Genomic DNA, 51,304 nt, shown 5'->3' with positions numbered 1-51,304 from the left:
TAATCTACAAAATGGGAAACAATATCCAACCCAACCTCATTCAATAAGTAAAGCTTTAAACATAAACATGTGAGTATATTGAGATCTTTGCTTTTTGGCCCATCTCTTTCTCATGAGCATTCAAGAATAAATAGTCATCTTGTTATCTCAAGAAAACAATTAATGTCTTCTTATGATAATGGGAGAAATTATCTCATTATGTTGAGCAAACGGTTGTCCTTATCTGATAACAACATACATAAATACCTTCATATTGTGAGAAAAAACTCCAACCTTTCATGACTTCCCTACAATACACCTGTTTAAGAAAAAACATTAGAAAGGAGGAACAGTTGATAATATCATGCATTCTCATCTGCTTGGGAATTCCCATCCAACTTTATAGGACACCACAAAGTGCAACATTTCATAGCAGGTTGAGGATTTTTTTATATTCTCTGAGGACTTGCAGCTTTTATGTCAGTTGTTTTCTAAGTTACAGCATCTCTTGCACTCTTTTTTGTGTAGTTTTGAAATGAAAAGAAGTCAAGTGGATCAAGTTAAAATTGATCAAGTTAAAACTGCAGAAGTCAGTTTTAGACACATGAACTCAAATCTTTTGCTCAAGAGTTTTCATACAGTGTTTGGAAAAGCAACAATCTGGGGATCAGAGACAAACATAAAGCAGACATGAAAATCTGCTCGGCCTTATCAGTTTCCTTACAGCACAGATAGGACTCGGTTTGCAACAACAGGCATGACAAGAATCTGACAAGGATTCATTTAATCCTTTATTGATAAAAAATTACACATTTATCCAACCTGCCTATTTTATAATAAGTGGATTTATTGGCTTACATATGAAGTATTGCTACGTCTTTCTTTTTTTGTATATATATATATATATATATATATATATATATATATATATATATAATATATATATATATATATATATATATATATATATATAATATATATATATATATATATATATATATATAATATATATAATATATATATATATATATGCGCAAGGGTCCTGCGCAAGATACTGCGCAGAACCCTCAAGCTCCCAGGCCTCTGGTAGAGGACCCGAGCTCAGAGGATAAGAACCACCCGCGGTGGGTGAGAAGGGAATTTTTTTTTTTTTTATATTTATTTATTTATATTTTGTATTTATAATTTCAGAAAATCTCATTTACTTTAACTGCAGGTATAAAATAAAATACCTAAATAATGAAATTGTCTTTGTTCACTGGGCATATTTACAGTATTTCATGTTGGATTAACATTAACAAAACATTACATCTATGTTTTTATGGTGTTTTATTGCTCTAAAAACATTGATATTGACAATTCTGTACAATTTTCAATTTCATTTTCATTTTCTAGCTCTAACATAAAAGTATTATCATGCATACTTTCATTTTCTTGGCAAATTAATTAACAGTAATTACTTCAAATAATTTGAACAACCGTGTCAAAATCTTTTGATTTTTTTCTGTAACTGTTAAAAAATATTTCTGAACTGAGCTTGATTTCTGAAGATTATCTCAAGGCTCAACCTGCCTTTTGTGATTTACATTGGGATGTAATTTTAGGGACGGGGTCAAAGGTGTGCCAGTATCTGAAACGAGTGCTTGCTAAGCAGGCTGTAGATCCATCAGACTAAATCAATTTAAATGTGAAGGAAGTTGATTCTATAATCTAGCAAAAATGTATAATGCCTAATGTTTTCTAAGTTAAAACAGATGAGAATTAATACATTTACTAAATTTCTCTGATTGGGGAGAGAGGTCAGTCTAACGTGTTTGATATGAAAGTTCTTCAAGTATCCACTCACTATCAGTAATCTGATATATTTATCTTTAAAAGTTTCAAGTCTGAGTGTGTGCTTGGGTTCTTAATATTTCCACTCCCACTAACCAAACTTTGAGCTCCTATAAAGTTGACTCAAGGGAACAAACCTCAACTCTTATAAGTCAGAGAAGAGAAGCACTGTTTCCATTTCGGTTGCGCTCCTCTGAACAAAGCTTGTTGAAGTAGAAAAGACTTGTGAACAGTGAAGCAAGTAGATGGAACTTTTTAATCCGGCTCTCGAGGAAAACATCACTTTTGTCCGTCCTGCATATTTTATTATAACAGGTTTCATTGGCATTCCTAATGTGAAGTTCTACTTTGTCTTTCTGTTGTTTGTTTATGTTCTTTCGGTGGTAGGAAATGGAACTGTGCTGACTCTCATAATTGCGGATCATACTCTGAAAGGTCCGAAATATGTTGCAGTTTTCAGTCTCGCTCTAACTGACATCTTAAGCAGTACAGCTTTTTTACCAAAAGTCATTGACATATTCCTGTTTAATCATCACTACATTTCATACAATGAATGCTTGACCTTCATGTTTTTTGGCTTCACACTACTTTCAATGCAATGTTTTAACCTGGTTGCACTGTCTTATGATAGACTGATGGCCATCATGTACCCTCTGCAGTACCAGGTGAAAGTGACCCAAAGGTTTATGATCAATTTGATTGCTTTTTTGTGGATTTTTAACATCACTCTTATCCTCATTATTGTTGGCTTCATCACAAGATTGTCATTCTGTAGGTCTGTGGTTATTAACAGCTACTTCTGTGACCATGGCCCTGTGTACAGACTTGGATGTAATGATGTTTCCCCCAGCCGTGTACTTGGTATTTTCTGTCCAGTCATCATGCTTTGGATGCCTCTAGCATTTATCCTAGCAACTTACTGCTGTATTGTTTATGCTTTGTCAAAAATTTCAACAGTGCAGGAGCGAAGAAAGGCTTTTCAGACTTGCACAGGACATCTTTCATTAGTGACCATTTATTTTCTCCCTATTACTCTTGTTTTTGGAATCGGAAGCAAAATGCATCCTAATGCCAGGATCATAAGCCTGTCGCTGACAACTATAATTCCACCGATGCTGAATCCCATCATTTATGTTTTTCAGACACAGGAAATAAAACAAGCTTTGAAGAAGCTCATAAAGAAAACAAGGCAGTAAAAAATTGGATGAAAATTTGAAGTCTATCCAGCAGCCAAATTGTGTGACTGGAATAAAAGCAGTGAGCATAGCAAACACAAACAGGTTTTCTTTTCATTTTAAGTAGATACACAATGCTTAACTGTGAAATAAAAAAATATTACAATAAAATTTTGGGAATGTAGGACTTAAATGTATAAGATGGATAATTAAACAATTTTTGTCTGCAGTCATACTGAGAGAGCCTACAAATGACATTAGATTATCTATTAGGGAGGTTATTTTTTACAGTAGCTGGCCTTCAGTAGTCAATGTGATCAACAGTCTGTAAATGCAAAAAGGTGGATTAAGCAAATTATTTTTAAAAAATGTGTTTGATCATCTGATCAAAAGTGTAAAGGGCTGTGTAAATAATATATGAACATTATAACAATAAAAACGTTTTGAAGTAAAAAAAAATAATCAGTGTTCTTTGACCTTTCATCATGTCTGATGGCACCATCACAAATGTCAACCACCAGGACTCCTGTTGTCACAACATCTTTAAAATCTATCATCAAAATCTTTACATAATCAACCTTAAAGGCTTGTAACAGTGTTTCTTCCTTTGGTCCATACTAGTACTATCACAACAATACAAACAGCACGACATTTATTATTTTAATCAAGATTAAAAGCAAACTTTTAAAATGGCCAAAACTTTTATGAAATTAATTGAAGAAATTTCAAATGAAAAATAATTTAAAAATTCTTAAAATACGAAAAACAAAACACTTAGGTCTATATTGATAACTACAAAACATTTGTAAAATTGTATGCATAATTTTATTATCGAATTAATTATCATCATTTCAAAGTAGTGAAAATAAGGTAAGGTGGGGTAATTTTATTTATACAGCACATTTATAGCAGCAAGGAAATTCAAAGTGCTTTTTTACACAAGTTAGAGGAAATACAAACAAAAGAAAAGCAAAAGAGAAACAAAAAAGTCCGCCACAATTTATAGCAGATTTCTGAATCATTTCCTGCTTCGGACTCCATACAACAATTTATGACGCTTAGTAAGGAAAAGCTGCGAAGTGGCTCTATAGTACTTGCTCATGTGTTCACAAGTCCACTCTGCAGCCAAATGTTGGTGAGATCTGTGTGACTGGAAAGGAGGAAAAGTAGAAAGTATTTTATTTGGTGCAGTTTGAGTGATCTTGATTTGTGGTGCATTATTAGAGTTTGTGTGACATAGTTTTTTCCCAGACTAAACCACTGACCCACCAACCCACTGGAAAAACACTCTGTAGGCTCATATCCCAGCCGGCCCCAATGTAATGTTATATTGATTACAGTCAAACATGTTTCAGAAAGAAATTGCTAAAGATGCGTTTCTTCAAGTATTAGGAGACATATTTTTACTCCCTAAAAACAAATCTAACATCAAAACGCCTACAAATTGTATTTGAATATGTTTGCACTCCAGGGACCAAACAGAAAAACAAGGCCTGGACAGTTAAAGCCTCTCAGAGCTCTGCAGCAGATGGCAGAGGAGAGCCAGCGTCTGCTCTGCTACCTGTTGTGACAGAACTGGGGCACATCAGGTGTAGCAACATCCTTACAATGGAGCCTTTTAACTCTGCTTTTGGAAAGAATGTCTCTTTTGTGCACCCTGCCTATTTTATAATAAGTGGATTTATTGGCTTACCTAATATGAAGTATTACTACGTCTTTCTCTTTTTTGTATTTATAATCTCAGTCCTTGCAAACATGGCTGTAATGACTGTAATCTGTCTGGATTATAACCTCAGAGCTCCAAAGTATGTTGCAGTTTTTAACCTTGCATTTGTGGACCTCTTAGGTAGTTGTGCTCTGGTACCAAAGGTTCTTGATATCTTTTTGTTTAATCATTATTATGTTTCCTACAATGACTGCATGACGTTCCTGTTCTTCTGCTACACTTGCCTTTCGATGCAGGCTCTTAATCTGGTTGCTCTCTGCTATGATCGACTAATGGCCATCATGTATCCTCTGCACTATCAAGCAAAGGTTACTCATAAAATTATGTTTTCTGTGATTGCATCTTTCTGGTTGTTTGCAATAATAGCTGACCTCACTGCAGTTGGTCTTCTTACTAGACTTTCCTTCTGCAGGTCTGTTGTTATTAACAGCTATTTCTGCGACCATGGCCTGATGTTTGAGCTTGCATGCAATGACAATTTTCCCAATATAGTCATTAGTTTTCTTTTGCCAATTTTTATTCTTTGGCTTCCCATGATTTTCATTTTATCCAGCTATATTTGCATTGCCTTTGCTTTATTTAAAGTGGCTGCAGTTAAAGAAAGAACAAAGGCACTAAAAACCTGCACAGGTCATCTTTCATTAGTGGCGATCTATTTCATCCCAATATTAATCACTTTTACCATTGGTCCAGAGATACATCCAAATGCCAGGATTATTAATCTGTCTTTGACCTCAGTATTCCCACCCATGTTGAACCCAGTTGTTTATGTTTTATATACACAAGAAATTCGATTATCTATTAAAAAAATACTAAAACTTACACAGCGAGACAAAGTTATGGCTACGTGAGATCCAGGCTCTTCCATATTTACATTATTATGTCATGTTTACCTGAACATATTATTATGATTGCATGCAAGACGAATAAATAGAGAGTTTATCCAAACACACAGTTTCAGTTTGGTTTTTTAGCACTCTTGGGGAACCATAGAATTAGTTAAACCTTATCTGAATGGCAATAATGAGAATTATTGTTGACCATGTCTACCATACAGCGTATCCGTTTTCCAATGACTTCTGCTAGTAGTTTAATGCACCATGTCTCAAAGCTCTAAAACCTTTAGAAGGGTTTTATGCAATAGTGTCTTGTACTCTACTAATGACTTCCAACGTCATTCAAACAAAGTGTGTCTGATAAATGGCCAGAAAAGGTTTGTAAGAACAGAACCATTAAACTGTAAATATTTTGGTAGCATTAAACCATCTAAGTATTTGAGGAGGAAAGTTTTTTGTGTTTTTGAAGAAAAGAAGCAGCCAATAATTAGGTGGAATATATATTAACCTATGACCTTTAAGCACCTCGGGGATTTTGTTAGTAGACTTAGCTTCTGATGCTTGAAACTTTTCAAAGACATAGTTTAAAAAACGGATTAGAAAAAAGTATTGCAATTACATATGCATGCTCTTAATCTTTTTTATGGTAATTATTCTTAGTTTATTATGTTTCAAGAGAATGCTATCTTCTTTGGCAAAATAAAATAATTTCAAATTTAAATCTGCCAGTAGAACATGTGCCAATTATTTAGGACTTGATTATAGCATAGAATATATTAATAGACTATTTAATGCTTCAAAACAGGTCAGTTTAATTGTGTATTTTAATTTTCATGGCTCAAGGTTCTTGGTCTCAGAAACATAATTTAAAAAATATCTGAAAATCCTTTTGCAATTGTTTCTAATTTGCGTTTTTCATTAAAAAACGCAAAACAGATCCTTAAAAAGTTAGTACATAAGATCGTAGATTGGATGGATCAGTGGCCTCCACCCAAAATGTAATTGCAGAATGATGTCAGTAGCTGGTCTAATAATAAGACTTCATTTGTAGAATGCAAAAATCTTTCTGTTCTGGTAAAACTATCAGAACAGTGAAACCTGTGAAGCTACCAGCTAAAAATATAGGATGGATAAAAACAGTTAAAGGAGATGAACAATAGAGCAAAATACAATCTTTCATCATTGCAAAAACTGACACGGCTGGTCAGGTCGTCCTTGATGCACGTAAATCAAGTCGCTAAGGTGCTAAAGCTCAAAGAAAATAGTGAGAAAACTGGAATGAAGGAATAGAAAGAAAATAGAAAATATATTTTAAGTTTAATCAGTTTCATCTTCACAATAGTAGATGTATATATATATATATGTAGAAAGAGAGAGAGAAAGAGAGACATAGATCTATCTATCTATCTATCTATCTATCTATCTATCTATCTATCTATCTATCTATCTATCTATCTATCTATCTATCTATCTATCTATCTATCTATCTATCTATCTATATCTATCTATCTATCTATCTATCTCTCTCTCTCTCTCTCTCTCTCTCTCTGGAGTGCGCATGCGTGAGCGTCTGCTGCTGCATGTGTGGAGTGGAAGGAGGACGAGTGTGAGGTTTTCCAAAGGTTTAAACTTTCACTTTTCACAGTGGTGTTTCACTTTTTTTTCGCACTTTAACACATTCTGTTTTTATTGGTGTTTTTGATAGTTTTTTTTCGGCTGCACCAAGCTTTTTAGCTTGGTGCGATGGCCGGGAAAAGTTATGGCTCTGCAGGCTTTAGGAGCCTTTCACGAAGACACGGTATTAAAATACCGGTTGGCGTGGATTTCTCGGTTGAGGAGTGTGGTTTGGCTGTTGGGGAAATTGTCGGATGTGAAAGTGTGAAAGCGGCGTCCAGAATGAACAATGCAGTGGTTTTATTTTTGGACTCAATTGAAAAGGTGAACAGCGTAGTTGAGAGGGGAATTGTTTTGAGAAATACACAAACTACTGTTTTCCCTTTAATAAACCCTGCAAAAAAGATCATCTTGTCTAATTTGCCGCCTTTCATTAGTGACGAAGTGTTACTGAAGGAATTGTCACGTCACGGTCAGATCGTGTCAGCAATGAAAATGCTCCCTTCCGGTTGCAAATCACCGAAGTTGAAACATGTTGTGTCTTTTAGAAGACAAGTGTTTATGATTCTTAAAAATGATATTGAGGAACTGAGCATAGTGATGAAATTTAAGGTTGACGGTTTTGATTATACTATTTTTGCGACAACGGAAACGATGAGATGTTTTGGATGTAATCAGGAGGGACATTCAGTCCGAAACTGCCCTGAAAAGGTTCAAAAGGAGACTGTTCAGGTTAACGAAAATCCAGAGCTGATGACACCAGCGGATACGGTGAATGGAGCTCCAGTGGGCGCAGTTGGGGAGGGAGCTCCGGAGGCTGATGCTGGGGAGGCAGACCCGGTAGCTGCCGGTGGGGAAGGAGCTCAAGAAATTAATGATGAGGAAGGAGTTTCAACTGGAGAGCAAAAGCTGTCAAATGTTGCAGAACGTGACATTGAGGATGTCATTAGTTCTGTTGAAAGAACTGAAGAGAGTCAAACGACCACACCTGAAGGATTACAAGAAGAAATGGATTTTGATGATTTAGTTCACAGTGAAGGAAGTCTGATTAGGGATGATGAAAGTGTTTTCAAAGTGCCAAACACTAAAAGAAAATCTAAAGGACCGAAAGGGGTGAAACCTAAAAAGAGTCAGTTTGAAAAAGTGGGAAAGAAAGTGATTCAGAGACCTTTTGTGACTCTGATAGTGACAGAGAATCTTCTGATTCCTCTATTCCTGATGGCCAGAGTACTAATGGCTACAGTCTAGAACAGATTAGAAGGTTTTTGGAAGTGACAAAAGGGAAACGGGATGTGGTCATAGATGATTTTTTTCCTAATAAAAAATTGTTTGTTGACTCAGTTAAATGGTTAATGAGACAAAGGACTTCTGATGGGCTAAGGGACACTGAAGTATATAGACTTCGAAAACTTGTGCAAAAAGTCAGAGCTCGTATTAAGTAATATGAAAATTAAAAAGCAGTTTAGATGCTGTTTTTTCTTGTTTCTTTGGATCTTTTTCTATGTGATTATGAGTAGATTTAAAATATCATCTTTGAACCTTAATGGTGCAAGGGATGTGAAAAAAAGGGCTGTGTATTTTGAACTTTTAAAGTCTAAAGGCGTTGACATAGCTTTTGCTCAAGAGACTCATAGCAACGTTGATAATGAAGTTGATTGGAACAAAGAATGGGATGGAAATCTTGTTCTGAGTCATAAAACTTCACTAAGTGCAGGAGTAGCTATTCTTTTCTCAAGAAATTTTCTTCCAGTGTCTATTGAAATTGAAGATGTTGTATCTGGAAGATTGTTAAAAGTTATTGTTAAATATGAAAATATAAAGTTGATTTTACTAAATGTATATGCTCCTGTGAATCCAAGTGAACGCTGTGTTTCTTAGAAGAGTTGGCAAATACACTTTTAAAGTGTGGGTCAACAGAATATTTAATTTTAGGGGGTGATTTTAATTGTACAATAGATGATTTAGATAGGAATCATTTGGAGCCACATTTACATTCAAGGAGAATTTTGAAACGTATTATTGAAACTTATGATTTAGCTGATGTATGGCGTCTTAAAATGGAAACATAAGGCAATATTCCTGGGCTCATTATAAAGAGAATTATATAACTTTGGCAAGGTTAGATAGATTTTATTGTTTTGGACATCAGTCACAAATATTTAGATCATGCACTATGTGTCCAGTGGGTTTTTCTGATCATTGTATGATCATAGGGAATGTGTTTATAAATAATTTTAAACTTAAGAGTGCATATTGGCATTTTAACACCGTTTTGTTAAATGATGGTTGTTTTAAAAAAGGATTTTTGTATTTTTGGAAACAGTGGAGACGTATGAAATGTCAATTTACATCTGTACAGCAGTGGTGGGATATTGGTAAAATTAAAATTCAGCAGTTTTGTAATCAATACACTCACAATGTCACAAGAGAAATGGTGAAATCTATTGAAAAATTAGAGACTGAAATTGTGGAACTTCAGGTTTTTTGTGAGTCCACAGAAAATCGAGGCCATATTCAGGCGCTCAAACAAAAAAAAGCTGCTTTGGCTGATCTGCTTGGGGTCAGAGCACAGGGAGCTCTGGTACGTTCACGTTTTCAAAGTATCTCTGAAATGGATGCTCCTTCAAAATTCTTCTTCAGTTTGGAGAAAAAAAATGGACAAAATCGTTTCATCCATTGCTTAAGATCTGAAGAAGGGAAAGAATTGACGGATCCTACTGACCTGCGGAAAAGAGCTGTGGACTTTTTCTCAACATTATATGCCAGTGATTACAGAGAAAACTCTGTGATAACAGAAGAATTTCTTAAAGACTTGCCAAAGGTGTCAGACAATGACAATGTTGTTTTGGAGCATGCCATAACGTTGGATGAACTGCAGGAGGCGCTGCTGAGCATGGAAAATGGCAAAGCTCCAGGAATAGACGGCTTGCCTGTGGAGTTTTATAAGTCGTGTTGGCCTGTTCTGGCTGAAGATCTCTTGGAAGTCCTCAATGACAGCGTGGCAAGGGGAATGTTACCCCTTAGTTGTCGAAGAGCTGTGCTCACTCTTCTTCCTAAGAAGGGTGATCTTTATGAAATAAGGAACTGGAGACCGGTCAGTCTTTTGTGTACAGACTATAAGATCTTCTCAAAGGTTCTGGCATGCAGATTGAGAAAAGTGATGGATCAAGTTGTACATATTGATCAGTCCTATTGCATCCCTGGCAGATCAATAAGAGACAACATAACTTTAATTCGAGATTATTTGGACCTCTCTAATTTATTGGATTTAAACTTTGGTCTAATTTCTATCGACCAAGAAAAGGCATTTGATCGAGTGGAGCACCAGTATTTATGTAATAGTTTGAAGGCTTTTGGTTTCTCCTCTGGGTTCATTGCCATGATTAAAACCCTTTATTGTGGCATTGAAAGTGTATTGAAAGTCAATGGTGGTTTAAGTGCACCTTTTATTGTAAAGAGAGGTATTCGCCAAGGTTGTGCAATGTCAGGAATGTTGTATTCTTTGAGCATTGAACCTTTGTTATGTCAAATCAGGAAAAAGTTACAGGGGGTGAATTTAAATGAAATATCTTTACCTTTAAACTTTCTGCATATGCGGATGATATTATTGTGGCAATCACAAAAGAGTCAGATGTCTTTATTTTAAACAAAATTATTGAGTGTTTTGGGAAAATTTCTTCATCCAAAGTCAATTGGAGCAAGAGTAAAGCTTTGTTAGTTGGTAAATGGACAAAACAAGAACCTAAATTACCTGATGAATTAAAGTGGTCGAAAAATGGTTTTAAATATTTGGGTGTTTATCTGGGAGATCAATTTCAAGTAATGAAAAATTGGGAAGGTTTTCTTGAACTGATGGAGGGTAAATTAAAGAAATGGCACTGGCTTTTGCCACGAGTCTCGTACAGAGGTCGTACACTAATTATTAATAATTTGGTAACTTCAACTCTGTGGCACCGCTTATCTGTTCTAGAACCCCCACCAGGTCTTCTGGTAAAACTTCAGACAATCATTTTGAATTTCTTTTGGGACAGATTACATTGGGTCCCTCAGAGTGTTTTGTTTTTGTCAAAGGAAGAAGGAGGGCAAGGTTTGATTCATTTAGAAAGTCGGAAAGCAGCATTTAGGTTACAGTTTTTACAGAGTTTTTTGTATGGTGATCAAAATGTTTTGTGGAGGCATGTCACAGAGTTTATTTTTTCAAAAGTTGGTAATTTAGGTTTTGGTAAAATGTTGTTCATTATGGACCTTTCAAAATATTGTGTAAAGTGTTTATCACCGTTTTATGTGAGTGTGTTAAAAGCTTGGAACCTCATGGAAACAAAGAGAGATGGGACATCCACATCTTTACATTGGTTGTTACGTGAACCCGTGCTCAAGGGATCTCGTTTGGGTTCAGCTTGGGACAACATGGTTATGATTCCTGAACTGTTGATGAAAAGAGGGGTGGTTACGTTGAGACATCTGCTTGAACTTGTTGGATCTGAAATGAATGATGCTGTTTCCTTGGCTCGAAGATTGGAGATTCACTCTTTAAGAACTGTAGGCACTATGCTGGCGACATTTAACCGGATGTTATCAGAAGATGATAAAAGACTCATAAAAGGATGGTTTGATGGCGTTTTAACGCCTGATAAAGCTGATCCATTCTTTAAGTTGTGTGTTAAGCCACAATTGAAAGATCTTGAATGTTCTGGACTCTTTTTACAGAAAGATAAAAAAGAATGGACACTTTTGGACTCTGTGAATGGAAAGATATTATATATGAAATGTGTAAAGGCTTTGAACAAAGTAAAATTAAAAGATAAAAAAGATACTCCTTGGAGAGATTTTTTCAAAGTCGGTTTTGAGTTTAAACCTGTATGGGGATTACTTTATAAACCACCATTGACTAAAAATGTTGGTGATCTACAGTGGAGAATTTTGCATGGAATTATTGCAGTTAATGCTTTTGTTTCCATTATTAATCCTGGTGTGTCAGATAAATGTCCTTTTTGTTCGTTAAGAGAAACAATCTTTCATTGTTTTGTACAATGTTTTAGGTTAATAGATTTATTTACATTATTAAGAAAAATTTGGAAATTATTTGGAGAAAGCTTACAGAACAGTCTTTTATTTTTGGTTTCTTATATGAAAAAAAAGAAGAAAATTGGACGACTGTTAAATTGGTCAATCAAAGCTTGCAATTTATTTGAGTAGGAAATTTAAAATTAATAATGAACAAAATACTGATTGTGCAAAACTCTTTAAGAGTATGGTCAGAGCAAGAGTGATGTTAGAGTATAAATATTATTTAAATGTGGATGAACTAAATGTTTTTCAAAATATTTGGGATTATGACGGTGTTTTATTTACTTTAAATAATTCTGAATTATCATTTATGAATGTGTTAATTTGAAATTGTGGTGAATGTTTATGTTATGTGTATCATCACTGAGTGAATAAATGAGTTTTTAAAAATCAAATCTCTCTCTCTCTCTCTCTCTCTCTCTCTATATATATATATATATATATATATATATATATATATATATATATATATATATATATATATATATATATATATATATATATATATATATAAATACAAGTTTCTTAGTAAAGCTGGTAGAAATTATTGATGAAATTATTTATGTCAGCAGATGTGGAGCTTCAGAAAGTTTGAGAAACTTTCACAAGATCAAGCTTTTTGGTTTGAATGAAGCTTGTGTTTGTTGTGTTGACCTGAAATACTCTGGAGGGATTGGGGCATAAAAAACAGCAAGTATAAAAACCCTCAGCAGTTGTTAGAACACCATGAACTAAGACAAATCTGAAAATCTGCTCTGACAGAACTTTCACAAAGATAAAGCCTCCATATTTTCAAATGGACTTTTTCAACTCTGCTTTTGGAATGAACACCACTTTTATCCGCCCTCCTTATTTCATCCTCAGCGGATTTATTGGTTTACCAAACATGAAGTATTACTACGTCTTTCTGTTTTTTGTCTATTTTGTTTCAGTGCTGGGAAACGTGTCTGTAATGGCTGTAATCTGTCTGGATTATAACCTCAGAGCTCCAAAGTATGTTGCAGTTTTTAACCTTGCATTTGTGGACCTCTTAGGTAGTTGTGCTCTGGTACCAAAGGTTCTTGATATCTTTTTGTTTAATCATTATAATGTTTCCTACAATGACTGCATGACGTTCCTGTTCTTCTGCTACACTTGCCTTTCAATGCAGGCTCTTAATCTGGTTGCTCTCTGCTATGATCGCCTGATGGCCATCATGTATCCTCTGCACTATCATGTAAAGGTCACTCATAAGATTATGTTTTCCATGATTACATTTTTTTGGTTTTTTGCAATAACTTCTACTTTAATTGCAGTTGGTCTTCTTACTAGACTTTCCTTCTGCAAGTCTTTGGTCATTAACAGCTATTTCTGTGACCATGGCCAGTTGTATAAACTTGCTTGCAATAACAATTTTCCTAATTCAGTCATTGGTAATTTATTACCAGTCCTTCTCCTATGGCTTCCTTTTATATTCATTGTGTCCAGTTACATTTGTATTGGTTGTGTTTTGTCTAAAGTTGCTGCAGCTCATGAGAGAGCAAAAACCTTTCAAACCTGCACAGCTCATCTCTCGTTGGTGGTAATCTACTTCCTCCCGATAATAATCACATTTACCATGAGTTCGAGAATCCATCCGAATGCCCGGATCATTAACTTGTCTCTTACTTCTGTGTTTCCACCCATGTTGAATCCCATCATTTATGTTTTGCAGACACAAGAGATAAAAGTTTCACTGAAGAAAATATTGAAAATCAAAAGGCAATCCAGAATTATTAGAAAGTAGGATGTGGTTGAGCTCACATGCAAACATTTGTTGTTTTTGTATTTGTGTTGTAAGTCATTTTTTTCTTGTCATGTTCATAAAAATATTTATTCAAAGCTTCTACAGTTCAGAGAAGACTTCAATACTTATGAAGTCTCATGCATGAAGTCAGTTTATTGCACTGCTAATTGGATTCATTTTGGATAAATCCAATAAATCCAGCTAAGGCCCTCCTGGATGGCTGCCACAGGAAATTCAAGGATTTCTCAAACATCCTTGAATGAATCAAAGCAACACTCCACATATGTTTTTGATGAGTGAACAACATTTTGATTTTGCATCATACTCCCCTTTGAAATTCAAGAACTATATGAAAGGAATATGTAAAAATAAAACAATAAAAAAAACAGTCATAGCTGCTGAAGAAGTGTGTCACAATCTGAAAAACACAAGACTGCAATAAAAATGTTCCAGTACTTGTGAATTGTAACATTTTTCTTTCTTCATTAAAAGCAAAATGACAGGACTTTCTAGAAATAACAGAATATAACAAAAGAGAGAGAGGATTAAAAACATACTACGTTATATTAGGAGAAATGTGCTAAATAAAAAAATTGAAGCCTAAGTTAAAAAACCAGGTTGTAAATTTAAACCATCATGTTAAATTGGTACTTTATGAATTTATTTCCTTTCCTCAGGAAAGGATATACAAATTGCTTCACTGCGATGTTTATTTTTCAGTTTTTCTATGGTATTAAACTCACCGATGTTAATATTTCTGCTCTGAACATCTAATGTAAACAGTTATATTTATCCAAATGTTCAATAAGTCACTGGTAAATGTCACTCAAATCATTTATAATAAAGGACTATATGATGAACAAAATTCGTTTATTTTTGTAAGCAGTTATTTTAAAACACATGATCTGAAAGTCAAACAAAACAAAGGTTACCGAGACAGTAATGAAAAATATTTCTGAGTTTGATGTACACACGTTTAAAAATTACAAGAGTATGAAGCAGTTTGAAGGTCAAAATAGGGAAAACAAGTTGTAATGGATCAACTGGAAATAAAAAAACATCTAAATAAATGAATAACTCAGAATATTAAAGCAACAAAGGTAATTCATGAGAAATGAAACCATAAATAAGAATATTGTTTGGTTTGTAGGGATATCGTAGTATGAGAGAAGGTTACTTACACATATTTGAGTATTGAAAATAGCTTTTAATATCTGAATCATTTTGTAATCATGTTAATATTATACATACCCCACAAACTTATATAAAAAGGTTTTCATAATTACACTGAGTGATCTGGGTTTGTTTTGGACACACATGGGAATAGACAGCAGCAAACTGACTTAGACATAAAGAGAGACGAGATTTGCTGCTCCTCTCTAAAGTCTCCACTTCGTCATTTAAAATCTGCCAGACGAGATCTGGATAACGGCTCTCGAACGTCTCATGTTCTGCACAAGGAAGTCCTGCAGTCCAAAGAGGATTCTTCACACTTTATTGAACGTTTAGTATATTTTAGCACACTGGAGGAGAGTTACAATGGAACTGTTCAACTCTGCTCTTGGAATGAACACCACTTTTATCCGCCCTCCTTATTTCATCCTCAGCGGATTTATTGGTTTACCAAACATGAAGTATTACTATGTCTTTCTGTTTTTTGTCTATTTTGTTTCAGTGCTGGGAAACGTGTCTGTAATGGCTGTAATCTGTCTGGATTATAACCTCAGAGCTCCAAAGTACGTTGCAGTTTTTAACCTTGCATTTGTGGACCTCTTAGGTAGTTGTCCTCTGGTACCAAAGGTTCTTGATATCTTTTTGTTTAATCATTATTATGTTTCCTACAATGACTGCATGACGTTCCTGTTCTTCTGCTACATTTCCCTTTCGATGCAGGCTCTTAATCTGGTTGCTCTCTGCTATGATCGCCTGATGGCCATCATGTATCCTCTGCACTATCATGTAAAGGTCACTCATAAGATTATGTTTTCCATGATTACATTTTTTTGGTTTTTTGCAATAACTTCTACTTTAATTGCAGTTGGTCTTCTTACTAGACTTTCCTTCTGCAAGTCTTTGGTCATTAACAGCTATTTCTGTGACTATGGGCTGTTGTATAATCTTGCCTGCAATAGCTATTTTCCTAATACAGTAATTGGCAATTTATTACCAGTCCTTTTTCTATGGCTCCCTTTTTTATTCATTGTGTCCAGTTACATTTGTATTGGTTGTGTTTTGTCTAAAGTTGCTGCAGCTCATGAGAGAGCAAAAACCTTTCAAACCTGCACAGCTCATCTCTCATTGGTGGTAATCTTCTTCCTCCCGATAATAATCACATTTACCATGAGTTCGAGAATGCATCTGAATGCCCGGATCATCAACTTGTCTCTTACTTCTGTGTTTCCACCCATGTTGAATCCCATCATTTATGTTTTGCAGACACAAGAGATAAAAGTTTCACTGAAGAAAATATTGAAAATCAAAAGGCAATCCAGAATTATTAGAAAGTAGGATGTGGTTGAGCTCACATGCAAACATTTGTTGTTTTTGTGTTTGTGTTGTAAGTCATTTTCTTCTTGGCATGTTCATAGAAATATTTATTAAAATCTTCTGTTACATATTGTGTAGGTGGCTCTATTATCTTAAAGAAAAGTTTATGTCATAATATTGGTTATATTATTCTACTACATATGTCAGTTTTTTATCATAACAAATATTTAGGAAGACTGGAGATACTTAATTATTTTCACCAGAACTTAAATTGTGCTGATTGAAAATAAAAAAAATAACTTCTTTCTAAGCAAAGTAAGAGTATTTCAAATATAAAATGATGATATTAGGATGGTTTAAATGAGGTAAATGGTGTGAGAAAACACAAAAATAAACAACAATAAGAAAAATCACGTGATGTCTGACATCTGTCTTTAAAAACGAAGATATAATATATTAATAATATTATGCTGTGAAGATATATTAAATACTGCATAGAATGAAGAAAAATACATAAAACATGGAGAATTTACAACACCTAAGTTCTATCTAGTTTATATTATGCTTTATTGTGTTTTTTGTATTATTATTTTAATAAAGTTGTGTCAGTTTTTTGTGTTAGTAGCTACAGTTCAGAAAAGACTTAAATACTTATGAAGCCTAATGCATGAAGTCAGTTTATTGCACTGCTATTTGGATTCATTTTGGATAAATCCAATAATTCCACAGGAAATTCAAGGATTTCTCAAACTTACATGAATGAATTAAAGCAACATTCTACATATGTTTTTGATGAGTGAACAACATTTTGATTTTGCATAATACTCCCCTTTGAAATTCAAGAACTATATGAAAGGAATATGTAAAAACAAACAATCAAAAAACAAAAACAAAATAAAAACATTCATATTGTTTGGTTTGTAGGAATATGAGAGCAGGTTACTTGCACATATTTGAGTATTAAAAATAGTTTTTTATATCTGAATCATTTTGTTCAGCGTTGCAATTATACAGACAAAAGAATACGAGCCTAATTTAAATTTATTGTCTTGCGACAACTTCATACACACAATACATTTTAATATTTAAACAATTTTTTTCCCCTGTAATTCTCAAAACCCAACTAAAATAGCTCGCCCAATGAATGGTTTTAATAAATTAGAAACATGGCTGAGCCAAGAAAATGATCCAAAAATGTTCAGCGAAGAGTTTTGCACCCACAAGGAAAAACATAGAAACGCTTTAGATGTTCATAGACACACAGATAGAACCACAGATTCTCAAATTAAAGTTGAGAGTTTTACTGTAGTAAAACTCTACACTTGCAGCAAAGCCACCGCTTTTATAATATCATATCCTGCAGGATAAAAAAATAATTTCATCTCAATCTTATATGAGAATCAAGGCCCTTTAGCAGAGTTTGGTAAGGCCTTAGCAAAACATGAGCAATGTTCATATTTGTACTGCCTTCACTGTATGTAAATGTTTTATACAATAATCTATTTGAGTATTTTTCAACAAGATGTACGTAAGTATGACTTCTCTTTTTAAGACACATCTCAAAGAACTACTCTTGTTTTTGTTTAACAAGGATAATATTATACGTACCACACAAACTTATATAAAGAGGTTTTCATAATTACACTGAATGATCTGGGTTTGTCTGGGACACACATGGGAATAGACAGCAGCAAACTGACTTAGACATAAAGAGAGACGAGAATCGCTGCTTGTCTCTAAAGTCTCCACTTCGTCATTTAAAATCCTGACAGAGATCTGCCAGACGAGATCCGGATAACGGCTCTCGAACGTCTCATGTTCTGCACAAGGAAGTCCTGCAGTCCAAAGAGGATTCTTCACACTTTATTGAACGTTTAGTATATTTTAGCACATTGGAGGAGAGCTACAATGGAACTGTTCAACTCTGCTTTTGGAAAAAATATAACTTTTGTGCGTCCTGCATATTTTGTAATCAATGGATTTATTGGCTTACCCAACATGAAGTCCTACTACATCTTTCTTTTTTTTCTGTATATAATTTCTGTGGTGGGAAACACAGCCGTAATGGCTATAATATATTTAGATCACAGTCTAAGAACTCCAAAGTATGTTGCTGTTTTTAACCTTGCATTTGTGGACCTGTTAGGCAGCTCTGCTCTGGTACCAAAGGTGATTGATATCTTTCTGTTTCACCATAACATAATTCCCTACAATGACTGCTTGACGTTCCTTTTTTTCTGCTACACTTGCCTTTCAATGCAGTCTTTTAATCTGGTTGCTCTCTCCTACGACCGACTGGTTGCCATCATATTTCCTCTTCACTATCAAGTAAAAGTAACCTGCAGGTCCATGTTGACTTTGATCACCTCTTTCTGGATCTTTGCAATAGTCGCTGTCTTAATTTCTGTCGGCCTCCTGACAAGACTTTCATTCTGTAAGTCTGTGGTTATTAACAGCTATTTCTGCGATCACGGTCAGATCTACCGCCTTGCTTGCAATGACAATTTTCCAAATGATGTGATTGGATTTTTTTATCCTGTTCTTATTTTTTGGCTGCCGCTTGTTTTTATCCTTTTAAGTTACCTCTATATTAGTTACACTTTAGTAAAAGTGGCAACATTTCAACAAGGACTCAAAGCCTTTAAGACCTGTATCGCTCATCTTTCATTAGTGGTTATCTACTTTACCCCCCTGTTAATCACATTTACATTGATGGAAAAAATACATCCAAACAACAGAATCATAAACTTGTCTTTGACCTCTGTGCTGCCACCGATGTTGAACCCAATCATTTATGTTCTGCAGACGCACGAAATCAAAGTGTCAATGAAAAAATTATTCAAAATATTTTTTAAATCAAAAATAAGAAGTAAAAATTCCACAACAATGTGACTTAACTGTAAAAAAAACCATAACATTCTTCTTTGTTTCTCAATAAATTTGCTTAAAATTGCCATTTTAAACTATGGTAGTTTTTAATTGTTTAGTTTCAACAATTGTGTCATGTTTTCTACTAACCTACTTCATTTTTTTCTCTTTAGAAATGATCAAGAAAACTAAAAATGTTATAAAAGGAATATGTTTCCACTAAACTGGTGACCTATTTAACTTATAAAGAGATACAGTAGAATAGCAAAAATGATAAATTAATCAAATGTGGATTGTTGTGTTGCGAGTCATATGATTTATATTATATTAATTGTGTGTTTTACATAAAGCAGCCTGTACATAATTTTTGTGTTCAAACAATAAAGACATAAGCATTTCTTGTTAAGTTATGATTGACTTTTATTTCCAACAACAAACATGACTTTCGTTGCATTTGATAAATTTGATTGTTTTAATTTGGGCTTCATGGTGAAATGGAGAAAATGTTTTCCATTCATCTTAGGATAGTTGATAAGTAATGTAGATTCTGCGTTTTCTTCCAGATTATTTGCATTTTGCATAATAAAATCAAACATTAAAACACATAGAAAAGCCAAGTCAGATGTAATTTGCTCAAGGAAGCGTGATCTTAGGGAAACTCATCTATATTGAGAAGAGAAACTGCAGTTTGAGTCAAAATTTAGATGGAAATTAAATTATTATTTGATTAATAGTGTAGTATTTTCAGCTAGAGCATGGATCAATCTGTCTGTCTTTTTATTCTATGACTGAATAAAGACAAGTTTTATAAAAAAGTACCTCAAGACTACAATTATTGAGAAATGGTGTTATATAAATAAACAGAATTTAATTCAATAATTTTTTTACAACGTTTTGTTGAGCCACTGATGATTCAGTATTATGGCAGAAGTGATGAACAGTTTTTGTTGCTTGATGTCATCACTGCATAAACCATTGGATAACATGACAGCTTGTAAATAAAAGGAGGGACGTATAAATGAAGTCACCGCCGCAGTGCACAGCTGCCGTCCTGCGGTGTGAATTAGGTTGCAACATCTTGTGTTACGGAGCTGTGACAGTCTTTATCAAGTTGTCTGTTTTGTGATTCCATCTTTTCATATCCTGTCGATTTTGATAGAATTGATAATGTATAGAGAGAATCTGCTTAGCTCCACATTTAACTCCACATTTGTTCGACCTGCAAAGTTTTATCTTGGTGGGTTTTACAACATCCCTCATGTTAAGTATTTCTATGTCTTCTTGTGCTTTGTGTACATCATGACTGTCCTTGGCAATGGTTTCCTCCTCTCTGTTATCTACCTGGTGAAGACTCTACATACTCCTAAGTATGTAATAGTTTTCAACTTGGCTTTCACAGATCTATGTGGGAGCACTGCTCTCATCCCAAAACTCTTGGACACATTTTTGTTTAACAGGAGATACATTGTTTATGAAGCCTGCTTAGCTTACATGTTCTTTGTTTTATTATTCGGAGGTATACAGTCATGGACGCTTGTCATAATGGCATATGACAGATTAATAGCAATTTGCTTCCCATTAAGGTATCACAGCATTGTAACTACAAAATCTGTAGTTGTAATCCTGCTCTGTTCTTGGATGTTTTTGGTTGGAGTCATGTCAACTTTGGCTGGTTTTATTAATCGCCTCTCGTTCTGTTCGTCTATAGAGATTAAAAGCTTCTTCTGTGATCATGGTCCAATATATCAGCTGGCCTGTAATGATAAATCTTACAGTTACACATTGGCTACTATTGTCCTTATTGTGGTGATTTGCATTCCCCTCATTCTGATAATTAGCTCTTATATTTGCATTTCCATCGCTTTGTCCAGGACTATTTCAAGAGAGGAAAGACTCAGAGCTTTGGAAACATGTACTACTCACCTGATTCTGGTTGCCATATTTTTTCTGCCAATTGTGGGCACCAATGTAGCTGTACTGACTTCCTACATTCATCCAAATGCAAGAATCATAAATTCCAGTTTGACATTCACAGTTCCCCCACTGCTCAATCCTGTTATCTACTCTCTGAAGACAGAAGAAGTGAGGAATGCCATTAAGAAACTTTGGAGAAGAGGCAAAATGAACAAAACAGTCAGCCATTAAATTATAGCTCTGACATTACTTATTGTCTGTAGTTAATATTTTATAATTCTATATGATGCTATCTATCTCTGTCATTCATTGATGTTTTTTGAGTGATAAACAAAACAACCTTCTGTTTGGTACCATGTGTATTGTTTTTTTTTAATGATAGCTGTAAATCTGTTGTTATTATCTGGAGTAATAGATAAGTGCCTGAATTTATGTAAGACCTTTCTAATCATACTTTACACTCAAAAGCTGTTTAACTGAATTCACACCAATCAATTGGAGCAACAACGACACTGTAAAAAAATGTCTCTAATTTACAGAATGATACCAGCAGCTGTATAAATACAGAAAAAAATTGTTGCACACAGCATGTAACTACAGAATCTGCAGTTGTAATCCTGCTCTGTTCTTGGATGTCTGGAGGTAACATGTAGAAATATGGAGGTAACCAGACCCCTTAAAGCAAACACAGCCTCGAAGAATACTAGAGACATAAACGGGAAGAATTGTTACCTGCTCTAAATCATCTATGTTCAGTTTAATTAAGCACTTTTGGAACATATTTAGCTTCCATCTCCATCATCCATCTCAAACATTTTAGCAGATATACTGAGGTTATATATTGTCTTTTAAATCTAGGGTCAAAAGTTTCATGAGAAGATGGTTTGAAGAACATTACATTTATTTCTCTACCTTTTTATGTATTTTTCCATTACTTCATATATGGACACAGATGAAAGCATGACGCGAATACACAACAAACATAATACTAACAATCAATGGAGTTAAGTAAATGCTCCTTTTGATAGATATAATTTTATGTTCTGGTAATATCAATGTTGGGTTGCGTCATATCGTTAATGACATCATCGGATGTTTATTGAACAACACATGAGAACATGCAGTAATGATGAGCTATATAAGTGAAAATAAGCATGGAGCAGTTCAGAGAGCTGCACACACTTGTGATTCTCCAGTGTTTTAGGAAAACTACAGGAACTTTCACCAATCTTTGTCCCTCTTGTTATGATGTTTGTTTTGTGAGTTGTTTTTGTATATATCCTCTTATAAATATGAACAGTGAGGGTGAAAATACTATCACGTTTAACTCCACATTTGTTCGTCCTCTACATTTTTATCTCGGTGGGTTTTACAACATCCCTCATGTTAAGTATTACTATGTCTTCTTGTGCTTCGTGTACGTCATGACTGTCCTTGGCAATGGTTTCCTCCTCTCTGTTATCTACCTGGCGAAGACTCTCCACACTCCCAGATACATAATAGTGTTCAACCTGGCTCTGACAGATTTGTGTGGGAGCACTGCTCTCATCCCGAAGCTATTGGACACGTTTTTGTTTAACAGGCGGTACATTGTTTATGAGGCCTGCTTAACTTACATGTTCTTTGTTTTTTTCTTTGGAAGTATGCAGTCATGGACTCTAGTCATAATGGCCTATGACAGATTTGTAGCAATTTGCTTTCCATTGAGATATAATGTTATTGTAACAACCAAGTCAATAGTTACAATTCTGTTGTGTTCGTGGACATTTCTGGTCCTGATCATTGGAGCCTTGGTTGGACTTATTGATCGCCTGTCCTTCTGTGCATCTTTGGTCATACAAAGTATTTTCTGTGATCACGGACCAACGTTTCGCTTAGCATGTAATGATAGATACATAAACCACATAATGGCTAATTTCATTTTTGCTGTAGTCATTTGTTTTCCTCTCGTACTGATCGGAGCCACCTACATTAGCATTTCTATAGCACTGAGCAGAACTGCATCCAAAGAAGAACGACTTAAAGCAATGAGAACTTGCACTTCTCATCTGATTCTTGTGGCCCTTTTTTTTATACCATATCTGGGCACAAATATTATAGTGAAAATACAGGTAATTGATCCTAATATGAGGATATTAAATTCTAGTTTATCACACACAGTTCCCTCTCTGCTAAATCCGATCATATACGCTTTAAAGACAAAAGAAGTGACAAATGCTTTTAAAAGGCTTTGCAAAAGAAAGAAAGTAAACAGACTCGTCTCACGATTGCAAACTCAGACTTTTTAGTGCTTTAAGGCATAACTTTAAGAAATTAATATTACATCATGCTTTGTTGTTTTGCTGTGTTGATTTTTAAATGCTGATAATGTGGTGGTATGTGTAAAAACGTTATCTTAAGTATGCACATGTGTTTTTGTTAATATGATGTATTTCAGATAAGTGTTATTTTTAAATACAGGACATTTTTCGTGCAGTGGTGTTTTTGGAAGTATGCTTAGATATGTCTGAAGTGATTAGTAGACATATTTACAATTGGTTGTTTGTGAATGTTGTCCAGAAAGTACAGATCAGCACATTGTTTTGCACTATGAAACAAGTCAATGTAGAAAAGTTCATTGCAGAAAGCATGTAGGTAAAATGCAAAATGGTGATAGAAACATGTAACTGAGGACATCTAGTGTTCAAGGCTGAATTATAAAAAATAAAGTTGTAAATTCTCATCAAAAAGTTTGCTTGTCTTTTTAAGTTAAAGAGCATCTCATTGTGATGTAACTACTGCAAAAATCCCACTTCATTACAATATAAAAAGCAGTGTAGCTTACCACCACTATCAGTGTGTGAATGTGTGTATGAATGACTGAATGTAGCGTAAACACTTTGGAGTCCTCTGCACTAAATGAAGTGCTGAACAAATACAGACCATTAACCAATAGAGTAAAAATAGTTTCCTAGAGAAGTGAGGAATTCATCCTTGAAATGGATTTTTAGATTATGAGACTCAATTGATTCTGTACATTAATTTAATGTAGTATCTCGTAATGAAAGAAATACTAATAACTTCCCTGGGCTTAATGACATTGTGCTCTGTTTGTACAATACAATAATAATATATTTTTTCAGTAATGTTTAATATCCGTGTAAGTCTAATGAACTTTCAGCTACCTCATATTATAAACCATTAGAGTGTCACTGTGTGACGCATTGCAGACACAATGAGAACTCTCCAAACCTACACATAGTATTGGCTCTGTTAAAACAACTGGTTTAAACTGGTTTTTCTCCCAACATCAGACCTGGTCACACTATTTTGTATCATCCTTTAGTTTCATGAGTGCTGAGAGACATGATGCTATTGGAAAACGCCGCTCCCTCATCATCATAATGAGAAAAAAAATAATTAATATTGGCATAACAGCAGAGTTTATGTAACAAAATTGATTGCAGGAAGCAGGCGGTGCAAATACAATATGAGAAGAAAACTAGAAACTGAGGACATCTAGTGTTCCAGACCAAGTGCTGCACTTTAAAGGAAAAATCAAGTCATCAATTAGTGGTTTAAGAACATAAATATTATGATATAAAATGAAAATTTGAATCCTGAAGTTTTTATTAGATTTTATGCTCTTTAACTTAGTGTTAAAAAGCATTAAATAACAAAAAGAAACGTTTAAAATACCAAAAAAGAGTTGGTCACATCAGTATAGTCAAATCTTAATTTCTTTGTAAAGGTTATGAGAAGATAAATATATTAAATGGGACAGGTTTTCTCTGTAAATACAAATTTTGTTCAGATACAAAATGAATTACAATGACAATAAATTCACAACTTCCTCACAATAAAACTTTTAAAGCCAATGCAGTAGATCACTTATTTTAGAAGAGTGCAAAGTGCCACCATTAAAAACATCTTGTTAAGTATTAACTTCCAATTGGTAGAGTTTGCCCAGCAGATAGAAAACAACATTAAAACAATGAATGCATAAAGAAATCTCAGTTTTACCTAAACAGTGTGTCTTGTTAAAACATGCCTGCTCTTCATTCAGAAAAATAACTGGAGGTGGACAGCAAGAAACTGTACTCAAGTACAAAAAGTGTTACTTTAAAATAACATCATTCAAGCAAAGGTTTAAAAAATATGGAGCAGGAAAATACGCACAGAAGAACTTTTTCTTTCTTTCTTTTATTTGGAAAAGGCCACTCAGGTAAATGTAATTATACAACTGACCCGTTTCGAGACATTTTCAGTTTTCAGATGTTTCCAAATCTGTATTATATCTATCATGCCTCTATAGGTCAGGCTTTGAACATTAGAGGTTCTCTTTCCGTTTTACTCTGCAGAAATATTAACAAGTAGTTCTGACTCACTGTTATAATAAACCAACAAAATGTTCATATAAATAAAATCAGCACCTTATTTTTCTTGTTCTAACACAGTTTATCCAGCTGAATAAATGTACTTTTCCTGACATTAGTTAAAATTTGACTACTCTTAGGAGTGATGTTGGCCAGGTGTTGTATGTTTGCAAAGTTTTTATCCAAAATAGAATTATTGCCTAAGATAAACAGATTCAATAAAAAAAAAATCTCTTCATCCATACATTTTTCTTGAGAAAATGTTTTGTCACTGACGCAGGGTGTTAGATACATGTAGACATTTTGCATTCATAATAAAGTTGTAAATGTGTTTGCAGATAACAGTTATGGATTTGAAATATTTTTTTCTATAAACAGGAAACTTAACATTTTTAAAAGACTGGTAAGATTTTTGTTCTCCAAACAAATCACAAAAATCAACAAATTAGTTTTGCAGACACATATCTAAATAAAATTTTACAACCGCAAACAAGGATAGTTGGAACGTTTCTTCTGAAACAAGGAAACAAGGTGCAGTTTTTATCTGCCATGAAGTATTTACATGACATTTACATTGAAACATGGTTAGGAGTTTATTTATTCGTTCTAAGTCCTGGTACATTTGTTTGGCTACAAGGACAAGCAGGTGCTATTTATAAAACATAAAAATAGAGAATGAATTGCATTAATCAAGACTTAATTTCATTAGATGTATGGCTCTTGTTTCTGTTCACTAGACACATTGATACAGAATTGTGCTGATATTCAAACCACAAACTTGACCAATTTTACAGAAACGTATATTTATGTTGCTAGCAGTTACTGTTTGCACATCCTTGTTCAGTTCCTAGGTTATTACTCCACCGTAATGTGAAAAGGATTGGAGTTTAATTATGTTTTTGAGTTAACTTTGGTTTTTCTAAACAAAGCAAGTGTCCTGACTTTAATCTCTTTAGTTTTCAGAGAATAAACGATAGGATTAATGCAAGGAGGCATGCAAGATGCCATCGACAGACTCAGAACTCTCTTCTCTGGGTCCACAACTCCAGCATAAAACCCAATGCTGAAAATAACAAGGAGAGGAATATAGAATATAGCCACAACAATAATATGTTCAACACATGTGGCCAAAGTTTTCACTCGTCGGTTCACAGATTTCATCTTGAACACAGTAACCAGGATGCTCACATAGGAGAACAGGATGAAAATGAAAGGTCCTCCCAGGTTCAGAACAGAGAGGGATGAAGATGCAGACCACTGCAGCGAGTTATCATTACAGGCAAGTCGAAACACAGGTGCATAGTCACAAAAATAACTGAACACCCTGACAGAGTTGCAAAAAGACAGTCGTGTCATTGAGCTTGTAGTGAATGTTATTATTCCCAGAGTAAAACACCAGGTAACGCTGATAATGCAGCACATGCTGCGAACTGTGTTGATTGAGTTCTGCCTGAAAGGGAAACATATGGCAATCAGCCTGTCATAGGCCAGTATAGTGAGTGCATAAGACTCCAGAGATGCAAATGCATAATATCCAAACATCTGAACAAAACATAGGTTAAACGGAATAAAATTATCTTTAATGAGAAAAATCTTTATCATGCCAGGAATAGTGCAGGTGTTAAGTACTAAATCTATCACTGCCAGGTTGGTGATGGCCAGAAACTTTGGAGTGTGCAAACTGTGATTCACAGCAATTGTATAAATCAGCAAACAGTTAAACATCACTGAAAACACATAAACAAATGCCAGGAAGATGAAATACACAGATATAAAAGGAAACGACTCAAATCCAACAATATAGAAGCCTGGAGGGTGAATGATGACAGAAGTGTTTGAAACAGATCTAAAGGAAGACATCACCGATTCCCACAGTGTTTGCTGAAAGATGGAGCCTCTGCTTCAATTTCTTTTATCTGAAAACAGAAAAGACAAGCTTTCTCAGAAATACAAGCAAAATCAAAACGGAAACAATCAGTACTGCATATTCTAAATTAGTCTGAAATTGCTTTACCTAGTGTTCCTTCTGTTTTGCTCACTGCAACTCGTTTTGAGACTTCTTTCAGGAAGATACCTGCAAATGTGACCGTGTGTATCTGGGAAATATTTTAAAGCATATCCCATGAGATTACTGTTGAAAAGTAATTGTGAAATTTGTTCTAGTAAATTGGTCCATTGAGAGACCGAGTTCTTGGCTTGCACTTCTTGTTTGTTGTGATCAAAACAAAGATCTAATTACCTGAAAGTGGAATTGCTACTCACAGCCTATTGCAAATTATATCAACTGGTTGAATCTGTAAAAAAAAAAAAAAACATATTTTGATGTGCTGCCTTAAAACATGCTATATCTGCTGATCTTTGTTGTTTCCAATGTACATATTAATGTTTGAGCTTTTCTTTGTTAGTTTTTTTAAATAATGTGAGATTTCCCGGAACCATGTGATTGTCAACTTTTTTGACTTCCTACAATTTTAATCTTCAAAAGTTAAACATTTACTTATTTGTATTGAAATTATTGTTTGTATGCTTCTGTATGCACACAATTTTGCACATCATCTTTTCCTCATTTTCTAATGGTCTAGAAATATAAATAAATATTGTGGCTGTTTCATTCCAAGCATTGTAATCCTTTTTTTTCAATACTGCAACATTTTTCTGCTGGAAATGATTACTTTCAAAAAGATTTTTCATTCTGGATTTAGATACTGTGCAGCTAGAAGTTTGTTATTTTTTTTCTCCATCTCGCAGCAGCTGAATTGATTACAAAAAGTAACCTAATCCCAAATCCCCAATGAGCTAAAATGAGAGACTTCAAAGACACAGAGGAAGAACAAAGAAGAGAGAGAGGAGGAAGAAATTCAAAGCACATCATCTGTCAATCATAATGAAGAACATGAGGTCTTCAGATCTCACTCTGGAACCCGTGATAAGGACCCAGTCAGAGTATCTGCAATTTCATAGAATCTGTTTGCAGACAAAGGGAATACATGAAGGATCATTATCTCTGCCTCTATGAAGCTTCATGACTGTGTGATCAGAAAAAGATTTGAAACGGATCAGCAACAGCATAGGAAGTGGATTCAATTAATCCAGGAGAAGTTGCACAGTGGTGCAGTTGGAAGCACTGTTGCCTTGCAGCCAGAAGGTCCTGGGTTCGATTCCCAGCCCAGGGTCTTTCTCCACAAAGTTTGTATGTTCTCCCTGTGCGTGCGTGGGTTATCTCCAGGTACTCTGGCTTCCTCCCACAGTCCAAAAACATGACTGTTAATCGGTTTCTCTAAATTCTCCCTAAGTGTGTGCATGGTTATTTGTCTTGTCTGTTTCTGTGTTGCCCTGTGACAGACTGGCGACCCGTCCTGGGTCAACCCCGGAGGGAAGCTGGAGAAGGGAGAAGGGTGAACAGAAAATGGATGGATGGGATGCTGCTGCAGCTCAGAAAATAATCTTGTTTCATCCTACTGGTTACTTGTTTTCCTTATTTTTTAAAAATTGTTTTAAATAAAATAAAATAGAATACATGAAAAGTGATTGGGTAGGCAGGTAGACTAATTTGGGGCCAGAGATAATCCAGAAGAAGGGGCAACCCCGACCCACTGTCCCAGTCTCTCAATAAACTGCCAGCCCCCATATTGTATAATTGTAAAGTTATGATGGAGAAACACATCAAGTCTAGTTATATCAGCGCACATCAGATTTTTGAAGTCATTTCTTCTTTCTCATTAAGTCTCCTTATATTAGAGACTTAATAAAAAGTCTCTTGTTGCTGCACTCATTTCACTACAGACTATGGCTCCCTTTCCATTCTTAGTCAACATGATCACAAGATCGTTTGCTTTTCTTGTTTGAATGATTCACCAGATGTTTGTAGATGAGCTGCTTCTGCACAGAGGCCCTCATATCCCCACCTTCCCAACACTGTTGCTGTTTTTAACAAATAAAATCTTAACTACAGGCTTTTATCATTTCTTCTATAGGCTAAGCTGTTTTCATGATGATGTTATTGTGATAAGCTAATATACACAGCAGCCAAAATATGTTAATATGTAAATTTACATCTTCTGCTGCTTCCTATTTAGTGTTTCGTTCACCCAAACGTTCAGTTGTTGTATTTAACATGATATTTGGCGGGATTATTATGTGTTTTAAACAGATAATATTTTATCTAAATTCATAAAACAATGAATCAAAGTTGCACTTCACACATTTAACCACTAGAGGTCAGCCTTTTATCCTTTTACTGCCTCTCGGCTTCACTGTAAATATTATTTATTATATGGAATTAATGGAAATATGATAATCAAATATAAATATAATGTACCAGAAAAAAGAATGTTGCATACTTTTACTTTTAAACTTTACATTAAAAAATATTCTTGCAACATTAGCTACCATATCATAATGCTGGTCATTTTTAATATCTTCATAAATATTCATGATAGAATAAAAATACTGCAGAACAGGCATAAAATCTTTCAGAATTGTGAAACATTTTAATCAATCTGATAAAAGTTCATTTCCATTTTAGACTATTTTATTTCTTATTTATTACGGGTCTTTAAAGAACCTAAATTAACCAACTAAGTTAAAGTTAAACAGTAAATGTAACAAGGTGAAGTAAAACAGTTAAAGCAAAGGTTGTTCATTGTATAAAATGTATATTCAAGGCACTGTTCCAAGCAATTTTCACTTAGATAATTCAAATATGTGACAAAATTTAAATCATATCTACACATAAAATCAAGCCTCAGAAGACAATTGTGGTAAACTGAACCCTTAGTTTTAATTGACTTTACAAGAGGCAGATTACAAAAATTGCACCACAGTATAATATTAAAATATTAGATGAGGAGACATCTCAACAGACTACAGTTAAATGCATCCTTATATAAGAATTAAGTAAAAAAAATACCTTGATTTAAAAATGAAATCAGATAAGAAATGTTCCAGAAAATCAAGAAATTTGCTGAAAACTTTATGTAAATTTTAAGACGACAAAGAGAAAACAAAAAAAGAGGAAAAAGCAGACGAGATCTGTTCAGTTTTTTTTTCTCAGTTATTTGTTACTTCTATACACTACGAGGATTGATTTGGATTTTGCTCAGATTTTTGCATTAATTTTAGATTTTCTAAAGATAGCCAATGCTCTAATTTTGATCTCTTTAGTTTTCAGAGAATAAACAATAGGATTAATGCAAGGAGGCAGACAAGATGCCAACGACAGACTCAGAACTCTCTTCTCTGGTTCAACTACCCTTGAATAAAACCCAATGGCAAAAATAACAAAAATAGGAATGTAAAATATAGCAACAACAGTTATATGTTCAACACACGTGGCCAAAGCTTTCATTCGTCGGTCCACAGATTTCATCCTGAACACAGTCACCAGGATGCTCACATAAGTGAGGAAAATAAAACAAAAGGCACCCCAAGGAGAAAAACGGAGGAGAATGAAGCTGTGGACCACTGCAATGAGTTATCATTACAGGCAAGTCGAAACACAGGTGCATAGTCACAAAAATAACTAACCACTCTGACAGAGTTGCAAAAAGACAGTCGGGTCATTATGATTGTTGAAAATGCTGCCACTCCAACAGCTAAAAACCAGGTAACACTGATAATGCAGCACATGCTGCACACTGTGTTGACTGAGTTCTGTCTCAAAGGGAAACATATAGCAATCAGCCTGTCATAAGCTAGTATTGTGAGTGCATATGATTCTAGTGCTACAAATGCATAATATACAAACATTTGTACGAGACACAGGTTAAATGGAATAAAGTTATCCTTGATTAGAAAAATCTTTATCATGCCAGGAATGGTGCAGGAGTTAAAGACTAAATCTATCACTGCCAGGTTGGTGATGGCCAGAAACTTCGGAGTGTGCAAACTGCGATTCACAGCAATTGTATACATTAGCAAGCAGTTAAACATCACTGAAAACACATAAACAAATGCCAGGAAGATGAAATACACAGATATGAAGGGAAATGAATCAAATCCAAAGATGTAGAAGCCTGGAGGGTGAATGATGACAGAACTGTTTGAAACAGATCTAAAGGAAGACATCACTCATCTGCAAAGCTTTTGTTGAAAGAGGCGTCTGTTTAAAAGTAATGTCTGAAAAACAAAGTGTTGATGTTTATTTGAAATACTGATATCAAAGATGTTCTAAAAACTAAGTAAATCAGCTCACCTGATGTTCCATCAGCGTTGTTTCGCTGCAGCACTGCATGGGTTATATCTGCGAAGCTGCAGGCGGACAGCTGGGAATGTGACTTGCGTAACAGAAAAAATATATGTTCCTGTTTATCCCATGAGATTAACTTAAACTTTGAAAGCCATTATGAAATACCTTATTTATTTCACTAATTTGGTCTATGGAGAAGTCCAATTGTTCATTACTGGAATTGCAATATCTTTAAGCTTGCACATCAATTCCATTAACTTTTAAAAGAGTAATTTAACTTGAACAGATGGATACCTGCTGATTTTTTTGTATCTTAGCACAAACAGTTACATTGTCTGTTATAAAAATCTGAATGTGGGACAATTTATAAAAAGCTACAAATACTAGTCCACATGTGTCAAACTCAAGGCCCGGGGGCCAAATTCGGCCGCCGAAGCTTTTTATGTGTCCCTCCACAGTGTAGACTAAACACTAAGTGTGATTAAATATTATATTATCAATCATATCAATGCAGTTTTTATCTGTTTACTGCCAATTTATATCAATCAATCCCTCCAGTTTCTTGAGAATTTAGTTGATGTATGATTATAGTCCATGATTTATACAGCGAGTAAATAAACAGTCGCATTTATTATTAGTTCCTGAAGGGACTGAAAAGATGTTCAAGAATATTACGTAATTTTAAGAATTCATTGATATATTAACAGTTTGTGAACAGGTTTTATCAACACATTCTGGCCCTTTAAGAGTCTTCATGATCTTGATTTGGCCCAAAACGAAAATGAGTTTGACACACCTGTACTTGTCGGTTATGACCTACAACCTTCAGCTGCTGAGAACGAGATAAAACTATTTTTGACTTTTCCTAATCAATCTGAATCAACAAAAGAACGACTTTACCAGAAAAATAAAATTGTCTATGAGTGACTTTAACAGAGAATAGAACTAAATCCCACAAGATGTCTCCTGGAAAGGACAGTGGACAAACGTGTCTTCATTACCTGGGTAATCTGAGGACAGAGGTCAAGATCTGAAATGTGGACAAACATACCAAAGTAGACTGACATCCAAAACTGAAATTTAAAGTTGCTTCAATATTATATAAGATTCAGGATGTACTTATTAAACACCCTGAATTGTAGGGGCGTGTTGCAGATTTTTAAATCTGTTTTTCAAACTGTTTAGCGGTCAAATAAAAAGGAATACATGTTGAAGGAATTTATCAATCAAATTTATTTGTATAGCACTTTTCAGCAACAAGGCAGTTCAAAGTGCTTTATATCCTAAAAACAAACACATAAAAATACAAAGTTGTAGAACACACACTCAACAATTGTCAAGTGCCATTGATACACATCAGATTTTTTATTGATGTTTCATTGATTGTTTCAAAAGAAACTTAAACAGGTAGGTTTTTAGTTGAGATTTAAAGCCACTCAGCCAATCAATGTTGTATATTTAAAAGTTCAAGCAATGTCACTTTTCAAAGTTTATTTTAATTGGTAATTCAGACATTTATTACAGTGTTTGGCTTTAGAAGTGTCACAGACAGTTGTTGAACTTATCCCAAAACCACATGGATTTGTGAGTTCAACTAGTTGACTTGTTAGAGGTCTGCAATTGGGCTTTCCGCCGTTCTTTCTGAGCGTTTTGGAAATTTGTCATGCAGTCTTTGAAGCTCTGAACCTGCTTCTGGCAGACTCTCCAGTCCTGATGTTCAGCCATGCACTCTTGCACAGCATAATGTAGCTCAGCACAGCCAGTACGGGATATCATCTGATCAACGGGGTCATCCTCGTCACCTTTACGGGTGCGGTCATGGGGTGAAGGATAAGACATCCTTCTTATTTATGTACGCAACACTGACTCGGGCTGTGGAAATCAGCAAAAGTAGAAAGACAAACAAGATCTGGTCAGAATTCGTATCTAAAAATCATCAACTGCATATGTTTAGAAAAAACAGAATATTGTACTTCTTGTACATTGCTCCTTGAATGGTTCTAATCTGACTTTAATTTTTTGTATTTTTTCCACTGTTTTAGTCAATATGTAGAGGAAGATCACCTGTTTCCTGTTGTGTGTTTGGGGTTCAACGCTGCCCCCTAACGGTGAGGCATGGTACTTTCTGCCTCACACTGAATGTTCACTGCATTTATGGCCAATCTGAAAGAATAAATATGTCAGTGACATTTATTAAACATACAATGCAATATCAAAAATATGTATAACGTGTAACTGAGCAAGTATATACGTGATCTAAAGAGAGACATCAATGAGCATGCGCCAACTGCCTGCTAACTTAATTGACAGCGCCACCTCGAGGCACAACATTGCACCTCCATATTCCTACAAGCAAAGCAAATTTTGATAAACCAATAAGAAAAACTAATTCATAGAAAACTGCAATGCACAAATTGATTCTCTCTCCTATTTTACTTCCCATGTGCCTCTTTGATTAATGATCACAGGTGGGCCATTCATCACCTGTACGTACCTGCATGATTTTGTTACATGGTTACAAGGTTCTAAAATTAAATTACTATATATACATTTTAATTAATTTTCCCCCACTTCCGCCGAACACTTAGTGTTGTTATTATTACAAATAATATAACTCCAAATGCTTTGTTCCGTAACTGCTGCTTCTCACATAAAGTTTTACATCCAATAACTAAGGAAAGGCGATAAGATTAAATGCTTGCTAATAATTATAATAATAAAAAATATGATACCTCTCTTATTTTGCCCGCTCAGTCCATCATTTTCCTTCTATTGTAGAGCATAAAGCACATTCTCATAGAGCGCAAAGCTTCATTGCGTTTGCATAACCAACCTAAACTACGAGGAGAGGAAGGGGACATGTTTACGCGGAATCCGGAAGTGTCACCAGAAAACCTGCTCTGTTCCAATGGTTCCGCTGCGAAGCGAAATTCCAGCACCTAAAATCGTCTCGAAATGTGAATTTGAAACCAGAATTATAGAACTTTCAGATGATTACATGATCAAAGCAATCATTTATATGCTCAGTATACAGTCACTAATAAGTCATTAATTCCTTAAGACCAAGTTTGTACAAATTAATTATTGACAAATGCTAATTTTAAGTCAGTTTTATAACTGTGAGAAAATGAATAACTGTGCTTAATGTCCTAGACAAAATATTTAATGTTTCAAACAGAATATTTCAAACTTACTAAATATATTAATTTATTCTGGATTTCATCTTATTTTATTGTAGTTTCTCGTTGATAAATAAAAATCACAGTTGATGAGAGCTAATATTAATGTATTTTGCAAACAAGTGTGTTTGCAAATGTTGACTGAAAAAAAAATCAGTCAACATGTAGTTCAAGTTAGATTAGATTCTAATTCTATTGCATGACATCTAAGTTGACACAATTTTTAATCCAACGGAAAATATAATAATTAAAGGCAGATTGGTAAAATCTGCCCAGTCAACTGCAAAAAGTCACTGACTTTCCAAGAACATCCTATTATGTGAAAGTGTGATAACACTGCTGGAGCGGAATCACTTTCATTTTACAAGAAGAAACCTCCATCAAGATTTTGCTGCTTATCCTTGTGAACTTCCAACACATGTAACATTAAGATATTCTGCAATTTTGACATATCCTGCTGTTTCAATATTCCAACTAAAATTCAAAAGAAATTGTCATTTCTGTCAAATATTGTCAAATATTTTATAAGGAAATTGTGTCCATTGTGGATTTTCTGAGTGAAAATCAAAGTTTTCTGACAATCGAATAATAATGTGTTTACAAATCTCTGTAAATTGTTTACTATCCACTTCTTTGGATTTCAATAAAATAGCAAGAATAGAAGAATAGAAATGTAATATTTACAGCTTTGACTGTACACTGATTAGTTATAAGAAAACTTTAGGAACACAGTAATTGTATGCACCATTAGACAAGGCTGGTTCATTAGTCTCCTCAGAGAAACTTTGCTGCTTTGTATAAAGTTGTTATTTAGGAAATGACTCAACAATAATGACATTGGTAATGAACAGTACTCCCTAGGGGGACATTTTGTCACCAAACAGAGCTCAGTGACCCTAGATAAAATGATCCTCTTCTGCCTCTTTGACTCCTGGGAGCCCGGTTAATGAGTCCTATTTGTGATGTCATTCCCAAGGATGCTGGTTAATGACCTTCTTTATAACAAACAAAGCTTTTACTGCTCAAGCTTAAGCCTAATTAATCTCATTTGCACCCATTAGAAGGTTGTGCACTCTTGCAATTAAAACGGTAAAATAATAGGGAGGGATGTAACATGAAATAAATGAGCCTCTATTGCCAAACAACCACCTTCTCCATCAACAAGAAGCTACACCTGCAGTCTCAGATGAACAAAAATAATAAATTCTGTATGTTGGCTTTTAAAACAGAACTTCACATCATTATCAAAATGATATGCTACATGTATTCAGTGGTTGTTGAGTTTTTTTTTATTTATATCTATTAAATTATAAATTTGCAGAATTTCAGTTAATATAGATCCAATATCAACAAGAATGAAAATGTTTTCCTAAAGAGTTTCTAAAACAACCGAAGGTGGATCTGATTTCTGAAAGTCTTCACCATTTGTATTGCATTGCATAAAAAAATATATTTATGAACAAAAAGATTATTTTTGTGACAGGATTTTGAAGGAAATATGTTAAACATGCTGCGCTGACTTAGAATATTTGCAGTTTCACCACTTAACCACGAGAGGGCGGTAATTAGCAGGTTTAATTAATGATAGCGGTTCATCTACTGGCAAGTCTTCAGAGAGGGACATACTTGTAAAGTATAAAAGTCGAAAAGGTTTATTTGCAGACATGATTCATCAGGCTCAGGCTTTTTTCAGCATCAACTTGTAAAGCTGAAAATGACTGTGATGAAAAAGTTTGCATAGAGGCAACAGAGCTTAGTAGTGAAGGATTGCTGCACAGAGTTTGCTGGTCAGAGTAGAAAATCCAAAACCGGAAAAAAAAAATATTCTGCTTTTATGAAATGGTTTTGCCTGTAAAACTCATAATGTAGTAGATGGGATGATGGAAAAGAAAGGACTATTTAAAGTGTATATAGTGACAGACAGGCTGTCGGAGCAGATGATGCCTCTTACTTTGCAGAAACATTATGGCCAGATGAAGAATCAGCAGCTTCTATTGAGTGAAGGTCAACATGAAATATTTACTCAGCTGAGGCAGCATTTTGTTTTTGACATATGAATAATAAGCTGTTTGCTATCCAAGGTTGTGTTTCTCTGTTATTTGCAGAGATATTTGCTGCCCAGTAGGAGTGACAGGTCTACTATTCTTTATGCTATGCTGAAATTTGGCCTTGATATATAATAAGTGGTAATAAGAAAGTCCTGGTCACACTCTGCATCACATTAAAAATAGTATTCCCATGTTGAAACAGTGGTGCAAAATGGAAACTGTTCTTACCACGATGACGGAGTCTGGTCAGTTGATGGGAAAATGGATGTAACCAAAACAGTAAGAGAATTGATTTGAGCCCTTTTTGTGAAAAAATAATAATAAAAAAAAGACTGTGAACCTGTTGGCTTATGTCATAAAATCACAGTAACATATCTTAAAATTTGCACTGAAACTTTAAGATATCAGGTTTACAAATGTTTTGTAAAGCCCTGAATTTAAAACAAAATATTAGCGCACAATAATCCAGAGATTCACTGTCTCCTTTTGTTTAGTCCGAATCTCTTACTGATGCATTTGCAACAATAGAAAACTGATGAACTTTGAAACTTAAAATATAAAACATGTCATATTGTGAATTACCAAAACACAACAAAGCGGACTTCACTGCTTTGTTGATAAGTCCAGTTTGCAGTGAAGCTTCGGCCTCCCAGTCATTCACACATGGAGCAAAGGGTGAGTCATTGCTTTGCATAAGGCAAGGACATTTTGTGCCTGAACTATAAAAAATCCCTCTAATGAATCTTTACTCGTCCTCCCTTTTCTTTATCTCTCTGCTGCTGCTCTCCCCATTTGCTGGGCTCAGCTAAAACACTGTCCTTGCCTCCTTACAAAGTCACTCAACTGGATAAAGTCATTTACCTGAATGAAGAGGAGCAGGAAAGACGAGCAGCTGGAGGTAGTGGGCGAAGATGTCTTTGACAAACCATTATTTGTAAAGAAAATGTGGAAAAATAAGGAGTAAAGGAGGGTAGGTGGCATGAATAAACTGGATGTTTTGAACCGACAATAGAATAAAGTGTTTTTCACAAGTATTTATGGGACTGAATCTCATATAATAAAGGAAAAACTCAGACACAATATGAGGAAGATGCACTGACAGACATCACTTTATTTTTTGCACACCCAGGAAAGATGAAGAGATATTAGTTATGTACAGTAAAGTCTGAACTTTTAAAATGGCAAATTCTGGTGTACACAAAAATGAAAACAGGTAAAATTTTTAATTAACTTTTGGGGAACATAATTACAGGCTACACTATCAATTTGAACAAAGCTCAGGTAGGGAAGCATGTTATTCTATTTTACACAATATTTTGTTTTCCTCTGTACTGAATTATTTACATTCATTGTGTGGGGTGAGACAATGTTGTGATTCACCTTAAATCTGTCTCTGACTATTCTGACTTATAGCAGGCTAAAAAAACTGCAAGGTTGAATTGCACAACGCAGATGTCATATGAACAAAAACACATTTTGCTTGTGTCTGTGTTTATCAGAAGACCAGGTGCAGGTTGCAACTAGAGCAATAATTCTGCGAGCATTATTACAGACACTATAGGCCCAGTGAATAATTTGCTTATTTTGTGCATGTGGTGAGAAATAGGAAGATATGCACCTGATTCTGAGATTATAACAAAGTTCAGTTTAAAGTTGGCAACAATTTTAGTTCCTGTATGTGAGCTGGGCAAAAGTTCAGGAGAAACTAAAACTAAAAATTATTAAAGTCTCACAAAAAAACTCTGAAAAATAATGATTTTTTTTGTGCACAATAGGCATAGAACCAGTTTGATATGTTTCAAAGAAAAACTCATATTGACATTACATATAGGACATTTTCATAGTTTGCGTTTTCTTTTGGAACGCCTCAGTTTTTTTTATAATTAGACATCCTACAAACAAAATAAAATCTGGCCCAAAGGTTTTGTTTTGTTCAGCAAACATGTCCTGCTTTCTTCCACGTTTGCTGAGTTCCCTCCACAGATTTTGGAAAAACTGCAAACAGGACTTTATGTGGATTTTCCAAAAGCCAGGCACTTGCCTGCTTTTCTGAATAATGCTTTAATTGACAATTTTATCAGTTTTAATTGTTAGGCTGTCCAGGTTTCACAAGATTTTTAGGGACATCAGTGAATAGCGTGATGCCACAGCCTTATTGGATTTTATTTTTTATGAAATCTCTCCGATATTAATTTCACCAGCAGCCTTGGTCAAACCCAATAAAGCGAGGCAGAGTAAGAAGAACATTGAACAAAATGTGACAGGACATGTAACAAGTTTCATTAAATTAACTTCAGGAACTCAGCAGGTCATTGATGACTTGCTGAAAAAAACATCACTAAAGGAGTTCACTCTGTTATTCTCAGAATTATGCTTGAACATTTCAAACTGTGCAACTGCACAAAAAATAAGCTTCTCAATGAATGGTGCAGCAGCTGTGGGATGTTATTATCTCTTTTCCTTTCATAAAGGATTGTCTAGCGCATTTTCTACTAAATAAGATTACGCAGGAAAGAATAAATCTCCCTTCTGTGGCTTTAGGAGATTCTGATCAGGCTGTCATCAAAGTGACCTGTAAGTTACTTCTGGATCATTTATCTGAGTTATGAAATGCTTTTTGAAGAGGAAACTAAATGTTGCTTTTCTACTGGACTCAGAGAAGTCTTGCAAAGCTGCTGCAGCCTCCTTTTAAGTGGAACATGAATGTACTGCACACGAATGCCTGTATCCTTTGACAAGGCTGTCTTGATAATTAGGTTATCTCTTAAACCATAACATACAACAGGACAGTGAATGCTACAGGAGTCCCTCCAGAGCTGACATGGTGTCACATTCTGATACAATTACTGCATGACGGTGCCTTACGATGCTGACTCAGTAAAACACTTGGATCTCGTGGAGGGGTCTCCAAGTCCAGTCCTCAATAGCCGTCATCCAGTAGCTGCTTTTAGATGTATCCGAACTCCAACACAGCTGAAGCTAATGGTGGAATCACCTACTCAGCCCACCGTCATGTTTGGCAATGGCCTGGTGATTTCCATGATCCATGAGTATTTGAGCAAGAATGCATCTTAAAGCTGCAGAGCATGACTCTCAAGGACTGGAGTTGGAGAACTCTGACCTCTAGCAGGAGAAAAACTAATGTTACCTTCATTTATACTTATTGCATGCAGTGCATGAAAAACTTTAAATCTGCAGCATTGTACCCTCCACAACTATTTTCATTTATGCTTTCATTATTTAAGTCGATTAATATCCTGGAGCCTTTTATGGGTAATTTATGTTTTATGGGATATAAATATAATTTGTCACAAAACATTTCCTTTAGCCACTGCTAAAGATTGTAAAGAAAAAGGAGCATTAATTTTAACTGACACATTTGCACTGATCCGTATAAATCAGTACCTCAAAGTTCTTGTCCAATGGTATAGTCAAAGCAATAGTTTAAAAAACCCACATAAGCTGTAATTCAAACAAGGCTGGAAAATAAACAATCTTTACATTGTCACTGTATACAGTGAGTCAAATTTGAAGGTAAAACATGATAACCTCTATACTCCTTCAGGAGATATGGAACTAAAAACATGCATATTTTCTACAATCATCAACAAAAACATAGATTTTGTAAACACTACGTAATAAAGATTTACCTTGTCATCCACAAATAATATAGGAGGGTTTGGTATGAAACACATGTTGAATAAGTGGAAAAAGCATCTTTTCATCCATCCAACACATCTGATTTCCTCTGATTTTCTGTATAATGTCACTGTTTTCCTCTTTTTCTAATGACGATCTTCGTGAGCTCAGTATTTCATTTATATAGATCAATCCACATCTTCCTGTCTTATTGTGCTAAAGGGAACAATTCTGCTTCACTCTGTTGTCTCATCAGAGATTGATCTCCTCAGTAACTGGTACTTTATTTATATGCATTTCTTATGGTACAAGAAAAAACTCAAAGTATTTTACTTACATTTTATGTAAATAAAATAACGTAATGTTACGTAATGTTGCGTAATGTTATGTGTAACGTTATGTAATGTTACAACAGAATGAAGGGCACAATGACTGGTTTTCAATCACTTTCACAATAGAAAGCTCAAAATGTGCTCACCAATATGTATTATCTTCCCTTTTACTCCAATACCTCAAAACGAAAGAAAAAAAAAATCAATCTGGTTCTAGGCAGAGAAACAGACAAGCAGCTGATGGTGGCTCAGACCAACACAGATCAACATTGCCAAGGTGGGAGAATCAACCCATAAGTTGAGCATTTAGCAATTTTCAACATTAAGGACAAGTGGAAATAAGAAAGCCCATTTTGAAAGAAAGCCATAAGAAACATTTTTGATGGTGCTCATCACCTATTCAGAAACTTATGGAAAAATTATCCTGTGGGAAACTGAATTAAGTTAAATAGATGACACCAAAGAAAGAAAACTAATTTCTATTCGAAAGCACCTAAATGCAGATTTGTAAATAATCCAATTGAAAATTAATGTATAATTTACTTTCCACTTCATAAAATTCTGTTTTTCTTGGTGTATATTCTATTGGCAGCTGTGGCTCAGGAGATGAGGATTTATCCTGCTGCCAGTTCAAAACCCAACTTCTCTCTTGGTGTCAGTCATTGTGTCCTTGAGCAAGACAGTTCATCCGCCTTCGCCTGCTGGTGATGGTCAGAAGGTCCAGCGGCATCGACTGTGTGGCAGCCTTGCTTCTGTCTGCCAGAGCAGATGTGGCTACAGTGTAGCTTATCAACATCAGTGTGTGAGTGACTGCAGAGTGTAAAGTGATTTGGAGTTTTCTGAACTGGATAAAATTCAGGCCATTTATCATTGTGTCACATAAATTCCCAATAAAATGTGTCAAAGTTTGTAGTTGCTACAAAACACAACGTGGAAAAGAGAAGTGAAGAAACTTTAGCAAGGCACTAAATGTAAAATAAGTTATTTATTCACTTTTTTTGTTTTGGTTGAGCAAAGTTTAGAAGTGGCATCAAAATGATCAGTTTTAAACCTCCTTAGTCAGCCTTTAAAACATAACATCACTTAATAATTATCATCAGCACCTTTATTAAAGAAACAATCATGTGTAATGATTTACTATGTTTCTGAACATTTATGAACATTTAAAACGTAATTTTCTAATGTTAAATATCTAACCTTAAATAACAACACTTTTTTGGATTTTAGCAAAAAATCCAAAAAAAGGGGATTTTTTTGGATTGTTGTAATAATTATGATTAATATCTATAACTATTATAATTATTAATTAATCTTATGAATAAGATTAATTTCATTTCAGCAGGAAATACACCAGCCTGCTCATGTCATCTTTCTTTTATAATTTGCACTCCACCTAATAAACCAGAATAATCTTGTTTCCCCTGTAGGATCTGTGAGCCTGCAGCAAACTACTTTTCTAAGAATAACAGTAGCTGAGTCACGATTTTATTTGAGCTTTTCACATTGAAAAATCCATCCCATTAAGCCCTTTTTATGGAAAGTGCAGTTCTCCTCAGAAGTTTACATTTCAGTTGTGAAAACATTAACAGAAAAGTCATTTACATGTCTGGATCTCCATCTAGAAATAACTATAAAGAACCCATTTTCTGTCCCTTATATTTTTCATGATCTTGATTCCAAACGTATTTCTATTAAATCCTGACTTCTTTTCTCTTCTGTTAGCCTAATTTTTCTAGCGTATTTAAACATAAAACTGTCCAAATGCATAAGAGAACTAATCCATTGTTACGGCCTCCCAATTCCAGCATGGAGAATTTAGCAAGATCCCATATTTTCTAAATGGAAGGCTGAACATAATTCATATTTCTTTCTTCAAATGTAAAAGTTTTGAAGCATGATGTTGGTAAGAAAAGTCACATAAGCTTTCATAGTTGGGTAGCCATAAATTCATCCTTTCATTGTAGTTTATTCAGTTATTGTAAATGTTTGAGTTTAATTCATTTTTTGTTGACATTGCAATTGCAAAATAGATCTCTACAAGTAATTCATAGTTTTTGAATGTTGTCTTGCAAGCACAGCAGAATTAAACTAGTGCTTTAAACTGGTGACTATACACAAAACATGACTGCAAGAGCAAATGAGTAAATCAGAAAAAATAACCCAATTTCTACAGGATATATACAATGGTCACATCCAGAAAGACTTCACATCAAATGCAATTTCTTACATAAACAATGCAAACTGTCTCTTTTGGGGACTCATACTTGGCTCACTAAACCTAAAACATATTGTCATACATGCAAAAATGTTCATACAAATAAACACAGTAATGCTGCGGGGAACAATGGTCTTATTTGTAAGTAGGCCCATTAAATTAAATTCAGTTTGGGGCTCCTCTTATACTCAGACTGGCCCCAGTTAAACAACCTGATTGGCCGGCCTGGGATCTGAGTCCTGTTCATTACGATTGTGTTCTAGGTTCTTCTGGTTCTTCCCAGGTGAGATACAGCATCATCAAAAATATCACTCTTGTCTGGATTATGCTGAGCAACAGGAATAAAACCATCTCCAAGTTCTTGCTCATACGTGTGTGTGTCCAGAGGGAATCAATCCTCTACTTGTTTTCAGCACAATACGAAGGAGGAGGTCACTTTTGTAGACAATGTCCAGTGTGGTCTCCTTGCTGCTTGTGCATCTTTTCTATTGCACTTTCTCCTTCCACTTAACTTTTCAATCATATGGTTGAAAAAGGGATTCTCCTAGCACTGACCTTTTGTGGCTTGAATCAGTGACTGGATAACTTTAAAGTTTTCCTCCTGACTGTTTTAGCTTTCTGAGAAGCTGAAATTTTGATTTTCATTACCCAAAAACTCTAACCATAAAATTATTATTGAAATTAACTGTCAATGATGTTCTATTTTACTGAGATGCACTAGTCTCTAGCTTTCACTAAGACTTTCAAGTCATAGACCAGTTTTCTCCCCTTTTAATGAGCATCTTGAGTCATCATCGTCTCTTCTGTCCTTTCGTGCCAGCATTGAGTTAAACAGCCACGTTGGCCAACCTGGGGTCTGAGTCCTGCTCATAGCGGTAGTGATAAACCTCCATCTGGTCTCTGCACGCCTCTCTGATGTTATTGAGCCACCGTTTGATGCCTCCCCGGTTGAGATACAGCACCATGAGGAACACCACTCCGATCAGAGCCAGCACTATGCCGAGGAACACGTATGAGACTGCCTCCAGGTTCTCGTTCATACAATCCACGTCCTCTCCCCGCAGCTTCTCCACGGGGACCCCCCTCCGCGCTTCCGGCTCACTGCAAAACACCCGCTCAGCATCCTGGCACTGCGATGAGTTTTTTAACCAGTAGTAAAACACTTCCAGGTCACAGTTGCATCGAAACGGATTTAAGGCCAAGTAGACGCGTATTCGTCTCTGCTGGTACAAACTAGAAATGTTTTCTCTCCCAATGTTCTCAATTGAGTTATTTATGAGGACTAAAAAGTGCAAGTTATACATATCTAACCTTTCCATGGGTATGGACTTTAGTCTATTCCCCGCGAGCTCCAGTCTGTGGAGGTTCCGCAAACTTTGCGCGCTGAGTGCGCATGAAAGCTGCTCTGTGGCATCGGGCGAAACAGAGTAATTGAGAAAAAGAGAGCGCAGCTCCGTCAGTCCATGGAAAGCCCTGGATGAGATAGTTTCCAACTGATTATGGCTCAGGTCTAACAAATGTAAGCGGGTGAGTCCCAGGAAAGCGTACGGCTCAATAGTCTGTATCCCGTTGTAGGAAAGCGAGAGTGTCACCATTTCCATCTCGGTGCCGTTGATAGTGAACGCGCCTTGAGGCAAAGTTGAAATGTTTCTACCTCTAAGTATCAAAGTGGACGTCCATGTCGGGATGTCCGAAGGTCGATCAGTTTGGCCCCCATCAGGCAAGCAGGTCACAGTCCCCGAGTCCCTGGCACAGCTGCAAGAAGACGGGCAGGCGTCATCTGTCCTGACCGGCGAAGACAATAAACACAGAAGCGCTACGTAATGCGAACCCCACTGATTCCAAACAGGAAAAACACCGCTTAAATGTTCGGCACTGCGAGTTATCCACATCTTTTCATTCACTGGTTGTCTAAAAGCTTCAAATTGTGACGTAAAGTCGAGTCAGTCCGCGCTGAAAACGATGCGCTTCTTTCTAACAATCAGGAGATGAGGAACTCTCCACCCATTGTCACCTCGGTCTGTCTCTGGGATCTTTGCGCATCTGAGCGTTGGACAGCTGCGTGGAAAATCTGCTGATCAGAGCTCCTTCGGCGGTATTTTTGACGCCTGTCACACACAGAGAGCGAGAGCCACACACACGCACCACATGGGACAGCACTTGCAGTGGCACGTCCAGAAAGTTTTGAAAGGGGTGGCCAGATGGGGGCCATCGATAATGTTGGGTGAAGGAACCTTATTAAGATGTTGCAATACTTGTATGCGCAGTGAAAGGAGCATCTGCTTCTCTATTAAAGACAACATTTGATATGAAAATAAATAAATAAATAAATAAATAAATAAATAAATAAATAAATAAATAAATAAATAAATAAATAAGTGAATCTTGTCTTCTCCTCTCGCCTCTTATTTGTATTTAATTGTACACTTTGTTCTAATACTTGACATGTCCAGGTCAATATTGCTTTGGTAGGCAGTTTAATTAGAAAATAATTTATTCTGAGTATAAATACAGCTTTGAAGAATCCCTGATGGACAAACAGACTGGTCAAGCCGTAGTTAAAGTTGCATAAAAGTTTCCAGCAGGTTTAGGTTCTAAAACAGCATCACAAATTTTGGATATCAGTTTGACACAAGTGCAAATCTGCCAAGGTTTGGCAGTTCACCTAAACTGACTGACTGTCAATCAAACAAGCAGCTGCAGGGCTCATTTTGACTCTGCAGCAAAACACACCTCCAAAATATCAAACAGGCACTGAAATGAAAAAGACAAAGTTAAAATAATTGAAGTCAAACTGTCGTTCAGGACCATGGAGAGCTCTAGTGTGCAGCCTTCATTTGAATAGCCTACTTTTTAACATTCTTGAATAATTCTGCATTTCATTATAAAGGCCATATCCATTTCTATCATTTTTATTTCTTTTTTGTAAAAATAAAATACAATATTTTTATGACATGGGTTGAAATGATTAAACAATATTCAGGTCATAAAGCTGATGGGATATTTTTGTTCATTGAAGCCAATCAAACATGGTAAGATGGATTTTAGAGGAAAAAAAAACAAACTATTTTGGAGGCTTCAAAGTACTTGAGACTCAGGCAGCTGTCCAACAGGACAACAAGCATCTGAGATTCAAATAGCAGCACAATGGGATAATTTACAAAAAACATTTTTCTCTTCTTCATGTGTTTCTTTCTTCAAGACAACCGTATAAAATACTTGGAAAAAGGCTTTCTGTACAAATGCCGCACTTTTCTGATTTTTCTCCTGAAAAATAAATCAATGTTCCTCTTCATAGTTCTGCACTACTTTGTGTTGGTCCATATCATTTGATAAAATACATCAAATGTTATGGTTAAATTGAAACAAAATGGAAAGAGTTCAAGGGAAATTTTGCCTTGTAAAAACATTGTGCAATATCATGGACTATGTTCTTGTACAAGTAGTTGGAATTGATTTCATTCCCTTTAACCTAAAAGAGTAAGCTATCAAAAATACAAATAAATTATGTCTGTATGTCTAATTATGATAGAAAAAGTGAGCTCTATACTGATAGTTTACATATTTTCCAAAATCTCAAACTCGTTAAACCACTGAGTCAAGAAACAAATGGACATGACTGATCAAGGTTGGAGTGTAAACATAGGCACAGGCAGAAAAATAAAACATAAGACTTAGACACAGAAAGACAACAACTGTGCAAATAATGGAAAGCGAGCTCACTGCTGGTGCTCCTGATAAGTCAAAAGAGCTATTTTAACGTCAATATTTATTTCTCCAGACAAACAAGGACGCCGACTCGGTCATGCTCTTCTCTTTGCAGGAACCCGGAGCTGACTTGATGGACAGTGGCTCTATCTTCCTGCACAGAGAGCTGATTTAGGGACGGCTGCTTTACACCGGCTGCTGCTGATATTGTCACAGTGCCCTCTGTGGGGCCTTTAATTTGACAGCGAATCTCAAAATTGATTTACCCCAGGCTACTCATCCCTATCTCCTGACTACAGTGATAACCCGGGTGTATGTGTGTGTATCTGTTCACTATTATGTGGATGACCCGGTTGCTAATGACATTGTGAGTCAAGTTTCCTTCCCGTCTGAAAGCCTCAGTTTGTTCATAGTTGCTTTAATGCTCAATGAGAGGAGACACACAGTGGCTCTGCAAACATATAATACAATATTATGATATTATAAATTTGAATGCATGAATGCACAATAGATTAATCTTTCCATATGGAGCCAACTAATAGAGATTTTATAGGATCTAATATGTAAAATAAGGATATCGACACAGAACAGAGTGATGCCAATATATCATAGACAGGCAATGCAAATTTTAATATAATAGTTTTTATGCTCAAATACTATGTTAAAGTTTCATAGATATCTCTGCTGTTATTGCAAATTTATATTTCCTCTCAGATTAGCTTTTTTTACACATTGTTTTAAAAAAATTATAAAAAGAGGGAAATAAGTGTCAAGACTGCAGATGAAACATGTAATGTTTCCTATGTAGGGAAATTTTACTTTTCTGTCATGATCTTGAGTTTTTTGAATCGGTTTTGGGTTTTGTTTATTCTTTCTTTGATTAAATCAGTCTTGTTTCTGTTTATTTTAGTTTAGTTCTCCTTAGTAATTATAGTTTATTTCTTGTCCTTAGTTCATTTTAATCTGATGTTTCTTTCTTATTCTTTAATGTTAGATTTAATTCCTAGTCCCCTGTGTTCTCTCCCCCTACCTGTGCCACTTTCGTTCTCTCGCCCTCTTCTCAGTCTGCTCTCTCCAAACACACCTGCAATTAGTATCTATCAGCTCAGGTCCAATTTTACAGCTTTCATTCACTGATGAATGAAAGCTACTTACACATCATTTCTCTTTCACTCATTGTTGGTTCCTCTCATCAACTCCCATCATTTCCTTTCTGTCGTTTCATTTCTGTCATTTTCCCCCAGGGTTCCTGGTTTGGTTTTTGCTCTGGCTCCTTATGTTCCCTGTGGTTTTTGTGAGTTTTTTCATAATCTTTTCATTAAAACATCCTTCACCAACAAGCCCTGTGTGTCTGTTTGTACTGCAGAATGGATGTTTGAGCACACAATTACCTATAGATAAGCAGTCTTGGCATGCAGTCTCAGGACTCTGCAGTAACTGCCAAGTGTGCATTTTACTCATAATAGGCTCCATCAGACCTTCCATTAAACTCTTGAGGAAGAAGTGTTGGGTGTGTAAGCAGGTGGAGATCAGTGTTAATCTATCCCTCCTTCAGTAAAGGTGGGGATACATGACCCACCTTCCTCCTATATCAAATGCAGAGCACAGCTCCACAGTCTGCTTCACCTGCCCTTCAATCTGTCCATCTTTCTGTCAGCAGATCTGCGCCTCAAACTGTACGCCACCAACGAATGAATAAGAGATGAGGGAGGGGGAGCAAAGGGATGAAGGCAGAAGTGAAGGAGAAGAGCTCTGGAGTAGACGGGGGTGTAAATAGATCTTGAGAAGCTGGTGTCAGCTGTCCCTGGACCATTAATTAGTCATTTAGGCTGGTAATGGACTGAGCCAGAACCAGACAGACGCAACTGACCCAACAAAGCCAAAATCACTCTGTCACACGACTTAGCTGTAGCTGCTGATCACTGTGTGTGTCAAGGGTGAAAAATTATGATGATTGCTGACTTTATAATGTTGAAAAGAATCAAACTACACAGACTTTAAGAGATGGTGCATAATACTGAAATGTTATCTCACTGACGGATTAATCTATTAAACAACTTTGCAGATATTTAGCATGCTACTGGAATCACATTTGGGTAGATAAAGTGAATTAAGGAATTAAAATGTTTGACTCTATGCCAACAAACTACTGAGAAGTTGTAAAGTTATTTACAGATCTGCCACTTTGTGTCAAATTATCTTTAGGTAAGATGCTAATTCAGGTTGAATTAGGTTTACTTGTTTCCATAACAAGTATTCTTCTGCAGCAAGACATCACATTCAGTTTGACGCTAGATTATAAATCTGTCCAGTATTACAAAAATCATGTAGAAATACAGTCCCTTGAAAATGATTCACATCACCTGAACTGTTTTCTTTGCTTTTTACTTTAGAAAGTAGCTGAAAGCCAAATTGAGGCCTTGTTGAATGAAGTCAGATTATGAGTTTATCACAGCCCATGAAAGGGACGCAGCAAACATTTGGCAGAAAGTGTTTTGGTCAAATAGAACAAAATAAAACTTGTTCTGGTCTACCTTTGCCTATCAGAGCAGAACAGAGCTTTTTACGTTAAATGCCATTGATTAATAAACATTATTTAATTACAATTATATAACAACTTATTTTTAAAGTTGAAAAGGAAGCCTGCCTTCAAATCTTGTGCTCAAAAAGTCATGTCTTTTTGAGTAGACACTTTTATGAGTTAGCTTTACATGTCCCACAACATTTAAAGTTTGATGTATGAATGAATCCAATCTGAAAATGAATAGTTTAGAGAGTATTCAAGACCAATTAGTTGCCATTTGACAATCATTTGATTCATTTGACCTCTCAAGAAGATATTGGCTCACAGATACCCAACAACCTTTCAGAGATGCCATAAAATAACTTTTTTCTAAACTGTTCTTTACTTTAAACATGTTTTTATTTTTGTAACCGTTTTATACATGCTGTGTTTCTTTAGAATCCTATTATATCTACTTTTATTTGGTATTATTACATAAGACGGATTCCTCCAGCAGCACTCTGGATAGGTTTACCCCTCATTGTGTTCCATGGTGATCCGTGCTTTTCTAACGAGTGTGCGACAAACAGACGATATGGATACTCGGCGTCTCCTGTCTTTGTTTAGATTGAATTACAAAACGCTTGATATCTGATGTTCAACTGACCACAGTGTGTCCTTTTGGCTGACAGCAACTGATGACACTGAAGCCCCCTTGGCGGCTAAAGGCTCTGCTGTTGAGGGGTGAAATGTATCAGCGGCACCTTGGAAAGTGAATCAGTTGCCTGACTCAGGAGAAGACAGTGAACTGCTGCCAGTCTCATTAGAAAGGGTTAATCAGTCAAAGTGCACATTCTTTCTGCTTCTGACTTAATGCTGGAACTTAACCATTTTCTGTCTGGTGTAATTTACACTTCTGTAAAGTAGATTTTGGTATTTGATAGGTAATTTAGTTGTGGGATGGAGGCAGAGCTTACATGGGGTCATAGTCGAAGTCAGAGTTTGAACTTGGGTTTGGTTAAAGCTTCAAGTTTCGCAGAGGTCATAAGATACTCAAGTGACCTCATGGTAAATCTTAGTCCCTAAAAGTCAGAGCTTATTTATTTAAATATATTAAATAACAGTAAAAAAAGGGAAGAGTGAAATCCTTGTTGGCCACTAACTCCCAATAAATCCTCCCTTGTCATCTGGCAGTCCTGAAGGGAAAATGTAAGCACTGATATTTATTCATAGCATGGATGGGTAGTCAAACTCATAGCTTCTTCCATACATCAGCAGCCAGACTGCTCATCACATCCACCCACTGTCAGGGTGAACTTTCCAGGGTGAATTGCTGCTGCTTTCTGCACGGTCCAGGCAGCGGGACACCACATGATGGACAGGCCACAGTCCAGCACTGTGTCCTCTAAGTTGTTCAATTATTAATGTCATATATAGCCGGGAATTAATGATAGACTTCAAAGATTTTATACCCAAAACACAATAAAGTATTTTTAAGGAGTAATTTTGTGCACTACATATGAACAACAATACCCTTCAGGTATCAGTTTATTCAATAAATGAAGTTCAATCGTGTTACTGCACATCACTTGTTCAAGACAACATTTTGAAAAGGACTTAATTGGTCTTTAGGAATTACCAAAGCAATAGATTTAATTTAACATGTATCCTTTAGCTTATTGTTTAAATTGAAATAGGGTAAATCAGGTTATCAATCAGGCCAGTAAGTTTATACAAAATTACTCTATTGTCACTCTATCCATCACTTTAAATACTGCAAAGACTCCTCTCACCCTCATCATAAATTGTTATGGTTTCTGCCATCCAGCAGGAGATAAGTTGAAGAAAAGCTTTTATAGCTGCTGCAACTTTTT

At 35.4% G+C, this 51,304-nt stretch overlaps 11 protein-coding genes across 11 annotated transcripts; 7 read left to right on the top strand and 4 right to left on the bottom strand.

Annotated features, from left to right (window-relative positions):
- Positions 1-2,057: 2,057 nt before the first annotated feature.
- Positions 2,058-3,021, top strand: LOC129373568 (olfactory receptor 6C4-like). The gene has a single exon (XM_055051571.1). It carries the CDS (start codon positions 2,058-2,060, stop codon positions 3,006-3,008), a length of 951 nt encoding a protein of 316 aa, XP_054907546.1. The 3' UTR covers positions 3,009-3,021.
- A 1,574-nt stretch (positions 3,022-4,595) lies between these two features.
- On the top strand, positions 4,596-5,564 carry LOC129373390 (olfactory receptor 11A1-like). The gene has a single exon (XM_055051270.1). The coding sequence runs from the start codon at positions 4,596-4,598 to the stop codon at positions 5,562-5,564; it is 969 nt and encodes a 322-aa protein (XP_054907245.1).
- Positions 5,565-13,026: 7,462 nt separating this feature from the next.
- LOC129373581 (olfactory receptor 1361-like) lies at positions 13,027-13,995 on the top strand. Its single transcript, XM_055051588.1, has one exon. It carries the CDS (start codon positions 13,027-13,029, stop codon positions 13,993-13,995), a length of 969 nt encoding a protein of 322 aa, XP_054907563.1.
- A 1,539-nt stretch (positions 13,996-15,534) lies between these two features.
- Positions 15,535-16,503, top strand: LOC129373578 (olfactory receptor 146-like). Its single transcript, XM_055051584.1, has one exon. It carries the CDS (start codon positions 15,535-15,537, stop codon positions 16,501-16,503), a length of 969 nt encoding a protein of 322 aa, XP_054907559.1.
- Positions 16,504-18,390: 1,887 nt separating this feature from the next.
- On the top strand, positions 18,391-19,374 carry LOC129373554 (olfactory receptor 1361-like). Its single transcript, XM_055051549.1, has one exon. It carries the CDS (start codon positions 18,391-18,393, stop codon positions 19,372-19,374), a length of 984 nt encoding a protein of 327 aa, XP_054907524.1.
- Positions 19,375-20,517: 1,143 nt separating this feature from the next.
- LOC129373389 (olfactory receptor 1-like) lies at positions 20,518-21,495 on the top strand. Its single transcript, XM_055051269.1, has one exon. The coding sequence runs from the start codon at positions 20,518-20,520 to the stop codon at positions 21,493-21,495; it is 978 nt and encodes a 325-aa protein (XP_054907244.1).
- A 1,061-nt stretch (positions 21,496-22,556) lies between these two features.
- LOC129373388 (olfactory receptor 1-like) lies at positions 22,557-23,552 on the top strand. Its single transcript, XM_055051267.1, has one exon. It carries the CDS (start codon positions 22,557-22,559, stop codon positions 23,550-23,552), a length of 996 nt encoding a protein of 331 aa, XP_054907242.1.
- Positions 23,553-26,510: 2,958 nt separating this feature from the next.
- Positions 26,511-27,479, bottom strand: LOC129373387 (olfactory receptor 51E2-like). The gene has a single exon (XM_055051266.1). It carries the CDS (start codon positions 27,477-27,479, stop codon positions 26,511-26,513), a length of 969 nt encoding a protein of 322 aa, XP_054907241.1.
- A 3,238-nt stretch (positions 27,480-30,717) lies between these two features.
- On the bottom strand, positions 30,718-31,247 carry LOC129373386 (olfactory receptor 5P2-like). Its single transcript, XM_055051265.1, is given in 2 exon segments — positions 30,718-31,031; positions 31,034-31,247. Coding segments are annotated over 2 exon segments (528 nt in total).
- A 1,774-nt stretch (positions 31,248-33,021) lies between these two features.
- Positions 33,022-34,670, bottom strand: LOC129373572 (cytochrome c oxidase assembly factor 4 homolog, mitochondrial). Its single transcript, XM_055051578.1, has 3 exons — positions 34,539-34,670; positions 33,871-33,969; positions 33,022-33,678 (listed from the first exon to the last, which is right to left on the bottom strand). Exon 3 carries the CDS (start codon positions 33,643-33,645, stop codon positions 33,397-33,399), a length of 249 nt encoding a protein of 82 aa, XP_054907553.1. The 5' UTR covers positions 33,646-33,678; positions 33,871-33,969; positions 34,539-34,670; the 3' UTR covers positions 33,022-33,396.
- Positions 34,671-42,963: 8,293 nt separating this feature from the next.
- waif2 (Wnt-activated inhibitory factor 2) lies at positions 42,964-45,261 on the bottom strand. Its single transcript, XM_055051653.1, has one exon. The coding sequence runs from the start codon at positions 45,109-45,111 to the stop codon at positions 44,047-44,049; it is 1,065 nt and encodes a 354-aa protein (XP_054907628.1). The 5' UTR covers positions 45,112-45,261; the 3' UTR covers positions 42,964-44,046.
- Between the last annotated feature and the right edge of the window lie 6,043 nt (positions 45,262-51,304).

The sequence above is a fragment of the Poeciliopsis prolifica genome, unplaced genomic scaffold (genome assembly GCF_027474105.1).
Source record: "Poeciliopsis prolifica strain line A6 unplaced genomic scaffold, Auburn_PproV2 SCAFFOLD033, whole genome shotgun sequence".
In the NCBI taxonomy this organism is placed as follows: Eukaryota; Metazoa; Chordata; class Actinopteri; order Cyprinodontiformes; family Poeciliidae; genus Poeciliopsis; species Poeciliopsis prolifica.
The sequence above is the reverse complement of the archived record's forward strand: the minus strand, read 5'-3'. Positions and strand labels throughout refer to the sequence as shown.

Coding starts and splice junctions, on each gene's coding strand:
- LOC129373578 (XM_055051584.1), top strand. CDS start 15,535: ATGGAACTGTTCAACTCTGCTCTTGGAATGAACACCACTTTTATCCGC.
- LOC129373389 (XM_055051269.1), top strand. CDS start 20,518: ATGTATAGAGAGAATCTGCTTAGCTCCACATTTAACTCCACATTTGTT.
- LOC129373572 (XM_055051578.1), bottom strand. CDS start 33,645: ATGTCTTATCCTTCACCCCATGACCGCACCCGTAAAGGTGACGAGGAT.
- LOC129373581 (XM_055051588.1), top strand. CDS start 13,027: ATGGACTTTTTCAACTCTGCTTTTGGAATGAACACCACTTTTATCCGC.
- LOC129373388 (XM_055051267.1), top strand. CDS start 22,557: ATGAACAGTGAGGGTGAAAATACTATCACGTTTAACTCCACATTTGTT.
- LOC129373568 (XM_055051571.1), top strand. CDS start 2,058: ATGGAACTTTTTAATCCGGCTCTCGAGGAAAACATCACTTTTGTCCGT.
- LOC129373387 (XM_055051266.1), bottom strand. CDS start 27,479: ATGTCTTCCTTTAGATCTGTTTCAAACACTTCTGTCATCATTCACCCT.
- waif2 (XM_055051653.1), bottom strand. CDS start 45,111: ATGTGGATAACTCGCAGTGCCGAACATTTAAGCGGTGTTTTTCCTGTT.
- LOC129373554 (XM_055051549.1), top strand. CDS start 18,391: ATGGAACTGTTCAACTCTGCTTTTGGAAAAAATATAACTTTTGTGCGT.
- LOC129373390 (XM_055051270.1), top strand. CDS start 4,596: ATGGAGCCTTTTAACTCTGCTTTTGGAAAGAATGTCTCTTTTGTGCAC.